This window comes from Sinohyriopsis cumingii, chromosome 4 (genome assembly GCF_028554795.1).
Source record: "Sinohyriopsis cumingii isolate HCF-2022 chromosome 4, ASM2855479v2, whole genome shotgun sequence".
Lineage (NCBI taxonomy): Eukaryota > Metazoa > Mollusca > Bivalvia > Unionida > Unionidae > Sinohyriopsis > Sinohyriopsis cumingii.
In genome coordinates, this window is record NC_142964.1 from 79,943,687 (window position 1) to 80,015,775 (window position 72,089).

Below are 72,089 nucleotides of genomic sequence, written 5' to 3' on the forward strand. Positions count from 1 at the left end.
ATCTGGCAAAGAATTTCCAAATTGTCGATAAATGATCTTTCCAGGTGTCGTTGTAGATGATTACATCTATTCCAGATGTAATCATGTTCATTAAACGTTGAAAAGTACTTTCATCCGAAAGGCATCACTTTCTTTTGATACAGTCCATCTGGAGTCACGAATGCCGAAATTTCATTTGCCCTTTCCGAGTGGATTTTGATTTGCCAAAATCCTTCCAGAAGGTAAAATTTGGTGACATACTTTGCATTTCCAATTTTATCATTGCATTCATCGATTCTTGTTAATGGAAATGAATCTGTTTTAGTCACACTGTTCAACTTTCTATAATCAGTGCACATGTGGAAAGTTTTATCTTGTTTCGGAATAAGTATCTGTGCTAAACTCTAGTCACTTTTACTCGGCTCCATGAAATCATTATCCAACAAATACTGAATTGCTTGTTTCAAGCATTCATGTTTGAGATGGTTCATCCTATGCGGGTGTTGTTACACTGGTGTGGAATTTACAATATCAACGTCACTGTAGATTGTGTTTGTTCGTGGAGGAACATCTGGAAATAAGTGCTCATATTCAAGTAATAACTGTTAATGTATTTCTTGTGCTGCACGTGTGAACGTTTCTGGTTCAGATTATTCATTATTTCTGAATTTCGAAGATTTGTTAATCCAAAATCATTGGTAGAGTCCGATTGCATTCCTTCTCTTAAATCCTAAATGAGTGTGACAGGTACAACTAAATTAATTGCATGATTAACATGGCTATCTCTCTCAACATACTGGTACTCCTTTAAATTATTTACATCCCAGGAGTATTATTATTGTAATTTAACTCATTCATTTCCTTCTTAATTTTGTAATACCTTGAAGAATGATCGCGAGATACAGAACTAGATCACCAGGATGAGACATTATCTCCTTTGTTGCCCTGTCAAACCTTCATTTCACTTTTGACTTAAATTACTGTATGCGAAATTCAAGAATAATTTGCCAGAATATTCCAGACATAAAATTTGACTTTTGGACAGAATTGGGAATTCCAAACTAAGTAAACAAAATTTATTAAAGCTTTTACTATTGTTTTAGTTTTAATATTCCTCAAAGAAATTGCCTCTGAAAATCTTGTTGACGCACACATTATGGTCAGCAAGTACTGGTTACCTGGCTTGGTCTTAGGTAAGGGACCGCCGCAATCTACCATTATTCTGCTAAATGGTTCGTCAAGTGCAGGAATATGTTGCAGATGAGCCTTATGTAACTTCTGATTGGGTTTTCCTACAATTTGACAAGTGTGACAAGATCTGCAGTATTTACAAACATTACCTTTAATATTGGGTCAATAGATGTGATTCAAGATATTATGATAAGACTTATTAATCCCTAAATGACCAGCCAAACGAGTTTTTTGGGCCAGACTAAAAGTTCCTGTCTGTACGATGTTGGAACTACAATTTGATAGTTCACTGACCACTCATCATCAGCAAATACATCAGGTGGTCTCCAGTTTCTCATAAGAATTCCATTTTGCATGAAATAACAAACATGTACTTCTGTGGCTTCAGTTTCGTTAATGGCCCTTTGAAACAAACCGGAGATCTCAAGATCTTTTTCCTGTTCGACGACAAGTGAGTGTCGTTTGTCACCCATCATTCTCAAGAGCTTTCTTTGTCATAGCGCTAGTAACTACACCTGCTGGGTATAAATCAGGGAATTCTTTTTTAATAGGATCAACTTTAGAATCCAGACAAGGCTTGTCAGTTACAATTGCGTTAAACACAACCTTATCTCCAGCTAGGTCATTGTCAACAAATAAATAAACGCCCTCAATGGGTAACGAATACACTGTTCCGACTGTCACTGGTCCTGAGACTAAGTCTGATGACACATTTACACAATGGAGAGGAACCTTAACAAAGCCACACTCTATTCCATTAATAAGAACACTCTCATTAGAAGAAGATTTATTAGAAAAAGGCAAAGTACCTGATAATTAAAGACTCTGAGAAGCTCCTATGTTCCTTAACATTTCAGTAGGAATAGGACTGGCCAAATCACTCATGAGTGATATAGAACCCTTCGACATGAATGGTTCATAATTCTCCATAATAAAATCAGTCTGGGGTTGATTTGACCCAACAAATGTATTGCTTTTAACACATGACAGTGACCTTGACCTCTTAGAAATAAGAGAATTTGGAATAGGTCTGTCTTGATTCTGCTGTTTATTTTTCAATATGCAGCAATTAGAAATAACGTGTCATTTCTTCTTGCAATAGGTACACGTAGTTAGAGATAAGGACTTTTGATCAATCTTATCAGAAACTTGATTTCTAAAAAATTGTGCCAGACTGAGATCTGGAATGGCTCGTATTAGGCTGAAATAATGTTTTACCAGACGACTGCTGAGTGGAAGACTTGCTTAAAAAACAAACTTTATGTACTAAGGAATACTCATCTGCAGTACAAGCAGCATTTTCTAAAGTTTCGACTTTATTCTCATGAAGACAAGTCTTAATGTCACTATGGACGCAATTCTTGAACTCCTCAAGTAATACAAGTTGTCTTAGATTTTTGTAATCTTGATCAACTTTCTTGGCTAAGCACCACTTATCAAACTGTGGTACTTTTTTCCCATGCACATTCGACATAGGTCTGGTCAGTTGATCTTCTAGATTTCCTAAAACCTTGTCGATAAGCCTCGGGTACCAACTCACAAATCTTTAAGATAGACACATCATAATCAGTACTCTGCTGTAGCGACAGAGAAATGTAAATATAACGAGCTTTGCCAGAAAGTATATGTTGTAACAATAGCGTCCAGTACTCTCTTGGCAACCTCAAAATTTCAGCAATTTTCTCAGAATGAACAAAATATTGGTCTGCTTTTTTTCTAGAAATGTGGGTACTAAATTTATATTTTTTAAACGTCAAAAGTAGGGGTGTATTTTCCATTTGCCAGCTCTAATTCTTTTAATCTAATCTTAAATTCCATTTTTCCTTTTCTCTTCGCATCAGCCTATCTTCTCTTTTCTTCTGTCTCTCTCTCTCTCTCTCTCTCTCTCTCTCTCTCTCTCTCTCTCTCTCTAATTCCAACGTTTTTAATTGTGATTCCATTTTCAAAATTTCCAACAGTCCGTGAAATTTTTTAAAAAATTCACTACTTTATATGATATTGTAAAAAGCATGTTGATTTGACGAAAGATTTCTAAAATGTGTAATATTACATTTACATAGGGTTTTAATAATTCCGAGAAAGGATTGAATTTAAATTTCAAAAACAAAGTTTTCTGAAATATTTTAGTAATATTCGTATCCCAAGGACGAATGACCAATTTTCTGTTACGAGTCTATGCTCATAAAATAAGTAAAAGAAAAGAATGAAGACAACAAGCTTTTTTTTTGTATTTAACAAATAGTTTATTTCCCTATAATACAAAGTGAAAACGAGAAAAAACAACTTACGGTATTGCGAATTAAATCCTTAAATAATCCAAGAACTAAAGATACAAGTCTTAGTAATTTGAAGTCCTGAAAAAAAATTCATTGAAATTCTCAAAGAGATTCAAATCTTAAGGCGATGACATGTCCGTTATAGCCTGCGGAGTGCTGATGTATCAACAGTCTCTTGTTAAATCACATAAATATTATTCCAGGTTTGAATATATTATAAGTTCTAGTGAATGTCTTTATCCAAGAATTTTGTCAGAGCACTTTTGTATTTCCAGAGAACATAATCACTTCAATTAAGTAATTTGAAGGTAATAAAATTCAGCTAAAACTGGTCACAACATAATACAACTTGAAGTGCTAGATATTAAAGCACCACTGTTAAAATCCTCACAGTCGCAAGATTATATAATTCTCTACTTGACCACAGGCCACAATTAGCATATTCTAAAAGCACACATTACTTATTGGAAAATAACCTTCTAGAATGATCAAATATGCCTTGTTTATTTACAACGCAATAACCTTGATGTATCACAATGACATAAGGCAGAACATCTTTGAATAAATTCACAATAATCCCAAGACAGTTGTTTAGTCCTAAAGTCAATGTGATCTTTGTAATTCCAATAAATAATGTAAATAATGAAATCCTCTCAAACCGAACACACTAAAAAACTGATTTTATTACAGATGATAAGATAAGAATGAATACTTCTGATATAAAGTCTTAATATAAAAACCTTAGTCACAAAATGAGGACCAGGATGAGGGTACAACGTTCATTTCCAGAAAATTATAAGTTGTAAAGAACGTTACTTAAACTTTAGGGAATCAATCTGAAAACATCCGGTGGACCATTTATTTCCGAGGGGAAAACCAATGTCCTGAACTGAAAGTAAACCTGTTTACCTACACGTGATAATTTTCTTAAAATATAATCTGTGTAGGAAATGGTCACCTTATCCTGCAATAAATTGTACATTAAATGAAAGATGTGGGAGTTTTGGATTAGAAAGTGAAAAGTAAAACTTTGACGTACTCTATCAAACCAGCCTGGAACATACAGCAAACGTCATCACAGTTCATATGCACCAAACTCCATTCCTTGGTTTGAAACAGGCACCAGAGGAAAATGATTGGTGAATTTTCTATTGGACCTTTGAAGGACAGGAAGGACGAACACAAGAAACACTGTATACCTACTCCATATAAATATTTCACCTAAAAGCGGATTCTTCCTCGCATATCTTGAAGGAATATCTACAAAAGACTCTAGTTGAAGCAATGTATATTAGTAGCATTGGTGTATTTCATCCTTGGTGAATCAGGAATAAGATTTTATCAATTAAAAATCTACAGCCTACCTCCACCACCCATCTCCATGTGACAAACATTATTTTCCAAAATGCAAACATCCTGCCCTACAGTGCAATAGATGAATGCCTGCAAGTCATAATTTTATATATTCATATTTATACAATTTAAAACTTTTCTAAATAAGAAAATGAACTTTTGATTTTTATATTAAAAACTTCATTGGGCTTCACTGGCCTCTTATCCTGCAACTTAATTGAAACTATTGCACGGAAGACAATTACTTAATGTACAATCCACTGTAGACAATTGCCCTTCAGACTTTGATATTGACGATACAGCGAACAAATTAAGAACACAAAGGGATATAACGTTTTTGTGAAATCGAGTAAATTTGGGCAATATGGGTGCCAACATTAGGGTGTATAATCACATTAGCATCTAACTAATATTGCATACCAGAATTATCCAAATCAATGTACGTTTTTTTTTCTACTTCCATAATGAACAATGTTGCCTAGATGAAAACTACTATTACCTGATGATCAGTATTTTATTCCAACAACAACAACACAGATCTAACCATTGTATTATACTCTGTAATACATTATACTATTCCACCTACTCATCAATGGATATATATTAATGGCATACGATAAATGTCTTATTTTTAATATGGTCCTGAAAAACATATAATTGTTAATCGGAGTTTTAGAGAATCAGCACCAGATCATGTAAAAGAGGTTTGCGTAAGTAAAGTAAATATAATTGCGGCACTGGAATAGTTGAAACCAGATACAAATGCCTGTTGAAGAAATAAATTCAATGTTACAAGTGACGAACAAATAGGATATACTCACTTCTTATATGGGATCGCAGGGTGATGATGATATATTTTGTTTCTTCAGGTGACAGTGATGAAAATAGGGTATATAGTAGGTTTCAAAAATAAGCTACGAAAGTCATTAGATACATTTAGTCTAGATAATAAATACTGCTGTAAATTCTGATATGCTACACAATAAATTCTAGCACCTGATAAATTGTGTTCCCGTCAAATTTTCTATGAAAATGTTGTCTATATTGTGTCCCCTTTTTTCTTTTATTTTGTAACCTAAGCGTATTTTGAAAAGACATCTATCACAATGCATTTACCTCCATTATTACATAATTAGTATGCTTGCATATCACCGATGTCTGTTTGCCATTGATCATCGTCGTAACTACACATACCATTCTGTACTGAATCTTGTTCTTGTTTACTTGAGCAATATGTATGCAGGCAGAATTTTATATTTTCTTACACGTTTAATTTGTTCCCACGATTTATATTTGTAAAAGAAGCTGTACTTTAAGGATTGCAGTCTAGCTGTCGTAAAAACTTCTCTCCGGTCATTTACAATAAATTGTTGTTGCATTTTAAATCAGTTCGTTTGTAATCTGAGTCCATGTGTATTAAATTTGTAATCTGAGACCATGCGTCTCCAAATTGTACTCTGTGACTTTGTCTAGCCAAATTGTACTCTGAGACTATTATAGACAAATTGTACTCTGAGATAATATCCATCAAAATTGTACTGTGAGACCATATCTAGCCAAATTGTACTCTGAGACCATGAGACCATGTATAGCCAAACTGTACTCTGAGGCCATGTATAGCCAAACTGTACTATGAGACCATGTCTATCCAAATTGTACTCTGAGACCATGTCAATCCAAATTGTATCCTGAGACCATGTCTATCCAAATTGAACTCTACGACCATGTCTAGCCAAAATGTACTCCGAGACCATGTCTATCCAAATTGTAATCGGACACTATGATTATCCAATTTCTTTACAGACCAAAGCAAGTATCTGATGGCTTCTTGTGAGATATTGTTATAATTCACAGTTGTGTACATCGTGTTAGTTCGTTTGTATGTGCTTGTGTCTGTGATTCAACTAAATATATTTAGAGTCCTACAATCTAGTTTATAAATGTTAGCTTTAAAAAAACAGAACATTTAAGTCTTTACTATGTTTCATTTACTCTCCAAACAACTGAAATTTTACACGGTTTACTATTACTGCAATCTTAGGTCAGCATATTTTATCAGTGAGATCGTATATTAATGGTGTCACACGTTTCAGTCATTGACGTTAAGACTCGATAATCTAACAGAATGCTTCTCTTGTAGTAGAAATTATACCATTTAAGACTGCAATCACGTAAAAATCTCGGCATGTCAACCGGTAAACACGTGATCGATGATTAGTCCAATTGTAATGCACCAAACTGCATGTCTACTGTTGTAGACAGCTGCCACGTCGTTGATACAAGGAAGTAGCTATGAGGAAAAGATTAGCACACGTTTTTTTTTAATATCCCCGATCTAAGATATTAAATGCCAAATGATTATTTCATTTGTATTTTCTCTCGCACGGGTGTGAGGAGTGGGTGAGAACAATTCACAGTATTTGAAAATGTAGAAAAATTCGTTATTCTGGTTGAAGGGAATGTCAGACCAGCAGAGTCGCTACGTACACTGTAATAATGAAATTTTTATATTTTCATTACAATTTCCAACAGTTTGATTTGTCAGACCCTTTGTAATGTCTATGGATCACACCCGTACCAACCGAACAAACACCTTTTATTTGGCCCCGCCTACTGGTATGAATTTTCAGGCCATTCGTTGCTAATCATAGATAAAAAAAAAAATTGCAAACTAATGTTTGTGTATATCGACTACTAGGACAGTGTATAGGAAATTGCAGCTCCTGTAAAAACTCTCTGTGAATGACGATAATTTACTCAACATAACAAACATATAAAGCTGTTATTACAACTGCGGATATGATAAGTTTTTGTTATTAATACAGGGAACAAAATGGCAGTTATAATAAATATATTTAATGGGAGGAGTCCCAGTCAAAAGAAGGAAAGTTCTGAATTACCTACAAAGGAAGGGATACTCAATATTGCAAGATACACACTTTATGAAACTACGGGAAATACTATATGAGATTATCTTGGGGTTATGAGTGCATCTTCAACTGTTTTGCATCCAATTCAATGGAGAATAGCTATTTTATTGAACAGTAAATATTCTCGATATCCTCTACCGGTGTTTTAGGAATATGGGAATAAGTTATCCTGCACGTCTGGATGTGAATGTGTGAGTAATGTCACAACCTTTAAAAATAGCCTTCAAGCCTCGAAATCTGATTATACTGGCCTTTCATAAAAGTCCGATTCCTCACGGAGGAGCCGTAAGGGGCCATCCATTTAGTACGTGCGCAAAACTCTGGCAAAGCTTGACCTCCACCCCTCCCTGTACACATGCGTATTTTTTTACACCCCCTACCTGTGTACGTACGCTTGACGCTCCCCCCTCCCCCCCCCCCGGCAATTCTATAGAACGTCCTATATTTAATCCACGCAGAAACGATCAAGGATTAATAATATTAACGTGTTTAATAAAACAGATAGTCCAACTACGCTGAATGTCTGGCTGCATCGAAGAAATAATCTGCGTAATTTTAAAAAGTTTGTCTAGTGTCAGCTAAAATTCAAACTCCGACTGAACCCAGTTGAACAGGTCACGTATTGGACATATTATTATCGAGGTTTCACCCCACCCCCGTTTCCTATGCGTACGTACATTATCAGTACACACACACACAGACACACACACACACACACCTGCGCAAGCATACGCATTTAGGTTAACCCTCTCCCCCTCCAATAAATGGACGGCCCCAAAGTGGGCACATTTGCAACATTGTGTAAATGTGAAGAACGGAGAGGGGGCAAAAAGAGTGAGCATACGGGTGTGTTTTTCAAACACAATATTGTAGCTTATTAGTGAGCCTATAGATAGATGTACTTCTCTACATCAGAGATTGAAATGTTATCGTTCTTACAAGAAGAGTCTAAAATCGAAAAAACTGCTAATATGGAATAATGGGGATTTAGTTTCGAATAATCTCATGACAAATTTATATAATAATTTTGAGGAAGCATTTGACTCCGTGGCCTGGCCTTTTATTGATAAAGTTCTAAAGTTTCTAAATCTTATCAAGGATTTTCAAGGTTGGATCCATCTCTTCTATAAAATATCAACTCTTGTGTTACTGTAAATGGACAATGTTCACCATGGTTTGAAATCAAGATGTGCACAAGCTGGCCCCGTTATCCCCATATGATTTTATTTTATGTGCAGAGATATTGGCCCATTTGATTCGGAAAAAATCCAAATATCAAAGAAATTAAAATATAAAAAAAGCACAGAATATCTATATGACATTGTATCTACCCTGGATGGCTCAGAGAAGTCTCTTAAGTCAGTTCTAGATCCTATCTACCAGTATTCTAAATTGTCAGGGCTCAGAATAAACTAAATGTGTATGGATAGGAAGTACAACTGGAAGTACGAAATGGTAATGCCAAGAGAATACCATTTAGACTGGAATACATCTTCTCTCTCTCTCTCTCTCTCTCTCTCTCTCTCTCTCTCTCTCTCTCTCTCTCTGGCATATTCTGAGGTGGCTTTATCATTTTAAAGACGGCCGAGAATCAAGGAAGAGCGGTCAGTGGTTGTTGTGAAAGGTGCGATTGATCACGTTGCTCGATACACGACTTAAAGATATGTCCAGTAACGTACTAAAGGGGGTGGATGCCGACAGTGATTTGCCCCCGGGCGCAAGAAGTATTGGTATTGGGCGCCAAAACAGCTGATAAAATTTAGCCTACTGTGGAAATGACAGATATTCATAAAATGGTGCTTGATTGTCTTATGTGAATGAATTTAGATGCCAGGAAAAGACACCAAACTGCATTAAATTGCAGGAAAATCGTTGGCGGCCAAGGTTCTTTCTGCCCCTGACCTCGCTGGGTGAACTCACATTTCTCTCCCAAACCACCGGCTTCAGCCCTTTGGGCCTCATATTCTGGCCCTTTGGGCCATCATCGTCGCCCACTGGCCCAGGGCGCAATTTACCCTTAGTACGCCACTGAATATTTTTGCAATCTGATTAAATTCAGAGCTTCACTATTATACATGAAGATCTGACAGCGACAGTTTAGGGGTCGTGTTCTGGCAACCTATAGTATTACCATAATCGCTAATTATATCAGCCAATCAGACGAAGTCTTGAATCTTTGCGTTTGGAGACTGAGCAGTGTGGATGATGAGCATGAATGTGAACCGAACAATTTGATTCACTTTCGGATTTTTTAAAGCTGCATTTTCATTGGCTACTTCAAAGGTCACCAGAACATGACCCGTAAGCGATCCTCGTCAGGTCTTCACATAGGAGAGAAGAGATCTGATTTTGATCAGATTTAATTTTTTAAATCTATTTTTAATATACTGCTAAGCATTGGAAGCTCAGAAAGATTGTGCAGGAATGACCCTTCATTTGTTTATGGCTGCCAAAAACAGATTCGTATTGAAATCGCCAAACAAACTATTCGCCATGTATGCAAATTTTGAGAGAGACATTTGAATGAGAGTGTCACTGGTTGTGAAACATGGATTTACGTTTCTGAATTCGACTCAAGAGCAAATAATAAAGTTTGGATAAGAGAAAACGAGCACAGACCACAAATTGCTCGACGTAGTCGGACTGTCAGGAGAGTCTGATACGCAGTATTTTTCGATGAAAAAGGCACGGTCGTTCGCTTAGCAAAGCCTGACGCTGCTAGTGGTAATAGACATATCCATGCGTCCAAATTGTCGCCAAAAGTTGTGTAAATTATCATACTAGTCGTCTGCACACCATTATACGAGTATCCACCTACTCAATGACGATGCATCAGCAAATAAATCCGCCGTCGTGACAGACTTACTAAAGAAGTACAGCATTAAAAATTCGTACAGTAATGGTGAGTATGGTTACTCGTCTTTTGTAATACCTATAAATAGTAATTTTGGTTACTCGTTTCCTTTAATATCCATAAAAGGTAATTTTGGTTCCAAATGTAACGTTATAAGATATGGAAGATAGTGTGCAAACATCTGCTTACCATATAAACTCGCCTATAAGTTGTGTCCGTCTGCAAGAAATAATCTGTTTTTATCATAGACCCTGATCTGCCGGCGCATTATGCAACGGCAGATCTGGTCCTGTGCAGTCTGCATTTGGATTCGTCTTATAAGCGAATATATACGGTTGTTATTTAAATAATTTTAGCAGCATCTAAATTTAAACGTTGATTTTTTTTTTAACTTTCTTCAAATCTTAGCATTATATATCATGGACCGTAGGCAATATCACTGGACACTTTCGAGTTGATGTGCAGGAAACATAAGTTTTTATAACTAAATTCAAACTTACATTTTTTCTGGATTGTAAATTTATTTTTATTTTCATTCATATCGATATTTTATCTGAAGATGAATGTTAATTTTGATCGATTGTAATTAAAACATTTATTAATTAAGTGTCTAATGACCAGTAATCAAAATCAAGAAAAGGAGTTTGTGATTATTAAATTGTTCAACACGTTATGTGTCTAAGTTTTAATGATTTTTTTTTCTTCTTCTGCATATATCCTATTTTATTTGTTCATAATGTTTATTTATTGGAGTAGTGAGGCACTTTAAGGGAAATAACTCGTACAACATTCGAGAATGCCAACTCAGGAGTTCAAGTTCGTGGAAACCCTTTAGCAAGAAATATCTGCTTTTAAAACTAAATATTCTAATTGGAATGTCTTTATCTAAATCCATTATGTTAAGAAATAAATTGTTGCATAGGCTAGGTGATGTATATTAAACATTAATGGCCAATCTTTAATGATAAATTGGAATAATAGCTGAGTCAAGCCAAATCGTGGTTCCTTAGGGAAATGAAACAAGATATATTACTAAATACCTTCCATCTAAACTATTAGTAAATATTTCAAAGTTCTTTAATCAGGTACCTTCCACTACTAATACCGCATAGACTGGGAACGAGATTGTAATTTAATACTTACTGGTACAGTATAGACTGGGAACATACGATAATTTGAATAAAATCGACAGTAATACATGTTGGCACAATATAGACTGGGAACAAGATGGTAATTTTAAGTAAGACCTAGTAATACGTACTGGAACAGTATAGACTGGAAACTAGATGATAATTTGAGTAAAACCTAGTAATATTTAATGGTACAGTATAGACTGGGAACAAGATCATAATTTGAGTAAAACCTAGTAATATTTAATGGTACAGTATAGACTGGGAACAAGATCATAATTTGAGTAAAAACCTAGTAATACTTACTGGTACAGTATAAACTGGGAACCAGATGATAATTTGAGTAAAACCTAGTAATACTTACTGGTACAGTATAGACTGGGAACCAGATGATAATTTGAGTAAAACCTAGTAATACTTACTGGTACAGTATAGACTGGGAACGAGATCATAATATGAGTAAAAAGCTAGTACTACTTACTGGTACAGTATAGGCTGCTATTGAGATGATAATTTTAGAAGAAGAAAAAAACTGTGGTGATTCTTGACGCCTAATGAAGTATTTTCATCAATTATTATGTCTAAACAATTACACCCATCATCATTTACTCGAGATAACAAGCTTTGCAAATAAATGATATGAGGATGGTAATGATAGTTTTACTGGTGTAAACTGGGCTTTAACAGAAACGCTTTTAAAACAGATGTTTGCAAACATAAAAGACACTACTAACGCTTTAAAAAAATCTTTAGAAAAAGCAGTTTTCTTCAGTCTAAAAACGTGACATTAGTTGGAATAAAAATAGCAGAAAATCTGATTTTCTGTGGCACTACTCGTAGACAATCATGATGTCAGTAGCATACTAAATGGGGGATTGGGGGCCGGACAAAACCCTTTTGGGTCATCATCGTCTCCCCGGGCGCCATTTAACCTAAGTATGTCTCTGCATGCACTGCATGCGGTCACAAACAACCAATCAGAAATCATGTGTGTTAGAAAGTATGTTGATTTTTCCTTCATCTCTGTTGGCTGCCATACGAATTACATGAATCTGAAAAGGCTCAGTATAACTGCCATCGCAAATAGTAAACCTGTTTACATATCCAGTAGCAGCTTTCCCATTAGGTAGGCAAGGCAGCTGATTAGGGCGGCCATATTCAGAAGGCGGCAGACTTTAAAGCATCAAAATCTGGCTTTCTTTAAAACAAAATATTGTTTTATGGAAATTAGTTAAATTGTGTCACTATTTAAAAGTGTAATGAAAATGTCTTCATAGGATTTGGGTTTTAAGGCTTGGTTTTGAGCATGAGGTGGGTGGGCGGGGTCGGCAACTCTGACAGTGCCTAGGTAAGGCAAAATCATAAATCCCTTTCGACAGTGAAATTAGAAATGAGAGTGGACGAATAATGACAGAGGGGAAACTAACTTTACATACAAAACATTTGCTATATACATCCGTGTATAAAAAGCGCTCATCGATATTTTGGACTAAAACACTTTTTGGGATTATATCAATGTGACACATAAAGACTATTAGCAATCGGCACATTCAATAAACATCTAGTTGAATTTTACCGTTTTATTTTGTAAAACATTCCTAAATAAAAATAACAAAAAGTATGCTATTGTACATATCACAGCCATGAGTGTAAAAATGTTTGTAATTGTCGTCGTTAAAGGAAATTAAATGCTATTTGTTATAAAATATTTAATAAATACCAATAGCCATCGACGCATTTGAACAATGTCAAGTAACTTCAGTTTGCATCTGACAAACATGTAATGTCAAACTGGACGTCAAACTGCTCCCGTTTGACCCAGGGGTCAGCCTTGTTTTGTAACATTATTTCACGTCATAGCGTGAATTTTGTATATGAAAAGATTGACTCGTTTTGTAAGACAGCGCTCCATCGGATAACATAAGTGTTAAAGTTCCACTTTGATCCGATACGTTTGGTAAATTCTTTCGAAATAAATTTAAAATCGAGCAAAGTTTTTTCTGCAAATTTTTAGCAAATATCATATTGTGGTGGAAGTGGCATTTACCAAGCTTTAGTAGAAGTTAACACACTGTGAGGAGTATGACTGGAGTGTTTTACTGTATTTTCTTGCTCGCTGCGTAAAACCGGGTCTGCCGACATACTATGCGGAAGCCGATTCGGGTCTACCAAGTTGTCAATAAATGCTGGTTAGTCACCGTTAAATACATTTGAGACGTTTACTTGTGCATCTTCTGAAAATGAAGAGGTAATCTTTAATAACTGAGAAGCAGTACTGGCAAACTGAAATGTTATAATCCGACTGATTTAGTATGCCACTGTACATGTCGTTTGCACATACATTTATATTAAAAGCCAATTTTTTTTATAGTTTATCTATCTTTGATGGCAATATGCCGGACATGGTGATAATTACAACAATTAAACTAAGTTATGATTATATAGAAACTGATGTTTCATAATGAATCTTCTTGCTGTCAACAAAGCTTTTTTTTAATCCTATATAATTTAATCAAACTTTGTGCTTTCTGAAGCATCATTTCGACTGCTGAATGCCTTTACTGTAAAAAATAATATTATCGTTTTCTTTATCTTCTCTCTTCACTCTTTTGAGTTCAAACGAATATATTTAAATTTTATGGTAAGAAAAAGATACTTCTGATTCATCTTGTTTTGAAATGATGACAATGTTATTACAATGCTCAAATAAATAATGCATCTTTGATTACTAAACTGATTTAAAATTAACTTAATTAAAATTATGTATCAAATAGATCGTTCCCGTTCTAGTGAAACTAGAGAAACTACAAGACTATTATCACAGCTGTAATATACACCGTACCTAAAAGAAAATGGGACATTTTAGTCCTTTTTAATCTCTGCGTACTTTCTAACTATATGATTTCAATTGTTCGCGTCAAATTAGTAAAAGATAATATGACAGGAAGCCATGTTGTACGTTCGTGAAATAGAGCGTCCAATTTGTGCGCATGCGAAAATGGAAACTTAACATCTTCGATTCTCTCGGACTATTGATCGCTTGGTTTCTTTTCCACAGTTGATAGTACATTCTTTAGCTGCAAGAAAAATGCACTCAGTATAAATTATATATGCATGCAATTAATGCTGCCAGACGTTCCCATGTTTATTTATTTATTTAACTAACGTATGACTGTTGAAAAAAAATATATGGGTACTGATATCAACTCTAAATCGGAAATAACTTGATTCAAATTAATAAATGAACGACTTTGACATGCATTTGCCTTAAATAGAAGTTAGGTATTGTTTTACGACAACTCAGATCATAAACAGTTGTAGTCAGCAAATAATTTTAAAAACACATTTAAAATTTCAAAAACAAAATAAGAATTCGGAAGCATTCGTAATATGTATATGAACACATATCCACCCAACAATTGCTTTAATCATTCGTTTCATTTACTTTTATAAACATTTCATAAATCATCTTCGAAAAATATCGCAACATAGGTAACATAAAAGTAAATAGCTATAGGAAGTCGATCAAGTTGTAATAATATAGCTTCGTAAGTGATGATTCTTAAGCATCGCTAGAAAGGCACATTCATACATGACGAAATAACCTTTAGACAAGGTGATGACTTTCACCACGTTATTGCACGCGGCGCTGATTGAAATCATGAACCATCTTGCACAATTTAAGAATGCAATAATATAATTGAAGCGAATGACCGGTGCAATTCAATATGCAAATAGTGCAAGATTTGCTGATTAGAAAGTTTCAGTTCTTCTAACCAGATATATATATATATATATATATATATATATATATATATATATATATATATATATATATATATATATATGTGTGTGTGTGTGTGTGTGTGTGTGTGTGTGTGTGTGTGTGTGTGTGATTAGACAGTTTCAGTCTTCCGACCATTTTATCAAGAGTTAATCCCCTTTCAGTGTGGGAATTTCCCTCCTCGAGTCCGGTAAATCAGTTTCACAACTTCAAGCGTTTACCTTTACCTGACAATGACAAATCGTGAATGTGTGGTCTTCCAGGACAATGAAAGTGGGATTCAAAGATTTAGATGGTTAATGCTTTGCAAAAATTGCCTTCTGAAATCTGAGCACGTGATTTGCTTGATCAAAGAGCACATTTATTTGGTCGATTTGCCAATCGCCAAAGGGAGGTGACTCCAGTGTGAAAAAGTTACATCCGGTTGTAAGTTGGTAATAGAATGTAACGTATGGAAAATTTTGGGCTTGATAATTTTATTTGGTGTAGCTTCTGTTGTTTTCGAACTATCAAGACTGTATTTTGGCGCTATGATCGGAATGTTTGGGGGGCTCGCTTGATGGGATGGGTTGATGAATTAGGATATGACGGGGGGGGGGGGGGCACCTTTCGTGTTTATAACTGAACCAAAACAAGGCAACGAACACGTCTGGCTGGTGAAATAGGCCCGGTGATATTTCTGATCATCAAATCAATATCCCACCCATTCTCCCATCGACCGCTCCGGTGGCCTAGAGGTTACAGCGTCCGCCTCGGAAGCGGGAGGTCGTGGGTTCGATCCCGGGCCGAGTCATACCAAAGACTTACAAAAATGGTACTAACACCTGCCTCGCTAGGCGCTCAGCATTAAGAGGTTAGTGTTAGGACTGGTCGGCCTGGTGTCAGGATAATGTGACTGGGTGGGACATCATGCTACATGTCTGTGGCATGATGCGCCATTGCTAGACATCACTATAAACTGCAACACTGCAGACATCGAAACGATATGACTGAAAAAGTGTTAAAGCTACGTAAATAAAACCTAATCACACACACACACACACACACACACACACACACACACACACACTTCCCCTCATCCCATCTCACAATCACATACAGATTCTAAATATCATCTTTTCTCTAAATAAAAAGAATTAAATGTGTGTTGCATACGTGTATAAAAGACGGCTTCCTATCAGTTGGTTGAAGCTGTATGTGTATTGCTTGTTACATCGGATGTTAGTCATGCAAACAAATACAAATTAAAATTTTTAAAAATAATACAATAAAATAATAAATACCCAGACGTAAAATGTGCCACAGCCAGCGCTGGCAAGCCTCGCACTCGTTTCGTCATGATCTTTTATGAGCTCCTCTACTTCGGAAAAAGTTTCAGGTTGCACGTTTACCGTGTCAAATTGTTGTACCCGTCTGATGAGACTTTCTTTTCCAAGTTTTCCCATCAAATATTGGTGGTCTTCCCATACCTTTCAGAAAACAATATCAACCAAATAGAGAAAGTTCAATGGCTGTAATGTCCTGATAATACAAGAGTCAACACGCCGATTCCAGGATTTGGTTGCACCCGCTTTTCATAGCAATTAGGTGAGTGTAGTCTAATAGAGAAAGAGCCACGTGATGTTGAGTTGATATATATTTGTTAAGAAATACATTACTGACGCGACTATTAGCATGTAATAATTATTAATGTAAGTTAGAAACGGTTGTTTTCGTGTTAATTTAGTTTAATCGTTTAAATACCAACCTTACTGTTTATAAACAGATGGCATGGCTCAAAAAAGGATGTGAGAGGTGAATTGGCAAACCTGCCCAGATGACATGATAATCTTTGTACGACAGCGAAAAGTTTAGAGACATGAGAGGTGAGAAGAAACAAATGATAATGTTTTGTTTTTGTCCATGAAAGTGGACGGGGCTCTGAACTATCTATCTGAGGGTTACCGAATGACCAGATATGCTAGCTGGGCATTTTGTGGGTTCCTGGTGAAATTTCCAAGATCGATCGTATTTGAGCAAAACTGGAGTAGTGCTAGTTAAACGAAATAAAATAAAAATCAGATTTAGTTAAAATCCAATAAGTCACAATGGAGTTGGTTTAAGGAACGGAGAGTGGGTAAGTGCGACAATTAGGGGACATAACACCATTTAAACAAGACTAAGCATGCTTAAAATCTAGCTCGATAACAATTGACACTCGCACTCAAAGGAGGTCTAATAAATTTTGAGGCTGCCTATCATATGTACGTGTTGACAGTAAATACAAATGTTTCTGACGTAATTGATTCATTGTTTGATTAATTGATTTAAGCTACATTCTTAGAATTGTCACATGGTGAGAGCTTTGACTTATCACATGCTTGGTTCAACAAGCGTTGTCGTAAACAGCAATATAAAATTAGTACGCTATAAATATTTGAGTATGTAAAGGGTGTAACGACAGCACAACCATGGCTATGTAGTAACGGGTCAAAGGTTAAGTTCCAGAATTGAACGGTAAATATCATAGAACAACTAGGAAGGTTAACCCTTCCAAACGTGAACTTAAACATGTAGATAACAGATAAAGGGTGAAGATGTCAACATTCTTTAAAAGGCTAATGAAGACTGACTCAAGAGGAATTATGAAGCCAGTGCCAGCGCAAGAGTTCGAGGACTTCGGAGGCAATGTTCCTCAGTGACACCCTAACGGATGCGCCCGGGGGCTATGTTCTTTACTAGCGCCCCAACTTTGTCAGAAAGAACAGATTTTATGTACGTTGCTAACCTCCCTCCTCCTACCTTCACCCAATATAAATTTTGTGAAGAATTACCCCGTTACACTAAGGTGTAGGTTAGTACTATGAAACTTTCAACTACAAGGTAAATTATGTCAAAATGTATCTACATGTGCAAACTTAAATAAATTATGCACATTTGTGAGAGCTGAGGTTTTGTTTAAATAGAGCTCTTGAAGCTCGCACTTTTCATATTTATCAAGCAATCATGTTTTTAAAATTGAATTTGTATAGGCTTTTATAAACTATTTACCTTTTTTAAGTATATAAAAACAACGGACCAAATGAATCTCGTCAAATAAAGGAAATATGTAAAATCTTTTCTAATTTAAGACTATTCACTACAATTTATACTGTGGACTGAAATAAATATCTACATAAACTGTTCACCACAATTTATACTGTTAACTTAATACAAATCTGCAGAAACTATTCACCACAATTTATATTGTGGACTGAAATAAAAATCTATAGAAACTGTTCACCACAATTTATTATGTGGACTGAACTAACAATTTATACAATACTTCTCATTCCTTTACCACTGCTGCTGTCCTATTTTGCGACAAATCTGCTGACATTTACGACAAAAAATGGCATTGATTCAAATACTTTTCGTCAAACGAGATCTCTAAATTCAAAAGTGGAATCCTTAAAACTACACCGGTGACCTTGCTAAAATCAGCTAGTAATAGAGTTTAAGTAATAGTGTAAGAATACGTTTACAATTTATCGGAAATCGGGTTAGCTTCATTAATATATTATCGATCGACAGACGTGTTATTCAGACAAACAGATCTTACCATTTTGAGCAAATGTGTGAAGTCAGTGGTTAACAGAGTTTTTACATACAAACTAGATTACGAAAGCCGAACTCTAATATCATAACAACTCCGCTAAAAAGAAAATTATCCTCAAACCGCTTTAGTGGACTTATGTGTGTGTGTGTGTGTGTGTGTGTGTGTGTGTGTGTGTGTGTGTGTGTGTGTGATTAGTGATTATATCTAATGTTACGAAACTGAAAATCGGCTTTGAACGTCTTTTAGTGGTAAACAGTGACATACCTGGAATCTTTGTACTCTGATTCTTTCCCGTCATTAAACAATACTTATGCTAATGGAAATTATTTTCGACAGTTTTAAGGCAGGGTATAATTACTTTCTTACCTAAAGACAACACGTTTAAGAAATATTTTTAACAAAAATATATTATATCTACTCACCACAGAAACCACAACAAGCATAATTTTAAAAGGTTTATATATGATATAATGCAACATACTGTAGACATTGCATGATACGTGATTTTTTCCCACACAAAATGTGTTTAAGGACTAAGGATGGTCAAATCACTTAGAAGGCAGTGCTCTCATGTACGAAGGAAATGTATCATTTGAAATCGTATGTCCGTTTTATATATAACCATGGTCTTCAAAAACATTTGTATTGCGACTGGTTATAATTTTAAAACTTTTTGAATGTTTTTGGCAAACTGTTGTTTTAAAAATAGGCATTGCTGATATTAGAAATTAATTACCATATAGTAAGAAAACTGGCAAATATTGGATAAAGCTTTTGTATCTCCTAGCATTGTAATATTATTTTCTAATAACAGCAAATGCCTCTTGACTCAATAACAGCTATGCATTATTCCGTGTTAGCCATTTCAAGACAAGAGGGTTGAGAAAATCTGTCCAATCGTGCCCATACCTCAAGCTGATCTTTTCTTTCGCCCAGCATCATAAATGTGCCAGTCATGACGTCCTTCACAACTTCAGGGGGACTTTTGTAGCTTCGCAGCTCAGCGATTGTCGTCTGCTTCATTTCCAGAATGTCATGCGCAAACCGATTGAGCTGTCTCAGGTGATCCCTGACGTCCTCCGCTTCTTTTATGAGGTTTTCAAGTTTGGGTTTAAACCTGGACTCGTGACCATGTTGAATGGCTTTGTCAAGTGTCTCCAGATGTCTTCGATTGATTGCATCACCAAGCTCTAAAATTGAAAGTGTTTGAAAATTTATATTCTGGGTAGCGCACTACGTTAGTTTAAACACATTCAAAATTAGTCTCCCTATTCCAGACTTCATGTAATCTAAAATTATAGGGGTTAGACTAATGGAGCATTTCTCCTTATCTTCGCAAACACCAAACGTTTATGAGAATTTTTTTTTATTTACTACATTTTAACTCTTCATAGAATAAAATGAATAAAAATCAGAGTTTCCACATTTTAACAGGGCCCATGGTCTTGAAATTGTCTTAGCACAAAAATTAAAACATCGTGTTAAAATTGTCAAGTCTATGAACTTCAATAATATCGATCGAAAACATAACGTAAGAGTTCATAATGTTTGAGGAATACCTCCCTAATTTATACAGATGCGATCTAACTCAGCATTACGGAAAGGGATTTTTTGTGCTTTCCGTTTAAAGTAGAAGTGCACAACACTTTTGAAACAAAACAGTAACAAACGAGCAAAGTACTCGTGCACTACTAGTTTACGTTGTGTGCAAGAGGGTGTACGGTTTAGTTTAGGCATTATACAGCTGTGCTAGATTACAACCATACAGACAAATTTTAAAGCATGGTTGTGTAATTTTTAAGTTTCAAGTCTGAGTTCAACTTAAGTTTAAAAGACATTTGTATGTCTTTTCGTCTGTCTTTCCGTACCCATTTTCCTTTCAGGGGCATAACCCTCAAAATTATCTTGGCATTTCGACTAAACATGGTACTCGTGTCAGGCAAGTTGTGGGAAAGGAGTGATTTTTCATACTTAGAATTATATGCATTCGATATAGATTGATTACTATGGAAACAAAGTGTACCATTAGTAGCGTATACATTGACAACATACTATATACGGGGTATGTAAGTAGTATACAAATGGTGTATAGGCTCATATGTTTTTTTCTGTATGGATCTTTACATACGCGTGGAATCATGGGATATGTCATATTACGGTTCCTTTTGTTGACTTTTGCCCACAAAAATGAATAATTACTGTGATTAAGAAACTTATATGGTCTTTAGACATATGCTAAGTACTTTATTAATCTTATTAATTTTTAATAATCTGAGCGAGACAATGTATATCTTAAAATTATAGATAATCCGGCGTACATTTATCAGATCTCTCCAGTGCAGTTAACTCTGACAGCTAGGATCCCTCGAACTGGTGCTTAAGGCCCTTTAGAATGATCACGATTATGTCATACCACATTGACTCGAACAACTAGTCTCTCGAACTATTTAGGTAAGTCCCTCTCGTCTATTTAAATATGCTAATATATAACAGATACTCACCGTGTTGAACCTTTTTGAATTCAAGCGCATCATTTGCCTTTACCAGTTCCCCTTTCTTTTCATCCAATTCTAGTCGTTGAAACTTTTCTATGGCTTTCTCAAGACCTTCAATATCTCGAGAACGTGTTTTTTCCTGAATCGCTGAGCGTGCGTTCTTTTCAGTTGGAGTCTGAAAACAATCTGACTTTTTATGTGCAAATCAGTGACATGACATGTTTATAGAACAAAAAGTAGTGTTTGCTGTACTCAAATGAAGGACTCGTGTGTGAATGTAGTGAAGGAATATATCAGTAGCAGGTGAAATAGATCTAATACTCGACAGCCTCTCTCTCTCTCTCTCTCTCTCTCTCTCTGACGTTTCACCGTCTATTATATCAGACACCGTAATTACTCGCTTATAAATCCAGTCCAACTGCAAACGACACGATCCTGATTTGGCGTATCATAATGCGTCTGCAGCTTAGGGTCTTTGTAGTTATTTCTACTGATTTTTCCTAACAAACTGCACAGACGCAGATCTACAGGCGCATAATGAGGCGGAAGATCTGGGTCTGTGCAGTTGGCAGTTAGAGACCGTCTTATAAGTGAGTAAAAACGGTATTATGTTCAATTACCGCGTCACCTTCCATCCGACCCACTTGCAATATCTCAGACTTTTCCACCAAGACAAAGGCAGACCGAATGTAATGTATTTATCGCCATATTGGAACTACTTTAAATGCACAGCTAAAACATGACTGTTATCTCTGTAAAGATGTCATAATGTTCATGGTGGTTCACGTGAACGGAACAAGAAGTAACACATGTGGTTATCTGATTAAATGACCAGACTTTGAATGAATGTACACAATCTTAAAATACTTATTCACAGATCTGGCCAGACTTGGAATGATCGTACACAATTTTTAAATACTTATTCACAGATCCCGCTCTGTCATTGCATAACGCATCAACAGATCAGGGTCTAAGCTGTTTGTTATACTGATTACTCCTAAGAAACTGCATACTCCTGGATTTGCCAGCGCAATACGCAATGGCAAGTTTGTATCTGTGCAGTTTGTAATTGAACTCTCCTTTCCAGCGAGTATATATGGTAGATGAAATAACAAAAATCTTTAATTAAATCATCCAGATTTATAGACAAGCAGCTTAGATGCATAGTTTATGCCAACAAATTGACTAAAATGCATACAGATTTGTAAGTGCGGTCAAATTACTCAAAACAATTTCATTCTGAGCATTTAGCTGTCAGCGTTTTGCTTCTACAAGCACAGTCCATAATGTATCATGGCGCATTAAATCATTAGAAAATATGTTATCAAGACAAGTTTCAGATGCTATCAGGACATGTTTCGTGAACATTTAAAATGATAGTACTACAAAAATAATTACTCAACCATAGCCATACAAACAACTATACCCTGCATTAGTATTGGTCATTAAACCATTGGACGGATTCAGATTGGCACGACTAACACCGGTCTGATAGCGCAAGTTTGTTTTTGTTGTATTAACAAAATACCCCAAAATGCAATTAGTTCGAAAACCAAGGATTCAAATACATTATTCGTTCATGCTTAACAAGAGCTCGGACTATTTTCCAGAAACCAAATATATATGGATGGGAAAACAGGAGGTATCTTCAGTAGAATGCTTCTTGTTGACTTTAGTTAAAATCCTACAATCACTAATAAAACTGCTGCAAAAATAACAAAATTAGAGAACAGGCCATAAGGACATAACTCCAAACAATGACACGAAGTGATGGAACGTAGTGCTACACTACACATAACTGACGAATCAGCTGTTACATTTAAGGTGATGTTCCAATAGCGGAAAGACATGGGATACTGAGATTAAAATCGGATTCGGTAAACATAGATGCTTAACCACTCAGAGATAAAATACTGAATTTACATACCTCATAGTTTCTCTTCTTTTTCTTCTTTTTTGTTTCGGACGTGAGAAGATAATTGCAGACATTTGCGAAACTTTTGTTAGAGTTTTTATCTCGCGCGAACATTTGCAATGCATATTCCCCATTCTCCGGAACACGCACTCCAACTTGCAACTTTCTGTTTTCAACCTTTTGCTTTACACACGTTTTCAGTTGTTCTTCAGACATCGAACTGTGCACTAACGTGGTCGTTACTTCCACATTTTTCACCAGATGAAAGGAAAGGTTCACTTCTTGGTAAGCTAAAATATTGACAATCCCAGCTGTGTGAGATTTCGCCTGGATGCCCGCCTTCTCTGTTTCTTTGTTTGGTCCATATCCAATATCAGGATTTGCTGGAAGAGGCTGGCAATCCTCTTTAGCCTCTTCACACAAAATTTTGAAAGAACAAAACTTTACACAGTCTGTTGGAGTGTAGCCTCCGATAACGGTGAGCTTGTATACACCAGACTCTGGAAAACGAACACGGAAGATCCAAGTCTTGTCTTGCCACATCATCAACACATACTTATTTGGTTGCAACGTTGGCGAAATATCCTTTCCAGATTCGACGTGGTTGAAGTAAAGTTCATAGCTGAGACTCAGCTTGTCCTCGTGATCCTGAATCGCCACCTCACATTCACCATCCACTGTGTGAAGTCTTCCACTGAATCGACTCGTGATTTCAAGCTTCTGTTGGAAGTAATTTTGTTCGCATTCGGGAACATCAATAAACTTGGATAGGGACCAAGGACTGCCAATTAATTGCCACTTTTTATCATCCGGGTAAGCCATGAAAATAAACTCCTCTGGATCCGTCAAAAAGTAATATTCGTTCAGATGGCGGATAGTCTCCCCTGATGCTGCCTGTTCCTTTTGTCGTACGGCTTGTCCTGCAAAAAATTATTTCATTGTTCAGAAAGCCTAACATATATGTGCCTTTTGTTAACGAGAATGTTTCATTTTAATACAGGGATCTGTTCAAATTGCTGTTTTGTAGACGTATGAATCAATTTGATGTGGATAGAGATCATTTGTTTTGACATGGCATTCGTTATCAGGTAGCTATAGCGGCCCTGTCCTTGTATCATTTGAAATAAAGGTGATGTTGTCTTTTTTCCGGGATTTAGTAACTGTGAGATTCTTAATGACCAGAAAATCAACGTCTAAAACTTTCATGCAAGAACTATACACACCGAATTCGGCATGATTATTGGTCAATATTTTACTGTTGTTTTCTGAATTCTGTATATGGGGGTTCTTCTTTTGTTCTGAAGAAGAACTGTAAACAAATTTCGACCAAAACAGTTGCTTCGAAGGACCGGCCTAATATGACAATTTCTTATTTTCTGCCCCACCTTCTCCGCAAAAATTTAAGATGACTTTCAAATTTGCCTCAAGTGAAACGAAATAAATAATAAAAATGAAACATTATGTTTAAAAATACTGAAAAATACTGAAAATAAAGCACTTCGTCAAAGGTACCTTTTTCCTCCACCTTTGTGTAGGTACCAAGAGAATGACCGACTAATGCCCTGAATGCCCACAAAGGAAACACCAGCCTCCATCCCTTCTCTACATACACCGCTGTCCACGAGTTCTTCAAGGTCTGGCACTTTTCTTCGGACATTCCCACCTCATATGCAGCGCTCTTAGCAATTCCTCGGATTAAGACACATTTAAGCTTAGCAGCTCTGGTTAAAGAATATGAACACGATGTACAAGATTACACATTTTAACATTGGTAGACCTGGTTAAAGGCAGTAAATGAACACTATGTTCAAGATTATGACACGTTTAAGCTTAGCAGCATTGGTTAAAGGAAGTAAATGTACACGATATAAAATATTATAACACGTTTAAACCTAGCAGCCCTGGTTAAAGGAATTAAATGAACACGATATAAAAGATTATGACACGTTTAAGTTAAGCAGCCCTGGTTTAAGGAAGTAAATAAACACGATGTACAAGATTGTCATGATTTTTGCGGGCAATATGAAACGCCTTGTATTGCACTTAAAAAACACAGCAAAAGAAAATAGAAATACAAACTAATATATTTCAGTATTACCATGAGTGATTTATAAACTAAATGAGACAATACAACTATACTTGTACATTTAAGTACATGAAAAAAACAAAAACAAATAATTTCCCATTTAAGCTTGAAACATAATTAATATATATACACTGATAATTAGCCTCTCAGTAAGAAATTTTATCAGTATCGTAAAGTTGTTCCATTCTTTCATTTCTCCAGCTTTTTGTATTAGTTTCTGAGGTTGCTAGCAGGATCTTTAAGCCAAGCATTTGAAGCTGTGTCAATGTTATCTCTTCGTGTGTATTGCAATCCTTTTACCTGTCCAAGACGTCTAGTTGCGCTTCATTTGGTCTTTGTCTTACAACAGCATTGTTTCGATATTACATGATCACATAAATGTGTTGCATTTAGTATATGACTGATAACTGGACAAAACCAACCCAAAATTTTTTAATGGTTTTGGGAATCAATGCATTTGTTTTCATATGTGATGGAAATCATACATTTACTATCTATTTAACTTTATTCTTGACAACGATGGCAAAGTAAATTTAACGCATGGGTTTTCACAGAGATCTCATGCTTTTCTCCATCGGTTTAGATGATTACTTCAAGCACGAAACCGCTCCACATACCTGCACAGAAGAGTGAAAAACGAAGCATATGATCCTCGACTTTCCTTTATAAGCTTCATAAAACCAATAGGACTGTCGCTAGATGTCACGTTCGAATAATCAGCGCCATCTATATTTTGCGACCCGAGCCATATAAAAATAGCTCTCAATTTTTCAAGGTCAGTTTGCAAACCGGAGGTCAGATGGTCGATGAGAGCCTCGTAGGTCTCGGCTTTGTCGGGCGGGGTCTATAAATGATAAAACAAGATATATATATATATATATATATATATATATATATATATATATATATATATATATATATATATATATATATATATATATATATATATATATATATATATATATATATATATATATATATATATATATATATATATATATATATATATATATGATAAAACAATATCATTGCGATCCTTGGCGAGCAAAAGCTAGACGTTATTCAACGTGTTTCATAAATTTAATGTTAAATCATTAACCATTAGAGATTATTTTATCACTTAGTGTTTATTTCATTGGAAATTATTTAGATGGAACGAGGAACAAATAATTTTATTCATTCTGACAGCCACAGCACCTTTCATTTGTTGTGCGTAAAAAATAGTCCCAACCAAAGTTCAACTAGTTTTGACGTTGAAAAGAAGATTATACTTTCTTTACAAACTATAAATCAAAGAACAAACGTCCTTCCTAATAAACAGAACATTTTACACAGAAAAAAATCATTTTTCAGCACAGAAAATCCAATGTGTTTGATGTCGCATTGTTTGATGCACTACCCGTACAGGTGACGATCGATGCTTACATAACCTTAAAGTGTCACTTTCACAACTAAACATCACATTCATATTGCGATATTCGTGTGAAAGAAAGGTTTACTGGATGCAGAAATCCCCCTATACACTGTAATGTATTTGTGACCGTATAATTGCAGTGCTTGATTTGGAACAGTAGACTACAGAATATGGAAAACCAATTTCATTTTGACTCGGAATTGCATCACATATTTACATCGTAAATATGAAGCGGTTGGACAAACTTCCGTCAGTTTCGAGACCGGTTTATGCCCACGTTCTTCTGTGAAGAGAGGCGAATTTATTTACTTCTGTAAGTTAATATTTAAACCACGCTTGTATATAGGGTGGATTCCATGCTACAGATATACCACCTCTCTCAAACCCCACCCCCACGCAAGCAATACCGATAGTGTTACTTGCTGTTGTTATTGCTTTTATCTTGTCTTGTGGTTTTAGCCATTTTTATACATGACAAAACTAAACCTTGTGGGTGTAAATTGTCCATATTGAAGTATATGAGACCATTTTTCATCAATTCCTTTTCGAGAGTCCATTAAAAAAATGCCAGCCAAAAATGTTCATTGAAAACAAATAAATTCCAGAAGGCAGTGTTAAAAACATTTCCTCACGATCGCAGCCAATCAATAACCAGAATAATGCACACTAATTTCATGGGCTGTTTTGGACCATTCATAATCACATAAAGGCATATATTAACGTGTGGTAATATCAAAAATACGAAACGTCACATATTATAGGAAAAAATGTGACTACTATGTGATAACAGAACTTCTGTGATCATCGTGATAGCAAACATAATAGAGCTACAGTGATAAACGTAATAGAACTACTGTGATAAAAAGAGGATCTCAAATGGGTAACGATTTAATATTGAATTTATGAAACGAGTTGAATAAATTTAATGTTAAATCATTACCCATTTGGGATTCTTTTTATCAGTTTTATTTTAGTAGAAATTATTTAGAAAGAAAGAAGAACGAATAGTTACGTTCATTCTGACAGCCGCTGTACCTTTCATTTTTTGTGCGTAAAAAAATTCCACAACAAAGTTGAAATAGTAAAAGTATATTATAAATTTTTGATAACTAAAAATCAAAGAATAAGCGTCCATCCAAATAAACAGAACATTTTACAAAAGACAAAACATATGTCAACACAAAATGTCCAATGCGTGTGATGTCACATTGTTTGATACGGTGCACAGCACCGGCCCGAGTTGGCCTACATTACACAGTGCCAATGTTTACGTTCAAATTTCACATCACAACTAAACAGTATATTGTTGCGATATTTTTTGAAAAGAAGATCACTGGATGCAGAAATACACATATTTTCTGTAATGTATATGTGACAGGATATTTGCAGTATTTGATTTGGAACACTAGATTGTACAGAAGACGTAAACAAATCTCTTTTTGAGTCTGACTTGAATCACATATTTGCTGCGTAAATATGGTGTGGTTGGATAAAGATCTGTCGGTTCGGGAGACCGGGTTATGTCTACATTCTTCTGGGAGCAAACATGAGTTTATTTACTTTAGTAATATCAATTTTAAACCAAGCTTGTATATATGGTGGATTCCATGCTACAGATATACCGCCCATCCATCCCTACTCCCACCCTCGTTATCATCTGAGCAATACCGGTAGTTTTACTTGTTATTGTTCTTGTCTTGTGGGGGTTGCCAATTTTCATGTTATGATATGTTTATACATGACATAATAAACCCCTGTGGGGGTAAATTTGCAGTAATGAAACAGACTATACCATTTTTTCCCAATTCACTTTTGCGAGTCGAATCAAGAAATGGCGACCAAAAATGTTCAATGAAAACAAACAATTCTAGATGGCAGGGTTAAAAAAGTTAACCCACGATCGCAGCCAATCAAAAGAGACTACTGCACAGTAGTTTCATGGGCTTATTTGGACCAATCAGAATTACATAAAGTGATTTGTTCACATGTATAATATCAAACATATTAAACTGCCCGCACTATAGGTAAAGTGTACCGACTAAGTGATAAACGTTAAGACAACTACCATGATAAACGTAATAGAAGTTCTGTGATAAACTTAATCGAACTAATGTGATAAAGTAATAGAACTTCTGTGATGAACGTAAAAGAACTACCGTGATAATTTAAAATTTATCAAAATATAGTCAAGATGAAATTGTTCTTCTATACTAAATAACAATAAGTTGAGTACATCTGTTTTCTGATTAGTCTGGCCCTTTATCATTTCCAAACTATATCTGAATGAACATTAGATGAATGCGGTGATGAGTTTACGTTTTTAGCCCTCTCTTCTATGTGTCGAAAGTTATTAATGTTGAAAATATCATCCTTTCTGCCGGGTGGTACTGCAGCCAAGGGGTATCCTCTCTCAGTAGGTGGAACATTGACCTGAAACATCAATATGTGATACATAATTAACCTGGAAAGAATTAATATTATTCTATCTGACACTGATATCGTTATTTCTGCAGTGGCGGCGCGATTAATGGTATCAGGAGAGGTAGGTGCAATTACCACCGGGTGCAGACAAGGGCTTTCTTCAGCTGAAATGTTTTAGGATTTCATCTCACCTTAGTGCAACGGGGGTAACTCCTGACAAAAAGTGTATTACAGAGGATGGAGGATGGCAAGAAACAACATAACAAATCTTATATCTGGCAATTTAGGGTCGCCATTAAAGAACATTGCCCTCGGGAGCATCGAACCCTAGTTCCACCACTGAATTTATTCAACAATATAAAGATTGGGAGATATTTACAGGCGTTGTTATGCACATAACTATGAATGCGCATGCGCATAGAATTCACCTGAATCAGGAAACAACACAAGTATCCCTTGACGTCTCTTTCAAATAATTAGGTCATCTATATTGTGCGAGCCAAGTCACGTAAATAATGTAATAAATCTGTTTTAAGGTCATTTTGTAATCAGGCAGTCAACTGGTCAGTGCAGGATTATTTACGAATTTGTACTGAATACGACAGATTATGATTATAAAGCTCCTAACCTTTCAAAACTACATAAAAATAATGCGGTTCGTTGTATTTATACAGTTGTAGTAATATAAACTGCATCAATTCCAGCATTAAAAAGACAACGGGAAATTTAACCTAATTCTGTTTTGACCTAGACCTAAAGTTAGGGTTTGCTCAAGGGACATTGGCAAAATACAATTAGGGGGGAATGGGGGAGGGGGAGAAGGATCTTCTGTTGGCATCAACCCTTAGCCCTAATTAGGGGCTCCATCCTAAAAGCCCCTCACCTACTTATTTACTCCCATCCACACACAAAATACGATATTTCTGGATCCGCCATTGCAAATAAAGAAACCATCACGTGTATCCTTGCAAACAAACGATATTGGCGTTTTGCTTGTGAACAGAGGAATATGAAATGAACCGAATTTATAAACCTCAATGCTAATAAGCTGGATGGTTATTCAACCGCTACGTTTACAGAACATAGCCATCATATGCACTCAGCTAACAGTAGTGAAGATAATGCACAGATCACTTGCACAGTACAGTAGAACTTCGATTATCTGTCAGGGTACTGGACCGATACTATGACGGATACGAGAACAGACGGATAATAGAATATGTATATTAAAAGTTGCATACAATAAACCAAGTCATCAAAAAACCATAATATCTGCAAATGTACATGTACCTGTTTTTGATATTTTTGAGTACAATGCTCTGACGGCTAACAGACTGATGGTTAATCGGGTGCCGGATAATCGAAGCTCTACTGTACAGGCAGATCCTCAAAACAATTTTTTCAAGGCTGCTCGTGCTTCATATCGATGTGTAAGGCGGTGGGGTGGAGTGAGTGTGTGGATGGGACATAAACAAGTAGGCACGGGGTACGTTGGATGGGACCTACTGTGGGTGCCCAAGAGTGCGAAGCCCCGGAAGATATTACATTTTAAGCGTTTCCAGCTGATAACACTAGCCATATAGCTATAAAGAAAGCTTACTCCATGAAACGTTTCGGTTGTTTCGACGACTCCACCCGCCCACCCACTCACGGAGTTCGCCCCTGGAGCAGAAACTATTACCCATTCACCTACATTAAATTCCGTAAAAATTCGATGCAAGAGTAGATTATTTGTTCGGTCCAAACAAGTATTTAGTCTATATACAATCAACCTCTGTAATACTGCATTTTATGATTGTGTTAACAGCAGGAATTTCGGCATTTTATCGGACCTATTTATAGCTAACATGTATTTCAAGATTGTTTTGACTTCACATAAAAAATCCCTATCGAGAGTTTTCGGAATGGTAATACTGAAATGGAATTACATGCCATTTTCACCCAATTATTGTTCTCTCATCTTATGTAGGGAACTAAACCCCAATTTAATAGTTCTGTCCATTTTATGATGCGATTGCGCCTTTGTGGAAGTTATCGACATTTCCACCCGTGCATTGTCATGTCGTATGATCGTGGTATATGCTAGTAATTAGGAATTAGAATCGGTTTACCTATCGGCCACTGTGGACGATTATATTGACCGAAGTGGACACTTAAGAACGAGGATGATGTTGCATCAGGTTTGTCCGAGTTGCTGGACAATAATGCCGATTCAATGGTCAGTAGTCGTTCTTACGACAGCCATCGGGTTAAAATTCGCCGTACTGCCCTGATTGTATTATAGTATACATGTCCAAATGTACTGAAACGAAATGTGATACTTCCAAACAAGTACATTTTTTTGGCGGAAGAACATCGATTACATATGCGAAGAGTAGATACTTATATAAAGATAGATTTTGAAAATAACACTTGGCAACGTTTCAACAATCAATGAAATACAGGAACTTAATTTTAATCTTATTCCTGTAAATTTGCAATAAAAGAATAATTTAAAAATTAGTCATAGAGGTTTTATCTTTCGCAACATTCTCATATCTTTCGTAACATTGTCGTCTCTTTCCAATGCTAGTCGAATAACATTGATTGACTCTTGGATAATAACTCAGAGGTGATTGATGATACATGCCAGATTTGTAAATTTTGGCTGACGAACATCTGAACAGATGCACGTTGAACAGTTTTATACCATGATAGGTCTTGAAAATAACACACGACTACGTTTTAAAAAAATCAGTCTACAAAATTAAAATTGAATGTTATTGCTGCAGCTTTGTAACAAACAAATGGAAGAAACCCGATTGCAGGTGTTATTACGAGTGTTACATTTAGAATAATTCTGAAATAGAGGATTTACACTTTTTTAGTATACATATAGAATATTTTGCTCGTTAAATTATTGCCTTATATACTACTACTACTACTACTACTACTACTAATAATAATAATAATAATAATAATAATAATAATAATAATAATAACGACGACGACGATGATGTGGACTTAGTACAGCCCCTAATCTTTAGAAGCTCAAAACGCTTTACAATATTAGATAACACATAAAATCATATACAACGACAAGATTTTTTAAAAAAAGCCATGAAGTTACAAAGCAAAACAATTTGCATCCAATATTTAAAAAAGTAAACATCAGGAAGTCTTTAGGTCTATTCTTATAGTCAAAATATGTGCGTTTTAAGAGCACTCTTGAATGAACTCAAAGTGTCCCCGTGTTAAAGATCAATGGGCAATTCGTTCGAAAGTAGCTGGACCATGGAACGCAATAGAACTTGTCCGTATGCCTTCGTTTTAACAGTGGTAACAATGAGAATGCGAGTGTCGGAAAAGGAGCGTAAGTTTCTAGACCGGGTGTGGATATGTAGGTATATTGGACTGGAGCCAGTCAGCGAAATATGGCATAGTGAACAGATTTCGTGTATGATTCTAGATTGAACGGGTAGCCAGTGAAGATACAGAGCACGGGGGAGGTGTGCTCAGTTAAACGTACTGTAATGATCGGAGCAGCCAGGTTTTTAACGTTTTGAAGTTTTTGTAGTAGATACTGTGGCGAACCTGACTGAAGCGAATTACAATAGTCCAGTCTTGAAAGTACTAAGGAATACGCAAGTGTTTTAGTGGCATCAACATAAAGAAAACTGCAACTGGAGCTGATGCGTCTCAGTTCCAGATATGCATTCATGCATCTGTTCAGTACATGTCGGTGTAATGAAAAAGTACTGTCGAGAATGACACTTAGGTTTCGTACTGACTGTATGAATTTAATGTTGGTATTACTTATACTTAATATATGAGGTAAAGGATGGGAATTAGAATGTCTTTGCGAGGATATCAGGATGTATTCAGTTTTATCATCATTCATTTGCAGCTTGTTACATGCCATCCATGGCTTCACATCGGAAATGCACCTCTCAGTGTCTTGGATGGTAGCCTCAGCTTCACTTGGGCAACTAGATTTGTGTATTAGAATGTCATCAGCATACAACTGGTGACACAGTGATGTCGAGCTATGACACTTGAGAGCGGATAGGTGTATAGATTGAAGAAAACGGGGCTGAGAACAGAGCCTTGTGGAACGCAAAAACAAACATCAACTGTGCTGGAATGTTTTTCGACACAAGTTTTGTTCTGTTGACTAAGTAGGACTTGAACCATAGTAAGACTGTATCGTGAATGTCAAATATAGGCTGGAAATGGTGAAGTAATATATTATGGTCTCAGCACCCTCTTCTACCACAAATGGAGATTTTACTTTACTCTATATATTTTAAGGCAGAAACCATCAATTTGCATGGATTTTGTTTTATCCGCTCTGTGCCAAAGCGAATTTAATTCCTAAGCTTTACAATAGGTTTAGGACAACAACTTTTTATAAATTTAATTTGAGGATAAAATGATTTTAATTGTGTATGTTGTCAAATTTTAATTTTCATACGCAAGTGAAGATATTGTTTTTATTGTTGTTAACTCATATCTCGGCGGATTGATAAGGTGAACATTGTGAAACTGTAGAAACATCACAGAGCAGTCATACCTGACAGACTTCAGAGCGTAACAACTTTAAACATAAAGTCTGAATAATTCTGAGTTTACTGGCAACGATGTGGTTTTTTTTTTTTTTTTTTTTTTTGTTCGTTTCAACATTCAAACGGTACCGGGGGGGGGGGGAATAGGCAAACTTATAGTCTTGTTTAGTGACATTTGCTGTAACAAACTTTCGATTGTCATTTAATTTTGGTTTGCAATCAACACCCATCAAATTTCGGTTCCTACATCGTTTTCAAACATGATTATGAATGTCCTGACTGACCAAATTGCTACTAAAACAATTGTACTATTACATTTAATCAAGAAGGTTATTTTTTCTTAAAGATGTGTACCGGTTGTCGTATAGTGTAAAAGGGACACGATATTGTATGTTTGACATAGAATCTCAAATAGCAACAGGCCATATAAGACCAGTCACTAACAATACAATCTCAAATTGCAACAGGCCATATAAGACCAGTCACTAACAATACAATCTCAAATTGCAACAGGCCATATAAGACCAGTCACTAACAATACAATCTCAAATAGCAACAGGCCATATAAGACCATTCACTAACAATACAATCTCAAATAGCAACAGGCCATATAAGACCAGTCACTAACAATACAATCTCAAAAAGCAACAGGTCAAAAAGACCAGTCACTAACAATACAATCTCAAGTAACAACAGGCCATATAAGACCAGTCACTAACAATACAATCTCAAGTTAAAATAGGCCGTATAAGACCAGTCACTAACAATACAATCTCAAATAGCAACAGGCCATATAAGACCAGTCACTAACATTACGACCTCAAGTAACAACAGGCCATATAAAACCAGTCACTAACAATTCAATATCAAACAGCATCAGGCACATAAGACCGGTCACTCACAATAAAATCTCAAGTAACAACAGGCCATATAAGACCAGTCACTCACAATACAATCTCAAGTAACAACAACAGGCCATATAAGACCAGTCACTCACAATACAATCTCAAGTAACAACAGGCCATATAAGACCAGTCACTAACAATACAATCTCAACTAACAACAGGCCATATAAGCCAGTCACTAACAATACTATCTCAACTAACAACAGGCCATATAAGACCGCTCCGAGGGGTTCCGTCAAACATGGCGTAAGTTGCAGAACAAGTTCCCTGCGGTTTTTTATTACACTGTAGTCCGATGTGATAGGAGTGACTGAACGATCAATCTTGTACCTTAGCAATGACTCGGTTGAGGTGTTCTTTAAATCGCTCGAAATTACCATGAAGTGGGTTTAGCAATGATTTGCCTCGCCCACTGGCATGATTATTACTCGCGATGACACGCGCAAGGTTTCCGTGCCCACTAATTTCTGGGTTAATGAAGAAGCTGTCAGCAAGACGGCTTCATCAGCCATCAATGAAAAGGCGCCTAATCAGAGCCGCATCACTGAGGAAAACTGAGGAGCGAACATGCCGCATGCAATTTGCGAATTTACCCCGTCAAAACAAGATATCCGGTCGAGCGTTATATTCTTCCTGTATATGACAGCCACTTGATTATGCAATGAGTTTCAGCTGCATTAGATGTGTTTCCCCGAATAATATGGGCAAATACATGACTTTCAGGCGCGGGCAGCTGCAGTTTATTGACCGCAATTCCCTAATTCCAGTCTCGACAAACTAGCGAGAGTCCTTTCAGCGGGAAGCAACGGTTGATTTTAAGATTACTCGCCTATTCCGCTGTGCTGATAATGGACCATTTCAATCGCTTGCTCGTGACGGTATGTATCCTTATGGGTACTTGAGCAATTCGGGAAAGTTTGTTGAAACTCCAAAGATTGCACAGATTGTGAAAGCCAAAAGAAAACTTAATGCGACTGAATGCGACAGAGGAGAACGCAAGTCGTCGAAGAGACAATGAGGCATCCTCCAGAATCATCTAAGCGCAAGACAAATAAACCACTGCCTGAAATATTTAACGAGCGAGGCCGCTGATGGATCGAAATGGTGGTGAACAGTGTAGAATTTGCCAAGTCTTTGCCCAGCGACTGGAAACAGCATGAAACGGAAAGGTGCAAGCTACATTCTGGCACGAAACTATCTGAAGGGTGGCTCAAATAGGTATTTCGTGACAAATTTGAATATTTTTAACGTGAGAGGAATTTACCTATGAAATTGAAATATATCAACGTCAACGTGTGAGATAGCACATTGGTGAGGATGCACCACGATTTCCCCAAGCAAAGATCCATCGTCGATTGCGCGACTACGCGAATAACTTGTTCATGTCTTCGTCTGACAGCCGCACCACAATGATGGATATTGAACTGCCACGGGCGGGCACGATATTAAATCGATCGATGATGAGACCCGACGTGAATTTCGATGGTCACCAACAATAATTTTAAAAAATCAGCATAAGCGAACACAGCCATATACTCAGCTCTGCCATCTCGATTGAGTCTCCACAGTACACGGTTGACATCACATGGTCATCGTGGAGAGCAGTCATTGTTGCCCCAACGAAGCCGCTCTACTACGTCTGTCTGAATCAATGACTGCAATTGCGATAATGGGAAACGGAGTACGATTGTGGACTATGGCTATGCGTTTTCCTCTACCTGTGTTACGGGTGGTTTTAACCATCATCATCATTATTATCATAATCATCATTAGAATAATTAACATCGATGCTGTTGCTACAATTACAACAAACATAAATACAATAAAAATAACAGCAATATCAGCTACTGTACCTCTACTAGTACTACTACTACTACTACTACTACTACAACCACAACTATTAACACTCACGTCTTCATTTTCCGGCTCCTGCCAGTTCTCTTCTTCTGGAATCTGTCGTTTTATGTTTTTCTCTTCTTCTGCAGTCTTTTGTATGTTATTGTTATTGTTTGATTTGGTATTGCTTTCGTTGTTTTTCTTGTTATTATTGTTGTTGGTTGACTTGGTATTTATTTCGTTGATTTTCTTGTTGTTATTGTTATTGGTGTCTTGTACTTCAGATGATGACCCACAACCCATGTCGATAGAATCACACCTGGCTTACACCTGTTAAAGTATATAATGAAAAATATCGGGGCATTATTCCCTTTTCCTGACCATGAAGGTGTTCTAAAGAAAAGTAACATGAAACTATATGTGTTGAAAACATCTGCTTTAGCCTCTGTATTCTTATTTCTTACCTTTTTTTAATATAAACACTTTGCCGCATAATGATGATGATAATAATAATAATAATAATAATAATAATAATGAGGAATTTTGCTCTAAGCGCTTTACAACATTAGACAACACCTATAACATAAAAAACATATATAATGATATGATTACAAAAAACAAACAACATTAAATTAGAAAACATAAAAAAGCTGAAAATATTTAAGGTAGGAAACATTATTAGGTCTTTAAGTTTGTTCTTATAATCGAAATAGGTGAGTTTTAAGAGCACTCTTGAATGGGATCACTGTCTTTGTGTCTAAGTTCATGGCGATGTATACTTTGTCTAGTGTATACACGCTTTGCCGCATGGCACACTGGCAATGGTATACTTCGTCTTTTAATGTTTAATTTCGAAAATTAGTCAAATAAAGAACAAATGCTAGAATTATTCAAAACCGATTCAGATTCTAAAACCTAAACAAAAGGATTACAAAATAGATGAAGTTTACTCGAAATGAACTAAGACAGTCTGTCATGTTTACCCCGACCCAGAGTAGTCCAGTTGAAACATGTATAATCAAAGTAATTCTGACAAGCCATTGTTTGATGTTAAACATTGCCGCAGTCTACCACTAATCCATTACGTAAGATTGCCGTGGTTAGAAGTGGAGAGCCGGACCTAGGAGTACGAAGCCACAGATAGCCAGTTATCACCTAGGTGTGGAAATGTTTATCCAAGATTAAAAGAAGTTGCCTGAAGAAGTGGGAGTGTCTTAACTTCTTTTCCCTGCAGACAGACAGACAGGTTGAACTGGCCGCTAAGACGATTGGACAGGATCACAGCGCCACCCAATCAGAATCGAGATAGGGGAGAGACTTTGATTTGGATAGAATGATATCTCCACGTCTTCCGGCAAGAATTAGTTCGCTGAGAGAAATTACCCAGAGGAGAGGTTAGCGTAACTCCGAATAGCCATTCGTTATTGGCGGGAAAATCTTAGAACAGGAAATTCTAAGTACAGAGAGCTTCAATAAGGTCAGTGAGCTATTTGTTCGGTCTTTGTGGAATGCGACTGCATTTTAATTGTAGGTCGTATGTATACTTTATTATTACTAGAATCGTAGTACGAAGAATGACTTTGTTAATATGTTTGCATATTTTGAAGAAATGAGTTGATATTTGTAAAGAATTATATAGCTTGCTAGCCGTCGTAAGAGTTAATATTGTAATTCGCTATGTGGGTATTTTATAGTAGACTAACACATATGTTCATGTGATTATAGATTTTGCCATTGTTGAATATTTGTGTAATGTACAGACATTCGTATGATTGTTGTCAGATTGTAGTACGATGAGATTAAATATATATGTGTATATACTGTCTGACGCAATGTATTGATGTCTGTATGACAATTCGCTGATACCGTGTTACTACGCCATTGTTTACCCTGCAAGAAGTGTGTGGGAATTTCGATGTGTACGCATGCGTGACCGAAAGCGTGATAGCTTATCTGATGATTAATTGATGATCTAGTGTGAGGTGAGATTCGATAAAGCATATGTTAACGTCTTGTGGTTTTTCACAGGAAGCTTTGAGGGACAGACCAGTTACAGTTTGGTCCCGTAGTCTCAGATAGAGAGACGGAGGAAAGGAGAAGAAAGGAGAGAAGTCAGAAGAAATTGAAGTCTGGGAGCGAAATTGGAGGAGGAGATAGTAGAGAGGGAAACGGAGACGAAGGAGGAGTTAGAGGAACGGAAAGAAGGAAGGAATTAGCGGGAAAGGAATAGATGAGTAGATGCAAGGACGGGGGAAAATCGAACTCACACTGTAAATCACGGGATGAATTAGGCTGTCACTTGGTCGAGGGAAAGACGAGTGATTGGAAGTTATCGTTTTTAAATTATCGAATTTATTAAATTGTTATTGATTGAATTTCATCTTCGTGTTCTTATAATTTAGCCGTCGGCATAGCTGACTGGGGGCTCAGAGCTGTAAATCTACCTCGTCACTAATTTAACTTTCTAACCTCACGAGCCAGGGTGGAACTTTCATCATAATTTAATTAAATTATATTGGAAGAACCCCAACTTAATGCGTGCAAACGTCACACGTCATGCATTCCTAGATGGCGCTGTACATGATCCTGTTTCATAATCAATATCTCCATACAAATACCTTCCTCTAAGTAACTGGAAAATGGAAAATCTATGTCACCCCAGCGAGGCAATGACACAACCTATTCATTGTGAATATAGCACGTACGAATGTGTTAATAAGGCTTGAAATTGTTTCACAAAGAGGAAGTGCTTTCAAATGCTTTTCAATTACTTCAGTTATGATCAATAGTTACTAAATACATATTTACACCGAGGAATGGAAATCAACAGATTCGTGTTTTTGTCATAATGGACTTTAAAAAAAGGGAATAAGAAATTAAAAAATCAGACCTCATTAGTGCTGGAGATGTACTTTCGTCTCGTCTGTCAGCGGATTAAAGTGATAACGAATGTTATGCTCATGATTTTTGAGAAAATAAATCATATTCCTATTGATTTCATGCAGGTATATCTCGATGAAAGGTCGTTCAAGTGTGATGGGTCGACAAGAAAGCGGCTACCCCATGCCGACACCAAATGGTGTCGGCGGATTCCAACTTTTCGATAGGGAATTGACTCTTACCCTACACCCCAACATAAATATCCAAATATCAAAAATGGGGTGACAAGGGTCAGAGGAATCTCGGACCTCTCCTAAGCTTGACGTAAACTAGACATGTTGGTATTGAGGCATAGACGAATAACTTGCCTTTAACAAACAAATAATACGCTAAACTGCACTCTAATTAAATAATGAGTTCGGTATTTGTGAAGCTGAATCAAATAATGTGAGTCCTTCCATAAATTTAATATATAACGTTCACTTGTTATCACATTAATAAATAGAGGATCTAAAATGGGTAATGATTTAATACTGGATTGTTAGAACGACCTGAATAGTGTTTAATAATTTAGAGCTTTTACTAGTCTTGGCGAGCAAACGCTGGACATTATTCAATAGTTTCATAAATTTAATATTAAATCAATACCCATTTGAGATTCTGTTTATCACATAGTTTCATTTTACTGGAAATAGTTTAGAGAGACAGAAGAAGGAATTTTATTCATTCTGACTCAGACATCACGCCTTTGATTTGTCCCATTCTTTAGTGTAATGTTTTCCAGTTCTATAACCAACAACATTCTAAATCATAGAACCAATGTCTTTTTGAATAAATAGAACATTTGACTCCGACAACAACATTTTGCAACACAGAATGTCTAATGGAAGTTCCTTGTGATGTCACATAATTTGACCATCTGACATCAGTCCCGCACTCAATTTTTGTTGGATATTTATGTGACAGGAAGATTACTAGATGCAGAAATTCCAGATTTACTGTAATGTATTTGTGACCGGATATTTGCATTGTTTGATTAGAACAGTAGACTACAGTAGACTTAGACAAATTTTATTTAGAGTCAGAGATACAACACATAAGAGGAAACATTAGATCGTTTTAACTATTTTACTGCGTAAACATGCTGTGTTGGATAACGTTCTTTGATTTGGGACACTTGTTTATGTCCACTTACTTCTTTGAACAGAGGTGAGTTTATTTACTCCAACAAGGTAACATTTAAACCACCTTGTATATATGGTGGATTCCGTGTTAATGGTATACGGCCCACCCAACCCCCACGGCCACTATACATTTATCTATACCCTTAGTTTTATTTTGTTGTTTTTCATAATGTTGTTCTTATTTAAGTTTAACGCCATTTTTCAGCGCATTATAAGCTATGCATGGCGTAACTGGCACATGTGGGGTAAATAGGCCATATTCAGACAGACGTGACCTTCATTCCCAGTTCCCTCTGGGCACTCGATTCGAAAAATGACCGTTAAATGTTGATAGTAATAGTAAAAACAAACAGTTTCAGAAGGTGGGAATCGAAACATTTTCCCACGATTGCAGCCGATCAGCAAAGAGAATCTTGCACAATAATTTCATCGGAGTATTTCGACCAATTAGAAAGTTAAACATTATCATGCTGTGATATCAAAAATATTAAACTGCAAACACTATCCGTAAAGTGTCCGGGATATGTGGTAAATTGATAATATCTCCTATCAATAGTTAAGACCGCATGTACTCGCTTATAAGCCGAATCCAACTGCACAGACCTTGATCTGCTGTCAGATAATGCGTCGGCAGATTTGGGTCAATGCAGTTTGCAAAGAGTAACAAAGAGCTGAGACCCTGATGTGCCAGACTCGTATGCACCGACAGATTATGATCCTTGTTGTTAAAGTTGGACTCGACTTATTAGCGAGTGTTCAGTATTTTCAAATGGGGAAGCACCGTTAAAACAAATAGCTGTTGCAATCATCCCATTTTCAGTTGGAATCATCTGTCTTCAAATTTGTAATTTTACACAGAATTTTTTTGGGTGAAATCGATGGATATTTAAATTTTGTTTCACAAAAAGATCTTAACTACTAATTAATATTTGATCATAAAGTAATTTCCGATCTAGATTATGGACACGTGTTTATCCGGATCACAAATGGATTGGAAGTTATTGATTAACATTTTCAATTACATTAGAAAGTAAATTTAGAGTTCTGCTTCTGAATGTAATTTGTTAATCGTGATCGTTCGATATACTAAAATTGTTGATTTGGTGATAAATTGGATATGATAGGTATGATTTGTGCATGCATTTAAGGGAATAATGTGAACTTTTTGTGACAATCGGTCATTCGCACGAAATATGCAAGCCAAAATCTAGCAACAATAAGGATCTGTTGGACAGATCAATTCCTATGTGAGGTGAGGGTGAGGGATTTTCTTAAAAGCTGGAAAGATACATCGAACATAGCTCGACAATTCTAAGCATAATAGCAATTAGTAAATAAATACTGATTTGGCTTACGCAATATGATATTTGTCACGAATCTCTTCTGAATCGAAATTTGTAAATCGTTAATGTGATAAATAATGCGCATTCTGTGAAAAATTTGAAGCAGGTTCGTACTAAGTTTTCCAGTCAGTCCGTACGCAGTCACCAATGTTCATTTCGGGAGATTGTTAGCACGAACATCTCAAAATCAGTTGTCAACAATTTATGGAATGTGGTATATTGTTTGTATGGACATCCAAATAACCAGATTTGCCATTGAAGTAAATGAAATTATTTCCATCGGTGCAAAGCTTTTTCAATAATTAATGACCTTTTTGTTGAAATTATCATAATATCATTTCAAAATCACGACACATATACGTGTGAAATGTGTCGATACTTTTGTATACATACATGCATTACAATGTAAATGATTTTATTAGGTTTTCGTGACATTAAATTCATGGGGGGGGGTGCGTTTTTAAAATCTTTTTAGCTTAGTATCGTGTGCAAAAGCTTGCAGCAAAAGCATAATTGTTTTACTAACACAAACCTAGTTGTGATATAATGGATTCAAATCTAATGCGATACTATTTGTTTTATTACATATTACTAGATATTGAACTTTATATCATTTTGAACACAAATATACAACACAATTTTATTTACAAGATCTGGTGTTTATTTATTCAGCTGGAAATATGCCATCTAATCAAAGATCAAGCTGTGAACCAATCGACTTTAGAAGCTCATATCATAGCAATAGAATTTGACACTGGTCTGAACACACGTGTAATCTGAAAATGTAGACACTAAATCAAGACCGACTTTAAAACCAATTAAAGATTATATGATGTGAAATACATCTTTATGTTCAAAATCTAAAATGGGCAATCTTTGTTCGCCTTTTCTAAAAACAAACTGTTATTTGGCTGAGGCCCCATTTCATTACCCCAAAATTATAACTCCATTCATAAATTTGACATGTATAGATACCTTGCGTGTTTGAGAAGATAAAAAGCTGTCATTGTAAATTGTAATGGTAGTAGTATTACTCCTGATATTATTATTATTACGATTATTATTATTATTATTATTATTATTATTATTATTATTATTATTATTATTATTATTATGTTTACATTGTTGTTTTGTTGTGTTGATGTTGTTGTTGTTGTTGTCATTCTCATCATGATGATGGAGCCCCGAGTGACCGAGTGGTCTAAAGCGCTCACCGTTACTGATCACTGCCATCTCACATCTATCGGCGTGGATTCGATTCTCAGATTCGGCCAATGTGGGTATGTGAGAAAGCTTGCCAGTAGCTTCTCGTGGGACAGTGGTTCTTTCCGGGGTTTTCCCCGAGTTCTTCTTCCACCATTAATACTAGCCGCCATGTATAGGATATATATTGTGCTGAAAAATTGCGTTAAACCCTACGACAACAACAACAAAAACAACAATGATGATGATGATGATGATGATGATTATTATTAGTGTTGTTGTTGCTGTTGTTGTTATTATTATTATTATTATTATTATTATTATTATTATTAATTTATTTGGCTGTTGTCATTATTATTATTATTATTATTATTATTATTATTGATGTTTATGCTTCTGCTGTTGCTGTTGTCGTTTTTCATATTTGAATCAGGTGCTCAGTCTCTAAAGAAGTTTAATTATTTCTTCTCGTGATAATTACTTGCTTATTGTTTTGTACATCCATATTGTGCGCTTAACGTTTGTTCATGGTTATAGATTGCACTTTAAGATAATATCATTTGAAAGCAGGATGTTTACATACCTAACTTTTGTCCATGATTGTAAGTTGTAAATAACATGTTGACATAACAATTTAGTTCAGAGCATTCTAGAAACAGGCTTATTTACGTAGCACGAGTTCAAGATCAGTTTTGTTTACAACAATGCACGATTTTTCCATCGGAAATCGTCACATTATATTATATTATAGGTCAAGTGAGAATGAGTATAAATAGGGATATGATAAACAGATAATTAATTCCTGTTTTACATTCAGTCTGCGGGAATCCATTCAACAAGATTTACAGATGTGTTAAGATATAATCTGAGAGGGATTATTTAATTAAATTATTTATTGGATGTACAAAATACTCACTGAGTTTGGATTATCACATAATTTTTTGGAATAATTGTGAACTCATTCAAAAACATTCTGGATCGCATCATTGTGGTACATAGGGACATTCAAGCCTATCCGAATTCATTCAGAACATTTGATATCTTTGGACTTGCGATAGGACATTTAGGATTAGTTGGGACTTACTTCACAATACTGTACGTATCTCTTAAATTTTCACATTGTACCTTAGAGTTTATTTCTTGAGCATGGCAGTCCGGTTATAATCCGTGCTACTTCATGTTGAAGATTTTTCCAGTTTTCAGACTGAAATGTCGCAACACACTCGGTCTTTTCCGTCAAGTCGAGAAATAAATCATCAGATATAATTCGCAGCCGTTTTGAACTATTTTCAGAACTCCTTTTGTTTGAATGGTACAAAATATGGCGGCCGAAAGAGACAAAGTCACAATCCTTATAAAATCGGCCTTTTCCGTTGCATCTTACACGGTGCACACCGCCGGGAGGGGGAAGGGGCGCGAATTACCCAACCATTCAATGTTATGTATATTCCTACAATTCAATTCGGTGTTACTTCTCGACCTAGAAATAGTCGAGCAATGGTCCTATTGTAAGAGTCAGATAATGTGCAATTACGTCATGCACAATTAGCATATTCTTGCGTAGAGGTGTGTGTGTGTGTGTGTGTGTGTGTGATTGGATTTTTAACGTAGCTTTAACAATTTTTCAGTCATATCGCTACGATGTCTGCAGTGTGGCAGTTTATAGTGATGTCTAGCACTGGGGCATCATGCCGCAGACATGTAGTATGATGTCCCACCCAGTCACATTATTCTGACACCAGGCCGACCAGTTCTAACACTAACATCTTAATGTTGAGCGCCTAGCGAGGCATCTGTTAGTACCATTTTTATAAGTCTTTGATTAGACTCGGCCGGGGTTCGATCCCGCGACCTCAAGCATCCGAGGCGGATGCTCTAACCACTAGCCCACCGGAGCGGTCCTTGCGAAGGTGTTATGGAGGAAACACCTAGGTCTGCATATCACCAGCTTATCGAAGTTTGTAGTTAAAAATGTCTCACCTTTATCTAATAAGTACACAATAATACCTGTCCCCTACAAATCGGGTTGGGACATGAGCATTTCTTTTCATAGAAAATCACAATATGTCAACTTCGAATTCACAACGAGCGGTTTGGTTCATACTTTGATCAAATAAAAACACGTTTAGAAATTTCAGTGTAACAAAACTAATTTAAATGTCCAAAAGTGAAACAAATCTTTAAAGGTGATTTTTCTCTTTCTTCTTCTAGTGGAAGAACGTTCTCCACAAATTTACCTAATTAAAAACAACAGCAGTAGCTCTGGTGCTATTGCGTGAAAGAATGTAAATGGATTCGGTAAGTATAAACGTCAATCCGCATTTCACGGTAAAGTTACAATCAAAATTCATCCTTACAAAATAAGCAACACATCTTAGCGCAGCTTGTTTAATTTATCCGTATCAAGGACTTTTGGGCGTGACAAGTTCAACATTGCCTGTTATCTTGTGTAAATAAACTGCTTGATTTTGTTAACAAGGAACACTTGTATCAACGTATCGAGTTTTTGTTGTGGTGGGGGGAGGTGGGAGTGGGTAGGGGTGGGTTTTTTATTTTTATTTTATGACAGCGAATACATGTTTGGCCGACTCCATACAAGAAATCTACTTTTATTATGTATTTAAGTGTGAAATGAAGAAAATTATATGTGAAATATTGTTCCTATAATTTAAAATCAACAAATATATCCCCTTATTTTTTAATTGTGAAAATAAAAGATTTCCCATCATGTCATGTGACGCTTGATTGTATTAGTATTTCGTTAGCTACAGCACATACAATAATAAAAACTGCATTACCTCTTAGGAATGGTGTTATTTTTTGTCCAATAAATTTAACTCGACTTTTTCGCGTATCTACGAATTTATTTCTTCTGTACCATCAGGACAACAGGGAGAAAACCCTGTGTAACACATTTGCTGAATTGGATATGCATTATGGACTGGTATCAAAATATAATTTATTGAAAACATAATAGGTCACCTTACACCCGACGCTCTCTTACATCGCTGATATGTTATATGATCAGTCTAAAAATGTGACTAAAAGTGGAGCGAAGTTACGAAAACTTGGGTAAGGGTGGTGTGCTGAAGAATGAGTTTAATTTTCTGAGTGTCGACTCAGGAACAAATATAATAAAAAATTTAAAACATTTTCTTTTCTTGCGTGAAATACCAGATATAGTTCATCTTGTGGTACAAACAAAACCGATATATCTGAAAAGAAGTTATCTATATACGCAGGCCGTGAAATAAACACGTTGTATAGAAATGGTCTATACATTTAGGCCGTGTAATAGGACAAACTGTAAGTAGACACGATGTATAGAAATTGACAATACACCCAGGCCTTGACATATGACGAACTGTATATTGACATTTACATGTATAGAAACTTTACAATACACACATTCTCTGTAATAATAGGACGAACTGTATACATATTACTATCGAACCCAACCTTTTGCTTAATATCCCAACCCATTAAAAGGATGAACTGTCTATAAAGACGTTGTATAGAAATAATTGTCTATAATAATACAAATTGCACAGACATGTATAGAAACTGTCTATACACTCGGGCCCTGCAAAAGGACGAAATGTATTTAGATACCTACAGAAACTGCATATAAACCGAGGCCGTTAACAACATGGACTGTCTATAGACACGTCATATCGAAACAATTACCTATAATAAGGCAAACTGTATAGACATGTATATAAGCTGTCTATACACTCAAGACCTGCAATAGGACGAAATGTGCATAGATACCGATAGAAACTGCATATAAACCCAGACCCTGTAGAAACCATTCCCTATAATAAGACAAATTGCATGGACATATATAGAAACTGTCTTTATGACGAAATACATATATATATATAGATACCGATAGAAACTGCATATAGACCAAGAGCCTTGTGATAGATCTACCCGTGTATAGCCATGCATAGAAACTGCTTATGCAACCAGTCTCTGTAATAAGACGAACTGTATATAGAAATGTATAGAAACTGCATAAGCACCCAGCAGGGCCGCGGACAGGATTTGTGGGTCCTAGGAAAAATGCTCTAGTAGGTCCCTACGAATTAAAAATTGTGACGGTGGTGGCCCCTCTGTCCTAGTTGTCCTACCTTGTCATCGGCTCTGACACCCAGGTTCGTTACTATAACGAATTGTACAATATATATGTACAGAAACTGACCAGGCACCCTAGCACTGTAATCTGGCAAACTGTGTTAAAGACACGTGGTATAGAAACACCTATCCATACAGATCCTGTAATATGACGACCTGACCAAGTTAATTAGAATTCGGTTTAAAATTAAGCATTCTTACCGTTTTGTAGGATTATAAGAATATGGAGGTTTGATTAGGATTATATCTGCCTTATTCGCCTCGACATAGTTAGCTTGCCCGCATATAAGACCAGGTTTCTGTTGGCTATCCAGCAGACAAGACCGGGTTGCTAAGAGCCGGTGTAGGGAAGATTTCCAGTGGAAACACGAACAAAAAAATATTGATGTCACCAATTAGAATACGTATACTTTACGTGATGAAAATGACTAATGTTCTTTCTGTACGAATAAATACAGTTTTAATTAGAATTACTCACCAATATGCCCTGTCAAAATAAATTATGCGGCCATTTAAAACTTTCCAGTGCTAGTCTTCGTTACTACTTGCAGTTCATTTTAGTCGTTACGCTGTGTTTACAGGTGAGCAAGTCAAATTACTGTTGCTTTAAATACCTTCCCAAGAAACGAGAAATGATTAATCACGTTCCACCATTCATCGCCTTAATGCGGCAGAGGGGGTAACAATAATTGATTATTAAAAGTTGTACACGCGTTCAAACATAGGTCATAATAGTGTAGGGTGACATACGTTGTGAAGGCAAGAATAGATTCAAATTGTCACGCTATTCAGTTCTCGATACTAATTCCGTGTGTAAAGATACCATTCATCGCGGTTATCTTATGAAATGTAAATATTTACTTGCACAGAAGTAGACAGGTACCTCCACCTGTTCGATGAAGCAAAACTTTTAATGACCAAAAAGTGCAACAAGAGAGAACCTTTAGTTCTTCCCGGGGAAGACCTCCTTTTGTTAGCTTTAGTATACTGGGTATCTAATTCTGCAGTTTCCAAGTGTCAAAATATAATTTTTTGCGATTTAAACTCGTAAATAAGTCATTCTCTGTTTTCCAAATTTTCACGAATTGTGTATCCACATAAACATTATCCTCCAGCGAACTCCTAGAAATAACTTGCACAGAAAGAAAGAGTGACAGAAAAAAAAAGAGTGACAAGGGAATCGTTTTCTGACACGTAAGATTAACTGGTTCTTGAGTACATAAACTCCACTCTCACCCACGTAAAAAAAATTAAAAATTCGGAGATCGATAAGTGTATATGGAACCATATTCACAGCATTTATCTTCACATCTAGGGCAGATACAAAGATGGAAAAAAATCAAAGGAGTAAGTAAATAAACGACAAACATATATCACACCAGTAAAGAAAATAATTAACTATTTTCAATGGTCGAGTATGGCAAGAAACGATGCTCTGCTATTATTTTTCCATAGTAATAATTCTTTCTTAATTAGAAAATAACGATTCATGCTTGGAACGTCAGTCAGATTTCAGACGTGTGCATGAAAAAATGGTAGTCAACCGGCCCACAATAGTTATTGTTAAACAATGTCACATTCAGCTATTTTAAGTAGTTACAAATGACAAATAGATACAGTATCAAAATCAACAACCAAAGAAATAAACAGCTACTCCCGTGCTTCTTTTTTTGTCATAACCTTCAATCTTGCATAGCGATAAGGCTGCATCTTTATTTCTTTCTCAACTGCATCCACGGCAATCTCTTAAAATCAAGAGTTTGCTTTTGTTCCTGTTGTTCTTCTCGGGAATCTTTAAATTCCATATTTAAGTTAGGAATTAGGATAACATATATGTTCACAGCCGCAACTTGGTTTCAGACCCTAGCCCCCCAGACATTACAAGCATAGGCCCTCAAACTCCACCAGAAAAAGTTTTCTTTTTTATTACGATTGTTGTGAATAAAACAATTAAAAAAAACACTGAGAGAGAGAGAGAGAGAGAGAGAGAGAGAGAGAGAGAGCGGCATTCCAAATGTTCTTCCAAGTTGCTTTGAACATGTAAATTGTAATATTGGATTATCTAGTAAGGTCAAGCTGAGTCGATTATTAAAAATATAGATCTCAATGGCGACGAATAACATCCGAGTTTTTTTTTTCTCCACTTAACGGAAAAGGCAGAGGATAATCCTACTGGGTCGGCATGCATTATTTTCAATCAAAGCGTATCATGAGGCTGGCAGTAGGTTTCCAGTTTATAATGTTTATCTACGTGACCCATTACACAAGCATTCACACTTACCAGTTTTATAACTTCCTATGAATCAGTTGCTGTGATCAGACTTAGATCACGAGGATAGCACACTTCAGAATGCGCTATGCTCAACAAAATCATAACATCAGTCGTCAATACAGAATGAACTGAGTCGTAACTCCGTTGTATCGATTTTGAATTTGAATTTCCATACAGATGGAAAATCTGAAGTTCAAACACTAATTTAAACTTCACGTCAACAAGACGTTTCCGAACAAAATGTATCCCAATTGATGACAAACTGCACTGTAATTAGATCCAAAGTCACAGAACTACATTACATTGAGCCAAAACGCAGTTAGGAGTTTTGTCAGACGTCAGCTTCCTCATTAGATATATCCGTGGAATGGTCCGTTTCCAGTTAAAACACAGGCTTGGAATTCACTTGTGAATATCACATGACACGGGTACAAATAGTGTGCATATGTTCCGTTATGACTATATGATCAAACATAGTATGTGTTGTTTTCGTTTATTTGTTTATTTTTATTTTGGGGGTGGGGTGGGTTAGGGTTAGGTGCGCGGTTACTTTATGGAAAGTAAACCAATCTATTGACCATAATAATGTAGAGTGTTTTATGTTAACTGCAATAAAATGTTAGATCGTATAGCAGCAGATGGATAACGCGGGGGGGGGGGGGGGGCATTTTGATATGGATTGTTCAAAGTTATAAGTCAATATTACAGTGACCTGAATGTAAATAAAGTTGAGTTAAACTGAGATGAATTTTTTTAACAATGGTTTTTAAATAAATGAATTCGGACATTCATCGTTAAAGGCTGATATATAAACCTACTCGCCTGTATTTTGCCTGTTGAAAGGTTTGTATGTAGTCCTAAAATCACTTGCAATCTCGATGGATGGATGGATGGATGTGTGTGTGTGTGTGCGTGTGTGTGTGTGTGTGTGTGTGTGTGTGTGTGTGTGTGTGTGTGTGTGTGTGTGTGTGTGTGTGTGCGTGTGTGTGTGTGATTTGGTTCTTTAACGTACCTTTAACAATTTTCAGTCTTATGGCTACGATGTCTGCAGTGTGACAGTTTATAGTGATGTCTAGCAATGGGGCATCACGCCGCAGACATGTAGCATGATATCCCACCCAGTTTTTAAAAGTCTTTGGTATGACTCGGCCTGGGATCGAACCTGCGGACGCCCTAACCACTAGGCCATCGGATCTGTATGTATGTATGTATGCATGGATGCATGTATGTATGTATGTATGTATGTATGTATGTATGTATGTATGTATGTATGTATGTATGTATGTAAATTGAGCCAATTCTTTTTGAATGCATAATACATATTAAAGTCAATTCAAATGAAGACATGTTAGCATTGTGAAAAATGCCACTTATTGAATTAGTGATGAAACAGCTATTATATACGGATATAATTGTCTTTGACTTTCTTGCGGGGGGTGGGGGTGGCGCACCTCATATATCTACCAGTTTTCAGTTCTCTAATAACTGGGTAACTGGGGAGTTCACGCAAAACTAAAATCGACACAAAACTTTCTCTCGAATATGAATGTGCGGCATGTAAATTACTCCAAAAAGTCAATGACGTTTGTTTGGATCAAAGAATTATTAACATTGTTAGGTCACGCTGTTTAATTTGTCAATCAGTTATTTTTCAAATGTTGAATTCGGTTTTATTTTTCTTAAATTTTACGTCATAACATAAAAAAAAATGCAAACCATAAGTACGTGTCATAAACATCGTAAAATAAAACAAACATAAAAAAATCTAGTCCAAGTTAATACTACTCACCCGATATGTACTATGGGCTGAAATATAAATCTATCAAGCACTCCCCACTCTTTTATTACCAAATGCGGTCCATTCAGTGTTTAATAATATGTACCAAACAAATGTAGAAAGGGGCGCATGCCTTTTATTTAAATACCTTTCATTAAAAAAACATTAAATAAGACATCGATGCTATAACATCACAAATGTTAAGTTCCAGAAATCGGTCAATAATAGAGTTCTGATTCACCCCCACCCCCCAAGACTGTGTTATGGCCCCTTCTTTTCTACTGTTTATTTTTGTTAGCTCTGTATCCAGTTCAATTCAACACAGATCTCTTCGCCGTAAATCTCGCAATGCTACTGAATACAAAATATATACAGATACATAGTGGTTTCTTAAATAGGCGAATACTGTGCCTTTAGGACACCAATCGTATTCTAATGTATGAACAAAACGAACGTGTTCAAAAGATCCGTCCTGTCTGGATTACACTTTTTAATGAGTTCCATTATTATTATTATTATTATTATTATTATTATTATTATTATTATTATATATATATATATATATATATATATATATATATATATATATATATATATATATATATATATATATATATATATATATATATATATATATATATATATATATATATATATATATATATATATATATATATATATATATATATATATATATATATATATATATATATATATATATATATATATATATATATATATATATATATATATATATATATATATGCTTATTTATAGACGTAAGGACTTTGAAAATTAGCAGAGACCATTTACTATAAAATACTCTGATAACTGATATCGTTGGAAAAGTATATGATTCTATAAAGGGGACTTACAGCGCCAGTATTGGTTTGAGTCAATCAACAGACTGGTTAATGTGTAGAAGTGGAGTTCGTCAAGGTGATTTGCTCTGTTTGTCAGTGACCTTGCTCTAGACGTGAAAAGGTAGATAAAGACATACACACTGAAAGTACCAAAGTGTGTATTATTTTGTATGTGGACGACGTTGTTATACCTTCTGATAAATTTCTTTACAAGAAATGCATGTTAAACATAGTATATGAATGGTATCTCAAACTGAGACTTGTCAAGGAATCGATGCCATGTTTTGTTCAAAGGGGGTAATTGTATCATCGATTAAATGATCAATACAAGTATGTCCAGGGTATTTCCAATCAGTTTGTGAAATGTCCTTGCGCAGAAGAGATATTTGCAAAATCGATGTTAACCAAATATGAGGTTTGTACATTATTGTACTGACAGCCTAAAATCAGGATAGACAGTACTGTGAGGCGTAGACATATTGGCACCGAATCAAGCAAAAATTGGAATTGCTGTTCGATGACCTGAAAATTATCAACTTTCAAGGGACAGATAGATATGATAATGTTACGAGTATATACTCTTAAAATAAGTATAAGAAAAGAGTGAAAAGCAACAAGCTTTGTAAAATTCAACAAATAATTTATTTCCCTAGAATACGAAGTGAAGATGAGAAAAAGAACTTTCTGTATTGCGAATTAAATCCAAATATAATCCAAGAATTACAGACACAAAACCTAATAATTTAAAGTCCCAAATAAAATCCAATACAAGTCCAGAATAAATCCAAAAACTGAAGTCGATGATGTCTCTATGGTAGCTTGTAGAGTGTTGATGTGTCAACAGTCTTTTGTTGAATCACTGTAATATAATTCCATGTTTGAATTCACAATAAATTCGAGTGGGTGTCTCTGTCCATGAAATTTATCAGAGCCCTTTCGTATTTCCAGAGAAAATAATAACTTGAATTCATTAATTTGAAGAGGTAAAATTTCCAGCCAAAAATTAAATTTTGGACACGACATATAATATAAGTTGAAAGTGCTAGAACTTAAATATCGAATAAAAAATCCTCTCAGGTACAAGATTATATAGTTCTCTACTTAACCTCAGGTCACAATTAGCAATTTCTATATAAAACAAAAAATATTACCTATGGAAAATAACCTTCTAGAATGATCCTAATTTCTCCAAAATAAAAGCCAGAACCTGGATTATGTAATATACACTAAGGAAATTCCAAAACCTAGACCTTGCCCCAAATAAACATTTATTTCTATTAATAACAATACTGATTTTAAGCCCATACACATAGAGAATAATTTAGCTATGTATTAGTTGTTTACAGAATAAAGTCAATTCAGGTCAAGCAGAAATGAACTCAGTTTTGGACAATGTCAAGTCCAACATACAGTATTACATTACAGGTAGCATGTAATGAAATATAATTAAAAAATTAAGAACAACTAACTTACAAACAATGCAAATAAAATATACATAATAATATCAATGAATCACCTTGTTCTGTGCACGATGGTAGTCTGTCTAACAAATATTTATATCACACTATATTAAGGCTGCATCCAAGTGGTCAAACTATATGAAATACATCTGCAATGTTCTAAATACAGATTAATCATTTTGTTTTTAAAATTGTAATTTAAGTCGTGCAGACAGATCTTTAGAAATATTATGCAAATACTAAAACAAAATGACTCAACAATTTAGAATATTTTTCTTTTAATAAGACGTTCAGTCTTGTGTCACGTGTTGATATGAATTTAAACATTAACAATCCTGTCTGGTACAGCTATGGTTTGGTGTTCTCTCTATAAGATTTGAAACTGGAATGTACCGTCAAGACGACATAATTTCGTACAGTGCATAATGCTTGTGTCATTGAAGAGGTGTTGCTTTTTTTTTAAACTTCCCATCTAACACATAACTATTTAAGAGAACAGATTTAGCTTTGATATATTCTCATTATTTTAAAGTAGCGACAGTCACTGTATAAACACCTCAAACATATATCTCAGTTTATTTTTAAATTCAGGTGTGTGTGTGTGTGTGTGTGTGTGTGTGTGTGTGTGTGTGTGTGTGGTTTAAATGATTATTATTTATTATGTTTATTTAAATGACTTATAGGTCCATAGTGCCAGATACTTGTTACGTCGCATTAAAGAGCGTGTTTTGTTTTTTTTGCTGTTTTAACGGCGCCTTTAACACATTAGAGCTATATTATGAGGAGGATATTTAAGTAAAGTGCTTTCCCATCGACACACTGTAGCGGCCATCGGATCTGGTGTGGGCAGGTATCGAACCAGCGACTTCTGGATTACGCGTCTGACGCTCTGCAAGCAGAGATACCGCGACTCCCCATGTGAAAAGGTTTTATCTCTTTGTACGATGAACAATATAATAAATCATTGCTTACTTACCTTTCATGTCATGAGGTAGATAAAAAAATTATGAAACGTTTAATTTTTGGTTGCTATTTGAAACTCATTCCACTTGTTGAACTTCTGAATCTAGTATCAGTCATTTGTTCGCTGAATGAAGCATCGCTCGTCTTTACAACTGTATATTCCTGTTTGTAAATACAAACTGGATTGATTTTTTATGTTCGCGCCAAGTGATCTGTGTTTTTTGTGTTTGGTTTTGGTTTCGAGGAGAGGTTGTTTGATGGGATTTTTATGGGTTGATGGTGGCATTTTACTGTACATACCCATAGGCACCTCCTTCAATATGTTCTTAATTTGATCTGAAAAATCGATTAAGCGGATGCGTGTCTTGGCTGGAAAATAAACCTTTAAAATTTGTGCTTACAATATTATTTCAGTCGAGCAAGACAAACAATCAAGCATTACCCCAGTTAACATAATTCATACTTCACCTGATTGTAAACAGATATTTGGTTATTTTTAAAGGTTTCGTTGCCATTTACAGACTCATTCAGTAATGGCGCAGATTAATTTAGAGGTATAAAAGGGTCGTTTATTGGAAATATTCTTACACTTTTCAGAAAACTATTAGTTAATCTGGAACGACAGTTCATGGCTGGGACGGTGTGTAGGTAGTGACAGTATCCAATAAATAATGGATCTGTTGACTCATTAACATCGGGTTGTTAAAATCTAAGCGTAACGAACATTGTCATAACAGGATAGCAAAAGCGATAAAACATTTTCACCTCCAGCATGAATTCGACGTAATCAAATAATGGTAGTGATCAATAACACTAGCCAGCCGGTCTTTCAGGCAATTTCGTTGATGTTCAAGCCTACGTTTTGAGGTTTGGAAACCTAATAATATGCATTGAACGGGAAGCTAGCATTGTTGCTTGCTTTTCTATATGTCAGTTTCGTTTGAGTTGATTTGTGAAATCGCGTTATATTTGACGAGATTTGGTTTGAAAAGCTGTAAAAAAAAATACATCAGTGGTTAGACAATGTCAGTACCCTCCGAATGCAATGCTGTCACATTCTTAAACCACTTATGGGTATATTTCAAGCATTTTTAACAAATAACTTGAAACTTAAATAATAATTTCGCTGACCAAGGGTATAGAAAAATATGACACACCTCTTGATTTTAACATTATTATTACATCCACTCGTGGCAAAGTTAGTACTTGCTGCATATTAAAATTGTCAAGAAAAGTTTACATCAACGGAATAAAACACGCTTGTGTACTCAAAAATGGCAATGTACCTTTTCAACCACTACAATTTTATTTCTTTCTAACCCAACCCCCAACCCCACTACCACTTCAAACCATAGCTCGGGAAAACCATGAATAAAGCTCCACAATTTAATGGCAAGTTTTAATGTGCATGATTCTATCTCGCATAATAGTAATATGTCTTAAGCAGTAATCATCTCTCATGATCAAATAGTTACTGGTCTCCACCAGTACCGTCTTCGTCCTTTTCAATCGTAACAACTGGGTCATTAGCATAATATGGAGAATAGGTTCGTACGTGACAAGTGTCGTCATACTTGCGATTCTCACAAATTTTATTTGCAGACTTCCTTCTCTTGCATTAGGCAAATACGAAACAAGGTAATGTAAGTGCTAAGATTTTTTTTTAAATGGCCGGCTTCCATTTATCTGAAATGGTTACATATTTAAGAATCGTTCATTAATTCTAGATCGACATTTCGATCACGGAATGCCCAAAAGGTTACGATTGTGTGCCTCCATTTTTCGTTTTATAATTTTTCTCCCTGTTCAGCCTCCTTCCCCAGTGAAGGCAAACATTTATCATCTCATCGGTGATAACTGAAGAAAGGAATGGCTTGGGTCTCACTGGACAGTTTATCTGGTGAATTTTCATCCGACGATGACCAATTACAGAAAAATGAGAATAATTTTACACTGAAGATGCAAATAAAAACAAACTAATGATTTTTGTAGAAAGCATACATGTGAGATTTTGACTGCAATAATCAGGTTAATTCCTGATGCAACTGATGGTTTTTATACTGAACCAACACTGCCACCAACCCCTAAATTTTACATTCATTTTTGACAAGAAATAGCTATTTTGAATATTTTTCTGTGACAAGGCAGCTAAAAGAATCAGTATGTGCCTTATGCATGAATAAAGTTCACTAGTGCTATAACAAATTAGCAAACTTTTCATCACCCCTCAACCATCTAGATTTTTAGATATTTACCTCTGTAGCAGACACACATAAATACGTAAGCCAAGTCGACAGCTCATTTGCAGCCCACGTTACGCATTTGATCTCCAATGCAAATCTAACTGTGACAGGCAGTCACCAACAAGCCAACCTATTTCCAAGCCTAACTCAAAGTAAATCTGAACCACATTATAGATTTAGCTTATGTGTGAATTTATAAATGCTAGGCTTGTGATAATTAGGTTCATGCCTTCTACCTTAAAAATTAGGGGAGTGTCAAAATACGAAACTATCCAGTGAGACCTTGTGTGTCTGATTTATCCCTGGCCATCAATGTCCTATACTAATATCTTACCTCTTATGTATTACTGATAATGAATAAAATCTTTACGATGATTTCATATTAGAAAAGCTTCGTATAATAAGTCGGTCAGAGAAATGTCTTTGGAAGTAGTTGAAAGAATACACTTCAGTTTCATCCGTTTGGTGACTAGCCTCTGGATAAGTGTACCACATACATTGCGACACGAAAGGCTGACAATGTTCTTATTGTGACTTTGTCTCATTCCTCGACCATAATAGTCCATGTGAACAAAAGTAGTTCTGAATATAATGTTCAATTGCAACCAATTACATCCAGGTTTCTTTCTTGACGGAACAAAAAAGACCGAGGATGTCCCGGTTGACATTAAACATGTCTCCTATCAGTTGAGAAAGAGCTCTGAATACTATAAATTGTGTACATTGAAGAGATGATCCTAAGGACTTCGCATTCGGTATTTGTTATAAAGTTAAGACCAAAATGGTGACAGATTACGCTGAACAAAATGTGAGAAGAATTTTTAAAATCTGAGGCGCTAATGGTTCAAATTACTGTTCCATCATTGTTTGCTACAGATAATTAATCAAAATATCTCGAATTTTTCTAACCCGCAAACAAGATGTTACTCATCAGGACTGGGCTAGTCATTCCAGTTTATCCAGTATCTGAGTGAGTGATGCTTGAGTTATTGAAGTTTCGCTGTAGTTTTATGAATGAAACAAACGTGTTTGACCTCTGTCAGTAGATACAATGACAGAACAACAGTATGTAACATTCTTCTTTTTCTCCTAATAATCGTCTTCTTCTACTTATTTCTCTTCCTCTTCTTCCACGATTTAATGGAAACATGAACAAATTACAGATCTAACATAAATAAATATTGAAGTGAGATATTTAGACCTACCTGCCGATATCGGGAGTTCCTTAATCAATCGATGCAGTCAACTGATCATCATGTCGCTAGACTGAAGGAGTGATATAATTTTCTCTATATGTTTATTTCCTGTTTCCTCGTGCTATCCCCTGCGATATCCACTGGTGATGTGTAATTTGATTTGATAGTTTCCTTGCAAAAAGGTTTTGTAAAGGTAAACACTAATTTTAAAAGCTTCTAAAATTGCACATACTGCTATTACACGAGTTTATCAAAGACCCTTTGTTAGCTTATATATCGATTGAGCTTTCGCTTCACAATTACGGCTACGTTGTCCTACGCATTTCATTTACCCGTTTTGATTTGCTTTGTCCGCAAAATATGTCGAGATAAATAGCTGAGACAAATTAAGGAACGTCATTGTGTTCCAAGGTTGATCATTGTAGGGGAAGGGTTGATTTATATTGCTGTTGCTATTGGTTTCAGGCACATAATAGGCTATACATGGCGGCCGGTATATTTGGTACAGGGAAATCTCTGGAAAACTTGGGGGAAAAGCCACTTACCCATGGAAAGCTACTGGCAACCTTTCGCATATCTTGGTACATTTATAGGTCTCAAACTATGTTACAGAAAGAAAGTGAAACACAATAAATTAAGCAAAATCAACAAGCAATTTATTCCTCTATAATAAAAAGTGAAAATTCAGAAGACGACACTTACAACATTGCGAATTAAATAATCTGAAATATCCTATCACAAGTCCAAAAACACATAACGTTCCGAACGAATTCCAATAGTTTTGAATGTCTTGATATTACACAGTGATTAATTGTAAACAAGGCTAGTATAGTGGGGCACCCTAGCGACAATGGGAAAATACATTACAGAACCCCGTGGGCAACTCTAGCTACAAAGACTTTTCAGATCACCCTGGGCAATTCTAGTTACAAGGGAAATTTAACATGGGGAATATTGATTGGGTCCGTATAGCAACAAGGGAAAGTAGAGTTGTTGTGTAGGGACAATAGTAATGGAACAGGTGAGGTGATGGCACGGTACTGGAGATTGGTAACAATGTAGCAAGGGGCTGACCTCAAGTGGGCGGAACGCTGGCAACAATGTTGCAAGTGGCTGACCTGAATACGTGCTACCCTAGATATAGACAAACACAGTAGAGGTATAGACATATATAACACAAAGACATACTGATGAAGATTAATCTCTCACACAAACAACTATACAATCAACTAAAAACAAATAGGCAAAAATGCAAATATTTTCGAGGCACATGAGTGGTCCTTAAAAAGTCCTTTGGGTTTCTTCTACTTTCATACAAATCCCAAATATACTATCCACACACGAGAACGAGACAAAAACAACCAAACACAATATCTACTATCTACAAACTTGAAGGAGCAAAATGCAAACTCCAAATATACTATCGACACAAACGTATGCTAACACATACAAACCACAAATATACTATCCACACAAAGTATGCGAACGCATACGAACCCTAAATATACTATCAACACACGGGAAGAATAAAAAAAAAACAAATATACTGTCCACACAACGTATGCCAACGCATACAAACACACACACACACACACACACACACACACACACACACACACCACAGAGGGAAGAAGAAAAAACAAACCCAAAATATAATATCCACACAGAAGGGAAGGGTAAAACACCCTATATCTACTATCAAAAATACCACAATATTTACTATAAAAAAACAATGTATATTATCCACACAAACTAACGCGCATGCATACAAACACAATATCTACTATCCATACAAACTTACGCTAACGAATACAAACACACTCTCTACTATCCACACAGTAGAGAATGGGGACAATAACACTCTAATATCATTTCAAACGTACGCGAACGCATACAAACACACAAATACAACCTCACGCACGCACGTACACACACACACACACACACAGACAGACACACACAAAACACACAAACATACCACAGAGGGAAGAAGAAAAAACAAACCCAAAATACAATATCCACACAGAAGGGAAGGGTAACAAACCCTATATCTACTATAAAAAATACCTCAATATTTACTATATATTTACAAACACACACTCTACTATCCCCACAGAAGTAAGGGGTAAATGAAAACCAATATCTACCATAAAAAATACCCCAATATTTACTAAAGCCCCAATGTCTACTATATACACAAACGTACGCGAACGCATACAAACCGTCTTCATTTCCTCTCTGAAGAGCTCTTCTATCATGTCTTCGGTCAGTTTCAACATTCTGACATTCTCTATCTCTTCAGGCTTGGGTATCAGGTTTTGCCTGACACGGTGTAAATTCACGTAAGCTTCGTTCGGTTTGGCTAGTCATGAACACATGTCCGAAGGAGGAGGAGTCAACAATGGATGGTCAGACTGGAGACTGCCCCGCTTTATATGGTTCAAACGCAGACGCAATAGAAAACATCCCTACAATCTTTGTTGGGTCGAAACGCTATGATTGTTGATTTTAGGGTGAGGGATAGAGAGAAGTCAAAAGCATACATAATGATAAAAACTGAAGAAAAAAAACGACAGACACATTTATTCAAAACAACATGTTTTATTCAAACAACCAACAACCAACAATTAGCTATAGGACAAACCAACAAACAAACAAACATTTATCACACAAATAAACTATTTTTGGCAAGGTTGACAACGTTATGAAGTCAAGGGAGATTTCCACTGATGGAGGTCATTGGGCCGTTTATGTACACTACGTTTCCTACCTAACGATAAGAGATAGCCATATTGGTCACAAAACCATCGATCTACTTTGTCATCGTTTCTATAAGAGTGACGATCAAAATAAGTCAATAAATGTTCTAAAGAATATCCAAGACTGCGTTGGTAAAGAAAATAAACACAATATTGTCCACACACCATGGAATCTGTGCCTTGTAATTTCACATTATTGAATCCCGTCGTCTGAGCATTTCTTCTCATAAAGTCGATGATGTCGTCTTCCAAAGGTGGTAATCCATACGAATCAAAATACTCCACACAACACTCGTTAGGGACGTAGACGGCTACCCAGTGGGTTCCTGGGAAATTACTGTCGTCCATGTTGATGACATAAGCTTGATGGTCTTGAGGTTTACGATGAGGCAGTTCATCTTTAGCACACATCACTGGATTCCAAGAAGCAGTGTACGAACTGTGGTTCAAAAGGTAATAAAGTTCCCAGATATCCATTTTTTGTAATGTTTTGTTTTTCTGGGGTTTTTCACAAGTAATGATAAGTCATCAATTCAATCCTGACTTTTTGCTTCAAAATCTCTAACAAGTAACCGTTTCTTTGCTTCGTCTTAGCACTTTGGACCAAAATAGCTTCGATGTGATGGATCTCTAGAGCCATAAATGGAGGAGAGGAATGATCACGCAAGTCTTTATACCACTGATGCAACACGGCTTCTTCCGAGATGAGACCCCAAACGTCATCCAGATGCACATCCAATTTTTCTTCTTTACTCATCATCAGACATTTATCGTGCTAAAGATGACTGGGATGATCATTTTGACATCTATTACAATCTTTCTTGATCAATTCCGTAATTTGTTCTGACAGGTGTTTGGCAAAACAGGAGACTAAACGTTGTTCTTGTTCTGGCCATCTTGACCTCATCACCAATTCGTCTTTGTCTTGCAGTTCTTCTTCCACTGTATCCTCCCATTCCATTTCCATAGATTCTCCACCATTCAAAGAGAGATAGGTGTCTTCCATAATTTCTAATAATCTAGAATGATTTCTTTCAAACTGTTGATTTCTATCGTATTGTTGAATTCGGCATACAATATGACGTTCACCGTGTTGTTTATGGGTATTGGCTTTGTAAACTGAAGTTCCACACAAATTTGGCCGGATTTTATAGGGTGGAAATGTCCCTCGTTGCTGCCTTGGTCTGGAGTGAAATCAAAGGCCCACAAAGTGTAACCTTCTGCATAATCCTCGTACGTAATGCAGTGACTGGTGTTACTTCCTAACTGTCCCATGGCTTCGTACAGGGGCAAGTACGATCTCAGGTAACTCTTCTTATCGTCACTAAAGTCAGGTTCGAAAGGCCTGGTACACGAGGTTTTGCGATCTCGACTGACTTCGATCTTCGACGCGTTGTAGTGCTGAACTCAAAAGGATTTTCCTCAAAAGGTAAATTGAAGACTGTATTTTTGACGATACCAATTAACAAACGTTTGGGTAACTGTCCTTGGAACAGATGATCTACGATCATCAATTGATGTCTATCGGGAACGGTACAAGTTTTCACTTCCACACGTCATATCGGACACTTGGCGGTCGTTCTGCTCAAAGTGTGACTGATATCGTTTCCCACTTTATGTAACACTTCCACACGTCGTACGTAGGGTCTGGTTTCTTGAATGACTGTTCTGTAATAGGCAGTCTCAGCTATCAGATGGAAAGCGGTACTGCTACGATTCAGTCTTAGGCGGACATCCACAGCGTTCAGCAAATACTTCTCTTGCAACCACATGTCTAAAAACAAACGATCCATCAGTTCTAAAATGTTGTTGGGTCCTTTGATTTTGTTTCGCCGACTGTTGAATCCCACATTGTAGTTTAGTTCCTTATCTATAATAAATTCGGTATTCTTGAATTTGCCTGCCGTGTCAGGTTTCCATACCACACAAGCATCTAGAAGGGTGTTCTTGGCTTCTTTTCCGTACGTCAAGAAATATTCCAGGTACGCTCGGTAAGGGTATGTGTCCATGCTGCTACTGACCAGTTTGTTATTCAAGTACATATCCACTCCACTGAACAAGGAATGCATGAAATTGTTGACGGGGGCTACTTTATCTTCGTCCTTTGTATCGCGACCATCCGTCGATGTATCGCTCACTTTCACTTTCAAGTGCAAGTAACTGCTATTCATATCGATGTAGTCCTCGGGTTGTCCTTTGATTTCAGCTCTGTGGGAGCTGATCCTGAGTCATTGGGTGTTTGGTAGAGTTGGTCATTGTAGCTGAGGGCTTATGTGCTTTCAAAAAATACTTTTTATTCTTCACTCTGTGTTGACAGTATATAATGGTTTTCATTTTCCCTCTGTGTGGTTACTTTAGTATGGTTTGTATGCGTTCTCGAACGTTGTGTGGATAGTATATATGGGTTTTGTTGTTTCTTCTTTCCGTGTGTGAATAGTATATTTGGGGTATGTATGCGTGCTAGTACGTTGTGTAGATAGTATTTTTAGGTGTTTTTTTTTTTTCTTCTTCCCGTGTATTGATAGTATATTTGGGGTTTGTATGCGTACGCGTACGTTTGTGTAGATAGTAGATATTGGGTTTTTGATAGTAAATACCGGGGCATTTTTTATAGTAGATATTGTTTTTTTTTACCCTTCCCTTGTGTGGTTATAGTAGAGTGTGTGTTTGTATACGTGCGCGTAAATTTGCGCTGATAGTATTTTTTTCCCCGTATGTGGATAGTATATTTGGGTTTGTTTTTTCTTCTTCACTCTGTAGTGTGTGTGTGTGGGGGTGTGTTTGTGTGTGTGGGTGTGTGTATTTGTGTGTTTGTATGCCTTATGCGTACTGATGTGTGGATAGTAAATACTGTGGGTTTGTTTGTTTTTTTCTTCTTTTTGTTTGTAGATAGTATATTTTGGGGTTTGTAGATAGTATATTATAGTTTTTTTCTTCTTCCCGTGTGTAAATAGTATATTTGTGATTGTTTTTTTCTTCTTCTTCCTGTGTGTCGGTAGTAGATTTTGGGGTTTGTGGATAGTATATAACAGTTTTTTCTTCTTTCGGTGTCTGGATAGTATATTTGTGATTGTTTTTTTTTCTTCTTCTTCCCGTGTGTTGATAGTAGATATTGTGTTTGTATGCATTCGCGTACGTTTGTGTGCATAGTAGATATTGGGGTTTTGATAGTAAATATTGTGATATTTTTGATAGTAGATATTGGTTTTTTAGCCTTTCCTTCCGTGGGGATAGTTGAGTGTGTGTTTGTATGCGTGCTCGTAGGTTTGTGTGGATTTTTTTCTTCTCCTTACCGTGTGGATAGTATATTTGAGTTAGTCTTTTTCTTCTTGGATATTATATTTGGAGTTGGTATGTGTTCGCGTATGCTGTGTGGATAGTTCTTTTGTTGCTCCTTTCCGTGTGTGGATATTATATTTGCGATTTGTATGGAAAAAAAAGAAGGAACCCAAAGGCCCTTTTTAAGGACCACTCATATGCTCGAAAAGGTTTGCTTTCTTGCCTAAAATATTTTTGGTCGGTTGTATAGTTGTTTGTGTGATAGATTGATGATCATCAGTCTATGTTTATATGTTATATATATCTATGTCTCTACTGTATTTGTCTATAACTAGGGTAGCGCATATTCAGGTCAGCCACTTGCAACATTGTTGCCAGTGTTCCACCCAATTGAGGTCAGCCCCTTGTTACATTGTTACCAATCTCCAGTACCGTGACGTCTCCTCATTTGTTCCATTCCTATTGACCCTATACAACAACTCCACTTTCCATTGTCGCTATCCAGGCCAAATATCCCCTATGTTAAATTTCCCTTGTCGCTAGAATTGACCAGGGTGATCTGAAAAGTCATATTGCTAGAGTTGCCCATGGGGAGTCTGTAATGTATTTTCCCACTGTCGCTAGGGTGACCCACTATATTACTAACGAGACTGGCCTTCAACTCAAATTCTATTTACAAGTGACTATATATTAAAGTACAACTTACAATCATGGACAAAAGTTAAGCATACAACATAGATCAAATATACATAACAATACATTTTAGCTGAGTCCGATATACTCGAACCCAGGCGGACTGAGATGAGATATCAGTGATCTGTAAAGGCCACAACTAAGGCCACCATGGACAAGCATTTGATAGGTAAGAAAATTATAATCTGTGATGTGAGATATCTTCATATAAACTGTATTTGATGAAAATGATGACAGGTGATGATAATGGCGATAGGCGCATGGTTAACGATAGTGGACGTGATATTAATGACAATGAACTGGTAATCCGATTTCGATGGTTACATTCAAGTTTAACCATCATACGACCTGTTTTCCTGTTTTTATTTCGTCGAATATTCCATGGTAAAATTTAATGCAACAGAGCAGAAAGCACCGCCAAAAAAAATGAAAGATGGTTCATTAGTTTTGTTTTACGGCACTTTTAACACATTATTGTCATGTAAATTAAATGGGAACTAAGTTATTTCCCCTTGGACAGACTGAGGTGGCCAACCATTTCGGTCTTGGGAGGGTATCGAACCCGTGATCAACGGTTTATGAGCCTGGCGCTCTTATGAATTATCATAACTCGAAAAAAGATTAAGGGAAGATATATTTCTTCGAGAAGTCTATATATTCAGTCTATCTGTGGCAAAAAATGGAAGGTCAGACAAATAAATAAAGATATTTTGTTTACAAATTCTTGTTGGGGTAAATCGCTATATAGCCTCATTGCCCTACTAAATTACCAAACGTGCCTGGAAAGAGCTGATTTTGACAAGTATGTTTTCCCAGTATGTATGATGTCTTTAAGTACCAATCGTACCGAGTCTACCCTCATCAGTGTCATCAGTGACAAGTGCAAGAAAACACATACATACATACATACCTACCGACAGAGAGACATACATACATACATACATACATACATACATACATACATACAGACAGACAGACAGACAGACATACATACATAAATACATACATACATACAGAGAGACATACAGACAGACATACATACATACATACATACATACATACATACATACATAAATACATAAAGAAAATATGGAAATAAGGGAAAAGATATGTGGTAAAAGAAATGAGTTGCTTCTTATTATGTATGACGTTTGTTTAACATTTTTTGAGTAATGTGTTTCGTAAGAGAAAAAGGACGACACATACAACAGAAAATATTCGTATGAAGAAAAAAAACCAGCAATGGTGAGCATCTCAAGGTTACGTTCTAAAATCAATACCTACAATTGAAGATGTAATACATTCTCGGCTGAACAATATGATAATCTGTATAAAAACTACCGGCTGCCTTACGAGCCGTTTCCAGACTGGATTCATTTATTTTAACAATTATAGTATTTTTATGATACGGACTGGGATTACGTCCATACTTCTAACCCTGTGTTTTCCATTAGTACATGTTTTATATTTTATTCTGCATTATTCTATTTTGCATTTTCTATGAGTGTAAGCTGAACATTCAAGATTGCATCGTTACATCTGCCAATCATTTGTTCAAAATTTCTAAATTATATATCCTAAGGCAGGTGCCAGTGGTGTAATACGTACGGAGTGTCATTACACTTATGGTAGGATTGTACTGACATAAGTATCTACCAGTATCTTACACCATTTTGATGCAATCACAGCTGCGATGTAGCTCGTATGCCAGACCACTGGCTTCCCAAAAAAAGCTCGTGCATGGCGAGCTTGAACAAGGTAAACGCAACAAATGAGGCCAGAGAAAACGATATAAGGACACCTTGAAGACGTCATTGAAGAACTTTGGCATTAGCTATGACACGTTGGAGCAGACTGTCCAAGACAGGGTCGTGTGGCACTCTTACAACACTAAAGGTGCTGCAGCTTGCGAGACCAACAGGATGGCTGCAGCAGAACAACGAAGGCAGGCCATGAAATCCCGAGCCAGTAACCCACGACCAGCGTTGCTACTATCCCATGTCCACAATGCCACAGAATATTCCGGGTGCACATCGGCCTCATTGGCCACCTACGCACCCACAGACCATTTGTTCCCGATAAAACACTGGGTGACTGAAGTAGTCCTCATCGACGAACTAACTATACAGGGTTGTGTTCCGTCTCTGTAGCACCTTCACACAGTTAGTCTAGTACTTGCACTTTGGGTGGTTTGTAATGTGTGCAACTTGTGCTACTCTAAGAACCTTGATATAGTTATCTGATAGGACTGCACCTTCGTCGTGTAAATCGTGCATCTTTGGCATCTTCTATCTTCGGCCACAATATACGGTGTACTTCCGTGTGACAAAATTTCAGTGCACCTTCATTTGTGTATCTCCTGTTTGCATCTTCTGCGATGCGCTTTATATATTATTTTGTAGTACAGATCATAAACCCGTATCCCTTTCTCTGGAGAAAACAGCTTCTATTTGAAGTCATGTAATAGATATAACTGCATCTATATCGGCCTTAGAATGCCAGGATTAGAATCTCTCTACTTAATAAATTATTCCGTTATTCCCCTTCTAATTTTATTTACACCTACATTATGTTGTTTTGAACTGTGCTTAAAAATATTTATTTACAGAACTGAATTAGATCTATATGTATTACCAACTGATAGCTTCCATAATAAACTTGTTTTTGTGTTGAAAATTTATGTTTTCTTTGTCTCTTCTCCTATGACCAGAAGTAGGGGAATTACAAACATGTAACCGCCATTTGAGTCTGCAAAGTTAGAGGTTTGATACCCTGGTGTCCGTAGTGGTTAAGCGTCCGCATCGGATGCAGGAGATCGGGGGTACTAGCAGCTGCCTTTCTTGGCGCTCAGCATTAAGACGTTATTGTTAAGAATGGTCGGCTTGGTGTCAGGATAATGTGACTGGGTGAGACATGGTGCAGTGTGTCAAAAAGAAATGACTACGCTCTTGCGTTGTTACCACTGCAGTGCAGACAGACTGGAATGTGAACTTAAAATCCCTCTGTTGTGTATTGTACCATTTCTTCTTACCACACAAAATATTGAGCGGTCACAGTATTGGTTCGCGTTTTCAAGCGGACAATTTTTTTTTTATGTCACTGAAACATTTTGACATATATACTCACACTCACACTCACATCGAAGTGTTGCAGTATTGAGTGTTCTTTTTCTTTTCTTTTTTTTTTCTTGTTGTTTCTCTTCTTCAAACTAGTGAATTTGGGTTTGTGTGAAGTAAAGAAGCGAAAGTACAGTGAACCTCTAGGATGATGACCCAAGCTGTCTGTCTATTGATGCGTATTTACTTACGAAGAAACATGATCTCTAAAACACAAAGATATACAGAAAGCATGATTAGAATGAACACAACGACAGCTAACTATAGCAACAAAGGGGTGTTTTCCTTCACGTCCGTGTAACTTAGAACAAGTTTGTCAATCAATCAATCAATTAAAGGATTTAATTTGCCTACGCAACTAGTGCTTTCGCGACTGGTTAAGTCTCGAAGGTCGCAATTTTCAATCGATCGGGACTGTAGGGATGGAGCCACTACAGTCCCGCTTTTATGTGCGAATGTCGCACTTTTTAATTCATGAACATGTCCGGCCGAGAAAAGGAGGCAAGGGACCTGACGGACGCGAAACGCCACAGGAAAGCTGTACGCCCAGAAACGGCAAAGCGCGTAAGATCAGATCAAGTCCATTTGTACTAGTGGACAGAAATCTATTCCAGTGGTGTGTAAGCCACTCGTGTAATTTTCCTAATCCTTTGAGTTGTGTAATTTCATTACTATTTTTAATTAAAGTTGGAATTTGGTGTACATGGTGTACTTTTGATTTTCCGAAATGTTGACAATCAGCTGGGTGTCAGGCACCCTATACATGTTTGGGTCACGCTGTGTTTACTTTCAGTTTTCACTTTTGATGGTGGTATACAAAGGATCGAGTTAGGGTTGTGGGGATAGAGCTTTTATCGAAAGAGGTCTTCAATAGCCAAAGGAAGAACCTCATATAAATTGGCAATTTGAAAGTCGATGTCCGTTTTATTCTTTACTCCTTCTTCATTCTGTGTTACCCTCTGTCTTTCTTATTCGTGCTATTGTAGTGTTTGGCTGTTTTGCTAGTGTTTGCTGTTCTGCTTCGACTCGACTTCCATTGCCTTAGATCTTGATGTTTGCGACTGGTCTTTTATCGCCATGATTCTTTGTTTAATAGCTATATTGAATTTGGAAGGTACATTGTGCCTCTTTTTGTTGAATAAATTAGTATGTTTGGTCTGAGCATCAGTGTTGGGTTTACATGTGTTAATAATTGGGGATTGTGTTGTTGTTGCTTATTTAGTTCCGTCTGGGGGGGGGGCGTGATGACTAGGCTTAGGTCACCTTATAGTCTTAAGATGGTTGGGGCCTAAGAATTTTTGTGTTTATTTATATCTTACCACTCTTGTCATGTGTATCTGGGCCTGATTGCGGAGGTTTGCCACCTTCATAATATGTATACATAGTTATGGGAAGATATGTGTTGTTTTTCTCAGAACATGATGGTTAGTATTGTGTTAGCTGCATGCCTACATGCGAAAATAAATAAATAAACACACACACACAACAACAACAACAACAACAACAATAACAACAACAACCATGGGCTTGCGCTTCAGCTAGCAGTCTTACCTTACTGCTTTAGCCCTTCTATTAATTGTTATTATAATTACTTGTGGGTGTATTTATATGTTGCCATGTTTGTTAATGTGTCTGAGGTACCTTATTATTTTCATGTATGTGGTATCAATGTGTTTGTTGCGTACCTTGTCCAAAAATTCAGGGTATGTTGTAGGGGAATTCATTTTCTTTTGGCAATCTTGGAAACCGACTCGTTGATTATGGTATCTGGGACAGGTGTTGAATACGTAGTCCAGTGTTTCTGCAGCAGGGCAATGTGGACAGTTAGTTAGTTAGTTGGATTATAGTGGTTTTCGTTCTTTGAACATGTACCACTTTTTTATTCACGCACTGCGTGATTTTTAATTACTCCTGGGGGAAGGAAAAGGAGTCTCATCCCCCAGGCTTTTATGTACTCAAAGAGTACTTTTTAATTTAGCCACTCAGGTGTAGGACTAACTAGTCCTTAACAACCTGACTGAAAGGCTAATAAACATGAGTGGGAATAGTCACACCACACACTCGTGTTTCTTAGTTGGATTGAAATGCCCCAGGTGTCAAACCAAGCAGTATGTGACTCCCGCTACGATTGGTCGGCAGCGATGACGTCACATTAGCACACCTGGTCTTGTGGCTTTGACGAAGTGGCGCGCTTTTTTGATATCATCAATTGCCTTTCCCAGTCCCATATTCCGGTAGACAGAGCCTTCCTTTTTTCCACTCTGTTTAGGTGGTGCAGGTTCATCAGCTTCATCGCCGCTGGATGATGATACTTACAGTGCCGCTGCCAGCGTGGAAGTTTCAAATTCTTCAGGGTCGTCTGCCAACATTGCCTGGATTTGGCTGAGTATGTTAGTAGAAATAGCTGTGGAAGCTTGATTTAAAAGTTCAGCCAGATGTTGTTTTAGAGACAAGGAGACGGTTAGGAGTATTTTTTTTTTCTTTTTCTTTTTTTTTCTTCATGAATTCCATATTTATTTTGATTCCTTATCTTATTGGTTTGGAATGAAAACTTATTTTATGGTTGTTTGTATGTTATTATGGAGTCCTGTTTTAATTAATTCCTATTTTCCTATTTTAATTTTTTGTGGCCTTAATTGGTTTTTATTATTCGGGCTATGAACGGCTGTGTCAGTTTATGAACCTACGAGACCTAGCAGGCCGTCATAATTCCCAAACAGTGATTTTGTAATATTCGTCCTTAACTGGTTTTTATTATTCGGGCTATGAACGGCTGTGTCAGTCTGTGAACCCACGAGACCGAGCCGGCCGTCATAATTCCCAAACAGTGATTTGTAATATTTTTAACTGGTCTTTGATTTACTTTCTTAAATTTTTTTGATTAGATTGGATTCGTGTATAAAACTTATGATATTTTTGAATGTTAGATTAATATTGGGGTTTGTGTTCATCAAGAATTCTGGGTATGTTGCAGGGGATCCAATATTATGCTGTTTAACTTTAAACTTAGCCCTTTCTTTTTCAAGTGTATGGCAGTTGTTAAAAATATGCTCTATGTCTTCTGGGACCCTGCAGTGGTAGCAGTTAGGGTTATGTGGTTGTGGTCTTATGTACTGTCCGAAGCTGTTAGCCAGCTTGGTTTTGCCCGTGAGTATTCTATTTATGAATTTTTGTTCACTGCCTTTTGTTTTGGGTGGTTTCCTATTTCTACATACTTCTTTAATGATAGTTTTTAGTTTCCTGCCTTGAGTGCTTGTGTTCCATAATTCCTGCCATTTATTATCAATGAGGGTTTTAGATATGCTATTGAGTTCGCATATGCTATAATCAAGGTTGATGTGAGTGGTTTCGTTTAGTTTTTGTTTAGCTGTTATATCTGCCATATCGTTACCTGGTATGTTAATATGGGATGGTATCCACATAAATTCTACTTGTAAGTTATTATTGTTCAGTATTTTTAACAATAAATTGGTTTGCCTAAGATAGTTTTCTCTTGATTTGGTGTTGTTATTAAGTATTGAGTTTATGACGCTTAACGAGTCACTTATTATTACCGCTTGGGGTATTTTGTTCTCTTTGATCCATTTGAGTGCTTCAAGTATGGCCCAGAATTCAGCTGTGTATATAGAGCAGAGGTTAGGTAGTCTTCGTCCTACTTTAATGTTAAGTTCGGGGATTACGTAAGCTGCTGCTGTTCTGGGTGGTTCTGTAATTTTGGATCCATCAGTGTAAATCTTAATGTAGTTGCAATATTTTGAGTTGATTTCTTCTGTACAGATTGTGTTTAGTTTGAGTTCCTGTTCGTTTTTATTGCCATATTTCGTAATGAGGGTGTTAACTGAGGGGTTGATATTTATCCATGGTTCTTTGTCATAGTGATTTGCAATTTCTGCTTGGAGGTTGTCTATAGGAAGTTGTTCAACTAATTGATGGACTAATTTCCCTGCTGGTATGTTTTGTGATAATTTAGTTCTAAAAGGTATGTTGTATTTATTTATAGCTAGCCGGGTGGGGTGTGTGTCGGGGTGTGT

At 36.3% G+C, this 72,089-nt stretch overlaps 1 protein-coding gene across 4 annotated transcripts; it reads right to left on the minus strand.

Moving 5' to 3' along the window:
• Nucleotides 1-13,278: 13,278 nt before the first annotated feature.
• Nucleotides 13,279-58,412, minus strand: LOC149801527 (lim and transglutaminase domain protein ltd-1-like). 4 transcript variants are annotated; one of them, XM_089955699.1, is made up of 10 exons: nucleotides 58,221-58,412; nucleotides 36,766-37,020; nucleotides 29,301-29,414; nucleotides 26,188-26,414; nucleotides 24,997-25,205; nucleotides 23,497-24,404; nucleotides 21,576-21,744; nucleotides 19,984-20,264; nucleotides 16,781-16,966; nucleotides 13,279-14,790 (listed from the first exon to the last, which is right to left on the minus strand). In XM_089955699.1, the coding sequence occupies exons 2-10, from the start codon at nucleotides 36,991-36,993 to the stop codon at nucleotides 14,743-14,745; spliced, it is 2,370 nt and encodes a 789-aa protein (XP_089811825.1). In that variant the 5' UTR covers nucleotides 36,994-37,020; nucleotides 58,221-58,412; the 3' UTR covers nucleotides 13,279-14,742. The 4 variants fall into 4 exon arrangements, with proteins under 4 accessions (XP_089811825.1, XP_089811829.1, XP_089811828.1 ...); XM_089955703.1 differs by lacking the exon at nucleotides 58,221-58,412 and adding an exon at nucleotides 52,362-52,384; XM_089955702.1 differs by lacking the exon at nucleotides 58,221-58,412 and adding an exon at nucleotides 49,719-49,992.
• Nucleotides 58,413-72,089: the final 13,677 nt, after the last annotated feature.

Bases quoted from the DNA above. Each gene is read 5' to 3' on its own strand.
- LOC149801527 (XM_089955699.1), bottom strand. From the start codon at position 36,993: ATGGGTTGTGGGTCATCATCTGAAGTACAAGACACCAATAACAATAAC. The intron at 25,206-26,187 runs GTATGTGGAGCG...TTCTTTAACCAG, and splicing joins TTTTTCACTCTTCTGTGCAG to AGCTGCTAAGCTTAAATGTG. The intron at 16,967-19,983 runs GTATGGGCACGA...GTTTTCTGAAAG, and splicing joins AAAGAAAAGATCAGCTTGAG to GTATGGGAAGACCACCAATA.